The following is a 72,089-nucleotide window of genomic DNA, read 5'->3' as shown; positions in this document are numbered from 1 at the left end:
ATTTGGAATGGGATTGTTGGGCCTGATTTTTAGACTCTTCATCCCTATTATGGAGGATTTTAAATCAGATTAGGAAGCCTTCTGTCTGTCATCTACCACAACTAAAATGATGGTCATGGGAGGGACCCAAACAATTTGGGAGAGCTTTGCAACAGTGCCTTCAAATTCTCAGTCCTCTCCTTGAATTACTTCAAGGAAAAGTCACTCTAAGTTATCTGTAATCTCCTGTGTTCTTCCACGTGAGGCATTCTATTCTCACAACACTTCTCTATTGTGTTCCAAGTACAGTTCAGTTTATTCCTCCCCATGCACCACTACTTTTATTGTTCCTATGAAGTCATTATATGTTTGGTACTTAACGATGCCCATCACACGTTACTTGTTTAGTGTGTCTGCTTTTCTTCTTACCATTAGAAACTGGACCCAGAGACCTCTGATCCTTTCATAAGCATGCTGCCATTTAAAAATATGAAAACAGTTATTGTGAAATCCTAATTCCAGGTTCCTCTTTTTGTGATAATTTCCAATGGGAGTTCTCATGGAGGGACAGCCCAACTCACACTTTATAGAGCAGAGGACCAGTCAGAGACCAGTCAGGAGAACAGAAGCCATAACAGGTCCTCCAGTAGAAGAAATTTAACATAGGGAACAATGATGTTGTAAGAAATGAAAACAAAACAAAATAAAGACTAAAGGGGCAATAGCTTAAAGCTTCTAGTGGTCCTAGTAGGACAAGAAGATTAGAGGGAAGATTTGGAGTTATCAAAATTCAACCTTCAAAGCCATCAACAGGAAATAATCAATAGCAGGGGCTTCTTATTGAGGGCAAGAATCAAAAAGGAGATGCATCTACTGCCAGAGACCCTGCCCACCCTGGCTTTTTCCTTCCATCTGTTGTCCAGTTGCCTCTGTGCTAACCCAGAAGCTAGTTTGTAAGAGTCCATGAGATGGAGCTTGCAGAGGAAGGGCAGCAGAAGAATTTAAGAGCAAGTAAACAAATAACCCATCTGGTTGTACTGTTTTGTTGCTCTGAGATTTCTGCTGTCTACCCATAAAACCTTATTGTTCCTGAAGGGTCTACTCTTAACACCTCAGCCTGTTTCTGCTAGTGGGTTAATAGGTTAAAAGGCATGCAGAAACAGAGTGTCACGAGCCTGGGTCGAGAACGTTGATCTAGTTTTTCATCCCATGCTAAGTCACAATTTAATAATCTGTTGTGAACTCTATCCTCCAAGTCCTGCTCCTGGTATGCCCCACCCAATTATAACTATGTATTTATGGCCATAATATGTGGGAGGATGTATTGATGCAGATGCTGATTGCTAACAGACCATACATGCAGTTGATAACAAAAAGTATGTGAACTATTGGTATACTTTTCACTTTCTATTACTTGCTGATTCACTGTTGTACTCCCATAGCTGGTAGACCCCTCTTTTTTGTTGTTGCTTTGTTTTGGTGAGACTGACTGGGGTTTGAACTCAGGAATTCCTGGCTTGCAAAGCAGGCACTCTTTATAGTGCTCTGCAGGCAGTATACCTCCAGTCCTGGTAGATGCCTCCTGCTTCCCACCCTCTCTTTCATAATACCTTTAATTTTTCCTTTATTTACCTTCATAGACTATTTCATGTTTCCCTGCCAGTTCTATTTTTTTGTGTGGTACTAGGGTTTGCCAGTTCTAAACCACATGTAAAGAGCAGATATGATTGTATAAGTGATTTATATTTACTGTGGAAACCTATTAAATGTTTATGAATTATTAATGTCCTTTGCTAGATGCGTGATTCATATCTATCTGTATTTCCCACTGAATATGTGAGCTTTCCTTCCTCAGTATGGTGTAACTTCCCAGATTGATTCTGTTTGTTAGTCAGGAAGAGTTATTCAATTATATTTGTTTTACTTCAGTTTGTAATCCTTCTAGTGATCTGTTTCTTTTAACTGGATTGTGAGATTCTCTGGGGGGTCCCTGCTACCTTTGCACAAAGCTCTCCTCCTTCAGAGCTCTGCACCTGATTGAAAAACCTGAGAGAGAGAGAGAGAGAGAGAGAGAGAGAGAGAGAGAGAGAGAGAGGAGTTAGTGCCAATAAAAAAGGCTCTCCACTCAGCAGCTGCTACCTGACAGCACCCCTACTTTGCTTTTGGAATCTTGAAGGAGCAGGGGACAGTTGCAAGCATTGCATTCTTGGCCCACTACCTCTTCTTTAGAGAAATGGTGGAACCATCTACCTGTTTCCATTTCCATTGCTCTGTCTTGTCCATGTCAACCAGACAACTACAATGGCCTCCTCTCATTTATCACTCTGTAGGTTAGTTTTGCATTCCTGTATAAATGGAACCCTATAATTTTCACTTTGGATAATTTTATCTCTGGGATCTTTTGCTTAATATTATGCATGTAGAATTCACCATATAGTTATGTACAGCAATAGTTCATTCATTCTCTTTGCTGAATATTATTTCATGGATTTTGCTTGTTTGAAGGAATTTGTTTCTTGCAATTAAGCAAGTCATGACTAAGGGAGATAATGAAGCATGAAACTGTCCTTCCCAGAGAAACCACAGGCATGGAATAAGAAGTCCCTGAGGAATTCTTTTCTATTCTTCCTTCATCACACTAGGACATTCTTTTCACATTCAAGGAACTTCCAAGCAATGCAGAATTTTGTTTAGTGGGCTCAGAAGTCCATATGGCAACTGTCTCAGACCCAGGCACCAAGCCAAAGGATGACAGTTCTTATCTCCTTTCAGGTTCTTTTGCCCAACCTCAGGGTATATCTCTTTACTCTGTGATTGCTCATATCTGAAAATCTTACACAATCAAAATCTCCTATCAGTCTAATGTCATGTAATGTTAACCCTTTGCATGCTTCGTGTTGAGCTACAAGCTTACTATATTCTTGGAGTACTCCCAAGTGACCATAAAGTCTAGAACAGACATTATTTCATTACATATTTTCATATAATACTATTAAACCATTCATTGCATCTTTGCCTATGGTTCAAGGCATGGCAACAGCTTTGTAGACTTGAGATTTCTGTTATCTTTTTTCATAATTAGATGAGAAATTTAACATGGGACCATATGAAACCACTATGATTTGAACAAGCTTCCTTTCACTCAGCATGTGCTTTCAGAAATATAATTCTGCTTGGTCAGAATAAAAATGTGTGGATAGTGCACACTTCTATTATGTAACTGCATCCTGTTTTTCCTATGGGTAATAACATCTTAAAGAGCACAAGCAAATTCAGTAGGGAAATTTTTGTGATTTAAAAAATGACACTAAGGAAATTATTATTCAGAGTAAATCTGAGGAACTGAAGAATGGTACTGCCACTTCATGTTTTTCTTAATGTGCTATGGGACCATTGTTTTGAAGGCCTACTTTTTATTTTGCTAGCTGAATCTCCTTTGTCTTGCTGCCATTCCCCGTGAGAGGTGACTTAAAATCTTCTTGTCTGGCTATGGGAAAATTGAGGGTCTTTACTCGTGAGGGAGGAAAAAAAAAGTCAAAGAAAATGCCTGCAGAAGATGGACTATCCAGCCCACAGACCAAACAAAATGGCTGCCATTTGATGTCTTCAAGCATCCAGTTATGAATTAGCAAAATGAACTCACAGTCAGACTTCCCTTCCTTTATTTAGGGGAAATCAGATGCAAAGAAAAGTCAGATGAAAATAGTGAATGCTCATTTGTCTATTGGGGGATAAAAGATCTCAAGGTCAAGGTCGAGTTACCTTCAAACTGCTTGATCCAATTGGAACTGACTCTTGTGCTTGTGGGACTGAAAGAGGAAGAAATAATTGCAAAAGTAGCTATGAAGTAAATATTAAGTTCAAATTAAAAACTAAGTCAGCAGAAATTATAAGTTTTAGAAATCTAAAAGTGCTTCAACAATCATACAGTTTCCAAAGATAATACCATGTTTTTTTAGTAAAATGCTTTGTCCGTTTTTTCCTTATACATTTGGTTATATTTTCTTCGATTACTTTTTCATATAACAATGGCTTTTATCATTTTAATAAAGAATGGACATATAATTTAGTTTTAGGCTACTATGATTGATAAAAATCTATTTTTATTATTGATGAAATGCATAAAATGTGCCACCTTTCACACAGGTACACCCTTCTCTTTAGTACTGCCACAAACTTGTGCCCTACAAACACAGGAATTTCTATGTATAGAGAATAGAATATATATATAGACTATATATCTGCACCTATATATTGTTATATATTTGTCTCCCATCAAAAAAGAAAAAAGTATGGAATAATTGTTGTATATATGTCACATATATGTGTGTATATATATATATATATATTTCTTTATATTAGGAAACTCTGTATTCTGATAGGATAGAACTTGTTTTGACAAGTTCTTCTCCAGTTATAACGTCCCAACCCCATAAACCAGCTTCTAGATTCCCAAATTCAAGCCTTACTTCTTTTCCACTACTCACCTGTCATGTGAGGCACCATAGGGGTTGTGTACACTCTGACACCATCTGGACCCTGGACCTGCCCGTCAGGATGCTGTATGAATTTACATAGTGGGTAGTGGGAATATATCTGCCTAAACTGGGGTAGAAAACAATAACTTATTTTACAGTATACAAGTGGCTGTGAACGACTTAACTATTTCTCACTAAATGAAAGCTATCTCCAATTCAATTTTCCCTTTGTAGATCCTCAAAACACTCATGGCACTTAAAACAAAGGAAAGTGGAATGGAGCAGAAATTGTAGTAGAAAGAGATAGCTGTCTTAACTGATCTATGCATTTATCTTTTGAAAAATTTGAAAAATCAAAAGACCTTTTGGGGGTCTGTCCCAGAGCTTAGGAGGGAGCTAGGTTCATGTTACTTGAACTTTCTGGCAATCTTCTTTATTAATGCTGTCAAATGCCAGGCTTGGTGCCTTGTCTAATCCTTTCTATCCCAGGAATATGCACCTTCCAGTTGCCTAGGAGTTCCCAGTCCTCTTCAGGAATGGGACCATGTGTCCTGGAGTTTAGATGCTGGTAGGGAAGATAGGTCTGACCACACAGATTGATGGGCTTTTGCCTCCAGATAAGGGAGGTGTGACTGATGACCACTGTAGTTGGAGGTTTGGAAACTTCTGTCCATGGATGAAGTCTGAGATTTTTGTGCCCAGCATTTAAAGCTTAGCAACCCAGCTAAACTGACTAATTAGAAGTCTTGTCCTGTGCATTTAACTCCTCGGTGTGTTTTATTTTCTCTCCTTTGATTGTCATGACAGGAGATGCAATTAAAAATGAGGATCCTGGGTTTTGTTTTGATCTGCCATGCATAGCTGCATGTCCTTGAGTGATCTTAGCACTCCTGACCCTCACTTTCATCATCAGTAGAGAAAGCGAGTGAATTTGATGGTCTCTCTTTTCCCTTATCTGTCTAACATCTCATTTCCCTGGGCCTCAATATTATGCCAATTTTCCATATGATATTGAACTCTGGGAGGTTATGTTCTAATCACGAAGTTATTTCCACTGAATCTTAGTAAATAAGTAAAAGCTATTAAATATGTAGGATGAACCTGATAGCACACAGAATGTTTGGCATGTATATTTCAGGCAATTCTCCCAAAACCAATGTCTTTGGGGAACACATAGTAGTCATTTCAGATGTCCCAGAAACTGTAATGTACTTTTCCAATAAAGCCCATATCATGTCATTGGGCAGAAAAGGTCATAAAACTGAACAAATTATATAACTGAATCCCTATAAGAGCCTTAGGAGATGAGTAATAATATTATCATCTTCCTTATTGCAAAGAAGAGGAGACCAAGACACAGGAAATTTAAGTGATAAAGTGTTAAAGTCATATAGCAGTGATAAAGTGATATGGCCATTGCCTCCCATTATCTCTATGTCACAACAATTAAACAATTTACCCCGGATTATATATATAGTCCTTCCATGGCAGAGATAGAAAGAAAATTCCATTGCCTGTAGCAAATGGGATCATGGTATAAGAAAACCCCAGCAACTTGAGATCTTTTCTGTTTGGCAATTATTTCTCTAATAAATTCTTTTTACCTTTGCTTTTAGATTTATCTGTTATTAAATGGGAAAATAAGAGTGTTAACATTGTATAAAGAACAAAGAAATAAAAATTTGAGTTTTTCAAGTAATCTTTGAATTTGATTTTGTTTGGTGATATTTAAAAGAATGTTTATATAAATAATCTGGATAAAATTGATTTCCTGGCATCAACGATGGAGGAAATGGTAAATATTCCTTGTGAAATAGGCATTTCCCCTTGTCAGGAAGAATTTATTGCTATGTTCCACCAGGTGGTGCTCTGGTGAAGACATGGTTCTCTAAGGTTCTCCAACCCCTTGTCTTTATGCTTAGAAATATTTTGAGTTGGTTCAGTCATTATTCCTAAGAAAGGCTACTCAGTTAAACGGGATGTGGTTGCCCATCTTGCCAAACAGACAGAGCTTATAGACAGAGGGAAGTCCACAAACAGGAATCCTCAGATGAAGGGCAATAGTCCCAGAAAAATTCAGTTTCCAAACATCTTCTAGGGAAGTATTAGAACAGTGGTCTTACATAAGTCTCATGAGACTAGAATCAGGAATTTGGAGCTTGTATCTCTGCTTAGTACTATACTCAGCAGTAGTGACCAGACTCACTAACCTGTGAGTATTTTGGAGAATGCCATGCTTCTCTGGGACACAGTATCTTCGTTTGTTAAAGTATGCACGAGTGTGTATCAGGTGACTTACACTATATCAGGGTTCCTCAGTAGGATGTCATGTAATTTGTGATCCAATTTCCTGTAGTTGTTTGATAAACTGTGTACACACATTTTTCAGGGAATAAGGTCTGTTGCTTTTGATAGATTCTCACTAGAGGCAGTGAGTTCCAAATTGTTAACATTTGGACTGGGTAATTTCTGGGGTCTCTCTGAATTTCATTATTCTAAGATGCTATCATCTTTCAGGGGAAGAGTCAATGGCTATCAATTTAATTGGATTACTTCCCAGGCTAGGTTCCAGCTATGTCTTTCCTTATGCACTCCCTAATGGTTTTGTTGGGGCAGTCACACCTAAGTCCAAGGAGTCCTGCAACACCCTCTATAGTGGATTAGGTGGCACATCATATGATTGACGTGGTTCATTAGAGAGCCGTGGCCAAGACAGACTGGAGGAACCATGACAGCAACTCGCCAGATCCCACAGGAGCTCAGTGGTGGAAGCAGGTGCTAATTATCATCCTTTGGATGAACAGGATATGCATTTTTTGGGAGTGGGTAAGAATTTCTGGTTAGACAAGCTTCAAATTCTTTGGCCTACTTTGAAGGCACTGCCAGTACCATCAGTGAGGATGAGATTTTGTTTCCTGATGAGCACCTGCTTAGCCAAAAAGAAAGGCTCAGCAAGGAGGTGGGTATATTCTTTTTGGAGCCATTGTCATGCAGATAAAGGCTCCTTCCCAAACCAGGCCAAGAGGGAGTGTTAAGGTCCCACCTTTCTGGCTCAAGAAAAAAAAAAAATCTCTCTTAAAGTCTTTTTACAGGAGTAGGTTTGGTAGCTGAGTAATGTAATTATATAGATTACCAGCAGAAACTGAGATTTTAACTTGTCCTAGATAGACAGTACTTGTAAGGGGAAGGGCTTGAAGAAGAGCAAGGATATTAGTTGGAAACATAGCCAATGGGAGAACCCCATTATTAAGTGGGGAGCATACTTCATGCTTTGTATCCACAGAAGGTCTTAGATGTATGGAGATGCTATAATGGAGATTGGTACTTAGGGGAGAGGAGCTGGGAAACATAGCAATTCCTCCAAATATCTACATGTCAAGGTGTTGTTCAGAATAGGGGTAAGATAGGAAGGGGGTTCTTCCTTGAACTTTGGTAGATCTAGGCTGGTTACTTTTTACAGTAGCTTTTCTTATTGCCCAAGCAATAAGAACTTACTGCACTCTAAAGTCATCTTTTAAAAAGTTACTGGTGTCTAAGTCCCAATTCAAAGCAATAAGTTAGAATCTCTGAAGGCAGGCTGCACATTGGTTTTTTTTTTCTTTTAATCTTTCTCCTGATGACTTTAATATGTTGCTGAGAGCCTCTAGTCTAGAACAATTACTGCAAATATGGGACAATATGGTGATAGTCTTCCAAATTCATAGAATGTGTTTAAAAATTACATCAGTCTTAGTACTTCTTAGGGTACTTCTAGCTTAAGCCTTCACTTAAGGGGACAAAGGAAATATTTAAGATTACACAAAGGCAAGTTCATTTCTCTAGGGTCTCAGACCTAGAAAATAGTGTGCATTTGTCCTTTATTCCATTGATGCTTCAAGAAATTTTCTTTTTTTCTTTTTATGTACTTAACACAGTTTATAAGTATTTATTTATTTATTGTCTATCTCACTCAGTACTCTATTGGATCTATGAGGATGGAACTATGAATACTTGTTCATCACTGGATACCCAATCCTTTGTATATTGGTGTGTATTAGTCACTCCATATGATTGTTTAATGGATAAGTAAATTAATGAATGAAGTGAGTCTAAGTGAAGCAAGAAGCTGACAGAGGATTTTGGTGTTTTTTATTTGGCCGTGTTTAAATGATTAACTAACCATCACCTTCTCTTTATCATGTCCCTTATTATTTTACATCATTACATAAAATTCATGAGCTTTTATTATGCAACAAGGCAGACAATGAGTGCTGGTAGTTTATTATTTTTATCCTAGTTATTTACTTCTGTTTTCATTTATTAAATCTGTTTTTTGATTCTTCTTCCTTAAGGCAGTTCTCCTAATTGAGTAAGGAATTATCAAACTTCTTACGGAGGAAAGCCATAAGAAGCCCTGTGTCTGTCTTATGAAGCATCCAGGAGCTCACAATCTACAAGAGGAGATAATTGATGAGGCAATTTTGAGAGCATTGCTCAAGTTTTAGGGTCCTCTGTGAACACATGGAGAGATACCTACACAGACGCAAGTAGCTCCCAAGAGAATATGTGGGAAGAAAACTAGGGCAAACAATGCTAGGGAAAACAAGGGAAGGGTCAGCTCCAAGGAGGAGAATGCTTTCTCATTAGGGTAGGGGAAAGAATTCATGGGAGAGCATGAAACAGGCAGATGGGTTAGCAACCAATACAATAAAGCAGGTGATAAGGATGGAAGCATGATTGTCATGAGGCAGCATGTGGAGGTGATAAACAGGAACAGTTAAGGTATGAAGGAAAGTAGAAGAAAGAGGGTTGAGGTCAGAAACAGATGCTAAGAGACATTTTGGGAGTGATGGAGAAAAAAAAAAATCCCATGGAGGAGAGACTGAAAAGGACTATCTGTAGTAGTGAAAAAAACCAAGCAAAGAGGAATTAGGAAGTTGAACCAATAGACTGTAAACAGTGTCAAATTCTGTTGATTTTGGCAGAAACAACAGCAGTAGTGAAATGGTGACAGGAAGGAGGCAGATAGTAGTGAGAGGAGTGCACAGCGGTGAAGTACAAAAAAAAAAAAAGGAAGTAGGATGGTAGCTAGAGGGAGATGTAGGACCAAGGTATGGAAGGGAATTCTTGTTTTTTCATTTGTATAGATAGGGAGGAAGTAGCCAGTGTAAAGGGAGAAATGGGAGATGAAGGAGATGGGAGATGCATTCTACCTTTTTCTGTGGCTTCCATCTCTAAGAACTTTTGTTATCATCTTCACTGACTCCTCTCCCTGAAGCCTTGGTTGGTTCTCCTGATCTGTCATTCCCACTTAGTAGGCTTCTGATGATTGGGATACTTTGTCCCTCAGCTCAGAGATTCTTAATCTGGAGTCCACAGATAAAATTAAATATCAATATAATTAATTAACTTCATAATCCTATGTAGTTTTATATTTATTTATTTATTTTTGTGGCAGGGTCTCACTTTGTTGCCCAGGCTGGCCTTGAACTCCAGAGCTTCCTGCCTCAGCCTCCTGAGTGCTGGGATTCCTGGAGTGAACCACCATGCCCAGCTAGATTTTGTTCGATGCAGAGAAGGGATGTATTGACTTCCTTAGTATGCTACAGAAGTTCACGGGACCCAGACTGACACGCTTTAAGTTATAGCTAGACCAATTCTGTATTAATAAATGAATTCCTTTCTCTTGCCTCCTGTCTTTTTGGTGAGACTGGGGGTTTCAATTCAGTTCTTTGTGCTTGCAAAGCAGGTTCTCTATCACTGAGCCACACCTCCAGTCTATTTTGCTCTTATTGTTTTGGAGATGAAGTCTTTCAAACTATTTGCCTGGACTAGCTTTGAACTGTGTTCCTCCTGATCTCAGCCTGCCAAGTAGCTAGGATTCCAGGATTGAGCCACTAACACCTGGCTCTTACACCCTTTTGATCACCCACTCATCTTCACCATTTCAGGGAATTTGATAGACCAGAAATACATTCTGTGAGTGATTCTTAAAGATGTGTAAAAATAGTCTTGAGAAGGAGACAAAAGGTATTTTGAAATACCACTCTGAAAGAGCCTGATTTAATATCTTTAAGAAAACCAGGAGTTTGCTTTAATATCTTTAAGCAAACACCTGGTAATCTGGTGCAAATGGCCTTTGGAGGTCAAGGAAATCCATCAATTACATTTCCATGGCTTTTAAAAAAATGTGTCTTACATATGGTTAATTCTAGCAAACATTTTTAGTGACTTCAAGAAATATCATGTCCTCAAAATTAAACCTATTCAAATTTCCCAAAAGAAATGCTGCCATTTCTATTATTTATACATGTGAACAAACCCACTGAGATTTGTATAAGTATTCTCAGAAGTTCATCACATCATAGTCAGAGATTATAATGCAAATCACTGCAAATGGGGTGGTAGCTGTGTTTATGGCCTGTCAGAGTAGAGGGAAAAAACAACAGCATTCTTTGAGAGGTACAGTTTAAAATTTTTAGAAATAGAAAAGTTTGTAATATAAGAAATGAGATTTTAAAAAGATAAGTAGATGATGATATGGGCAGGAAAAAATACAATTGGTAATTTTTGTTCTCTATAAAACAGTTACAACATAAACCGGGTATTTCCTATAACATTGAACCATCAGTCAGGTTTTCCAGGGAATGACTTTCCATATCCGGTCAAAATTTCAGGTGATCACCAGGGATACTGTGTGTAAAGTCCCACTCTGAGGAGGTTTCATGATTGTAGACCTCTTGGAGATGCTAGTGTAGGTTTCAATCCATGGATCCAATGAGTGATTCTAGGGAACAATGGAATCACTAATCTTCTAGATCTGGCAAAACTTCAAGTGAGACTTCTATGTGCCCATCTTTCTGAATTGAAGAAGGAACTTATCCTTCATCTTCAAGTCAATGGTTCAGGCTGGCTTTTATGCCCAGGTATGTCAAATTCCTGCCAAGAAAACTGAAACAGAACATTTGAGCACATTGCTCCTTATTTAAAAATCTAATCAGGACAGAGGAAGCAAAAGACATAAAATATGTCTTTATCACCTACATGTAAATTAAAGCCCATAGTCCAGTCATAAAGTGAGTTGGGTCTATGTGTATTATATTTCTCAATAATACTGGGCTTCCGAATGATTCCAAAGTCATGCTGGATGCTTTGTCAACACATTGAGTAATCTATGACTCTTTTGGTTTTCAAACAACATTTTTCTACTTAATAGTCCTCACTGAGTATTTTGGCTTATGTAGGAGGTGCTTAAAATCAGCAGCTTTTTCATTTATAGGGAAAAGAGGATTGACAACAGTATGGAATACTACTTCTCCAAATCAAACAAAATCATTTCATTGTAGTAACAGCTACCAATGGACAGCAACCATCAGTTAAACAACATCAACCCAGCACTAGGGAGACAGATAGGAGGATCACAAGTTCCAGGCCAGCTTGGGCTCCATAGGGAAACTAAACAAAAAACCAAATAAACAAACAAACCAAAGAAATCAGCCAACGATGGCAAGATGAAATGGGGTGCATTTTTGGTATGATTTTTCTGAGCTAACAGAGGTTCAAAACAATGTTTTTGGTCATCATGTTGGCAGAGTTCTTTTTTTTTTTATCAGACATCAGGTATAATTATTCATGAAAGATTTTTTTTTTTGCCTGCGCACTCCTGTTTGGACCAGGGAAACCTAACGAGGGGTATGTTTTACCCATATTCTTATGGAAAAATAGAGTTCATATTTAGTGATAGGTTTTCAACAATAATGGTAAGTAAAGAATATAATCTTAGGACTTTCTGGCTGACACTCGATTTGCTTTCCAATAGCCATTTGTCCATCTTTTTTTTTTTTTTTGCCGGCAGAGTCCATCCTTTATTATAGGTATGGAAAATGCTAGACACTTGTTTTCCCAGCTTTTCTTGCAGACAGGTCAATGATATATGATCATATCCTAGCTAGGAACTAAGGGGAAGTCTGCAAAGAAGATCTCTGAGGAAGCATTTTCTTCACAACAGGCTGGTGTTTGAAACATGGTTCCTTCTCTTTCCATTTACTGGCTTTAAACTCAGTTGTGTGTGTGTGCATATTTATGATTGTGACAGCCACGTTTGTGCCTACAAGGGGAAAGCAAGAGACAGACAGTGAAGTTGACTCAGTGACTTGACGTGCTTGAGTTGCTCAATTGACCAACTTTGAAAACAGAGTTTCTGTTTCTTGGACAGCGTATTAAGGGCAGTCAAGTGTTCTGTTCTTTGCAGTCAAAGATTTCTTAACAATACTTTACTAATTTGTTACCAAGAATCGCTAATGGTTTGGCACTGTGCTAGACACTGGGATTATTGTGGTGAGCACAACGGACATTTATATCTGTACTTCTGGGGGCTATAAGACATAATATTTAGGTTGATTTTGTGGGGAGTTTGTGAGGCTTACCTGAGAAAGTGATGTTTGAGCTACTGTCTGAAGATGAGTAGGAATGAACCAGAGTTTACCAAGGGAGGGAGATTGTTTCTCATTGTGCTTTTATGAATGGATTAATTAAAAAATGAATCTTCTAAAAGCTAATGGAGTCAAAGAATAGAATCAGAAGAGAAAGACAAGTCACCTCTAGTTGTCAACTGTGCAAACAACTGTCTCTTAAATCAGAGTGACCCAGGGTGTTAAGAGAGAGACTTCTTGTGGACTCTGACCTGACCCCCCTCCTACCATGGCCTTTTGTAAACCTTATTGTGATCATTCTTATAAATAGAAAACATTACCTTGTTTGTGGTAGCTGAGGTCACAGACAGCAGTTTTCATTTGCTTGTTGTGCTCCTCGTTATAAATGATCTAATAAATTATCCCTTTCGGCTAAGAATTTCCATAATTGGTTTCAGTCTCAGGGCACTTTTTTGTTTGTTTTTAAACATCCAGCCATTTTGATTTATGTGAATGTGAAAATATCTACATTTTTCTTTCTGTGTTTCATCCAATGTACAGAATATTATTTAGCACAAGGAAATCTCCAAAATAGCTGAATCTTTCCACTTATTTAGATTTCACTCAAAAGTCCCCAGGGTAGAATGAAAACATCTCCAAGCTAGAGTAATTTTATAAAAACTGCTTAGAGTTCAACAGCTATTTCTGTACTTTTGGAATTCTGTAAACATATGGGGGAAAATCTGTCCACAGTTATGCAGGGGCTGTGCCGGGCTCTGAATTCCCCTATCGTTTCATTGTTGGGAAGGACTAGAGCCATGGATTCAATTTCTGTGTGGAAAAGGTCCCAGAGATATTGCATCTTTCCACTTCTGCCCTGTTATACAAGGTGTCCTGCCCTTTCTTTCTTGAAAAATCTGTTTGTTTTCTTCCTTTTCCTCCCTCCCTCTTTCCCTTCCTTCCTCCTTCATTTCTTATCTCATTTCCAGATACATGCCTAATTTCTACTAGCCCTGGTATTCTCTTCTGTTTGGGAATCACCCTTATTTGTCATTGGCCAAGCATATCCTTTGTAGGTAGTGATAGAATACTTTCTGTTTACATCAGCAAGGACGGTCATGATTATTTGAAGGACGTATTTTGGTTTGTGGGTGAGGAGACTGGGTACAGAGAAGAGGGAAGTCTGTCTTAATTCTAAAGATTATTTTTGAAGTAAATACCCCTTCTCATGTGTGTCAGGATCCTGCCATGACAGGTCTAAAATATCAGCTACTTTTCCCTTTTTAGGGCATGTCACATGGCCTTTTTAATATGACCTTAGATTTAGACTTTCCATGTACAAATGAGTTAATAAATAAGACTGGCATTTTCACCAGAGAATATTATACATGCAAGCATACCACTAAAGAGGCCAGTGATGAATCCAAAGATGTCCTTTCTACAACTTTAACCTGTATCCTTTTAACAGGACCACTCAGTCTCTAATAAACCATAAGTACTGTTAATCATAATCCTTGTACTAATCTCATAAATATCACAATTAGACTGAATTGCATATTTTTGGTGGTACTGGGATTTGAACCCAAGAGTCTCATGCTTGCTAGGGAGGCACTCTACCACTTGAGCCATTCTGCCAGCTCCTGAATTGCATTTTTATATTAACATTGCTATCATGTTCAAGATACATATTTAAAATATTTCACCATTTTAAAATCAAATAATAACTTTTTTCACTTTTTACTATTATAGGAACTTTTTAAAATGATGTATATTAGATAGCTCTTGACCTTAATCTTGTCTGTTTTCCCCCAAAACATATTCTTTGGGTACTATGACTACAGGCTTTCCAATTATCTGAAATATAATAGCAGTTAATAGCAGGTCTGTATAAAATGTCATTTAGTCAGGACTTTTTCTACTTGAATTTTGAAAACTTTTGCCCTGTTGGTGATAATGTTTATTGAGACAAAGTAATAAACGTTTCTTCCTGAGTGCACTTCTTTTAATCTTATTATGTTTGAAACCTCAATACATAGTGCAGTGCTTAGCATATAAGAGGAGATCAAGGGCAGCTATTAAAAGCAAAGTCTTAAGTAAGAAAAATGTATTTTAGAACTGGCAGTTTTCTTGAATGAGAAAGGACTCAAGGGAAACAAAAGGAATCTCAACTATGTACCTCACATTTCTGAGCCCAGGAGCTCATTTTTAGTGGCAGTATGAACGTGGGACATTTTTTGGTTAAAGCACGTGTTTTACCAGATGGTCCACTGTGATTTTAGAGTTTTTTTTTTTTTTTTTTGGCAGTATTTGTGTTTGAACTCGGGGTCTCAACTCTTGTTAGGCAGGTACTCTACCACTTGAGCCACTTGGCCAGCCCACTGTGATTTTAAATAGCCTAATATTGCTTAATAGAAATTACTTCTATCTTTTTTATTTATAATGTGTCATAGGCTTCATAAGAATAAAGATGAATTTTTAAAATTTTGACCTTTTCATTATGGACATGTACATTATCCATATGCTTACAAATACTTGGTCTATAAAGAAAAAGAAAATCCCCACAGACACTAGCAAGGATATGTTGAAAAATGTTCATTCTCAAAAGAAAGGAGATGCTATTTACACCAAGTTTGGGAATTTGACTCACTTAATCCTGATGTCTACAAGACTTCTGTTTTGAAAAACAGCCCCAAGGACACACTGAACAGCCAACTCTGTGGCTGGATCTTAGAATACCAAGAATAAATTTAAAATTTATTTAAATTATCCTTTTTTATCTATATATTTATTTTTCTGCCTATCCATAGATGTATGTCTATTCATTTCTCTATCTATCTATCTATCGATATAAACTTAAAATCAAGAACAATGCCATAAGCTAAATATGGTGACAATGGTGACAAATACCTGTAATCCTAGCACTTGGGAGGCTGAAGCAGGAGGATTGCCAAGTTCCAGGCCAGTTTGGGCTACATAGTGAGACCCTATTTCAAAAAAACAAGAGCTGCAAGTGTAGCTCAGTGGCAGAGTGCTTGCCTAGCATGTGCAAAACCCTAGATTTGACCCTCAGAACTGCGAAAATAAGTCATATGAAATAAAAAGAAAGCTTAAAGCAATTCTTTATATACGAAGAATACACTCTATTATTGTCTCACTCTTTTGTGATTGCTAAGTGCATTTATTCCAGAAGGTCCTCCTATTCAGGGGGCCCTGAGGTTGGGATAAAAAATTTTAGTTGAAGGAGAGATGTCAGGATGGTGCTCAGAGGAAATAGATGTTGGATCAGGTATTTAATAATAAAATTAAATACCTGGAATGGAGGACAGGAAACATTTGTAAGTTAAGCAAACTTGATAGAAGTGTGAGAGAGCACATTTTCCAAGAATACTAGGGATTTTAAGTGACCTGAATGAAGGATGATTTTAATGGGAAAACATAAAAGAAAACACTGCCAAAATAGATTCACACTAGGTTTTGAAAGATTTATGGGCTATGCTAAGGATTTAGAGTTTAACTTTTGGATTGTTCAAAGTATAAGCTCCATGGTAGCAGTCTTTTCACTGTTGAACCTACAGTGACTATCACAGGGAGTTGCATGTGCTAGGTGCTCAAAAAATGTTTGGTGATTGTATGAATACATAGGTATTTTTAGAAGATCAGATCTGTGTTCTATTTAGTTAAATAAGAAAAGTTCAGAGAGCATTTATGTAGTAGGAGAGAGAAGTCCTCAAGCAATGGGGTGGGTGTTGGAAGAAAAATACCCCAGCTTCCTCACTCCCCTCAACAAGAATGAGCACCCCTTGCTCATGGTGCTAAGGTATGTACTAACATGACCTGTATTAATTTCCATCCTTTTCTGTTTCATGGGCTCGCAACCCCACAAGTGATTTCTGGGCATACTTTACAAATAGACTTCTCAAACTTGTAACATTATGTCTCAAAGTTCTGTTTCTGGGAGAATCCAATTCAAGACAAATTCCTTGCAATGGTCTACACAGAGATTATTAGAGCCTCGGCTAGAGAAATGATCATGGAAATTGTGATAGGCAGAATCATACCTATTCTTGCTGCCAAATTCATGTCTCTGGTGTACACACACGTCCCAACTATTCAGTCAAGCATTAATCTCAGTGTTGCTTTGAAGGGATTTGCAAAAATAACTAAGGTTTCCAATCAGTTGACTTTGAGAAAGGTGACTATTTCTATGAGCCTGAACTAATCAGATGAGTCCCAAAAGGGACAGGGATCTTCCTGGTGAGAGAGACTCAAAGCACTAAGAGATTTGATGATGAGGAGATTCTGCAGTGATAGCTTTGAAGATGGGAGTGCCATGGTAAGGAATGTGGGCCTGTATGAGCTGAGAGCAGCCCTCAACTGACTCCAAGCAAGGGAACAGGATCTCAGTTGTACAATGGCATGAAACTGGATTTTGTCAACAATCTGAAAGATCACAGATGCAGAATCTTCCCTAGAGCCTTCAGATAAGATCCACTCTGATCAGAGAACTCAGCTATCCCAGGCCCAGACTTCTTATCCAAGGAAATGGTGAGATAAGAAATTGTGTTCTTAAGCTTATACCTTTTTTTTGGTAATTTGTTATGCAGCTTACCAAGATGCTAACAGAAACTTAGTACTAAGAGAAATGGTGTTAGATTTAAGTCAAACATGGAAATTGCTAGAATGTGGTAACTGGTTGTATGAAACAGTTGAAAGAAAAGAAGTAATGATTTTAAAGTTCTATTCTGAGTTCACAATGATGTCATTAGCAGAACAGAAAATGTGCAAAGAGGAATCTTTTTTTAGAGCAGAAGAGTCTCTGGTTTTTGTATTTGCTTTTTGAGTTTTGCTGCCTTTGAAATGAAGATGCCTAAGAAGCCATTGAAAGTACAATTCATGGCTGAGGGAAGATCTTGAGTCTGAAGAATACACACCTGGAAGACATGGACATGTCTTATGTTGAAGCCATGGGAACCAGAGGGAATCTGGTGGAGAAGTGTTCTTCACTGGTTAGCAACTCTGATTTTGGTAATGGGACTTTCTTCTTTGAGGAGAAATATAGAGAGCTTATGGCAATGGGACTGTATTAGGTAATGTGTTCTCTTAAGATTATGTCGCACTTTATTTACAGTATAATGATTCTTAATATTCTGACTTAGGAAGCAGAGTATGGATGGCAAATAGATGGTGTGAAAACCATTACTCCCCAATTCTGACTCTATGGCAGACATTACTAATTAATCTGATTATTTCTAACCCTATGGCAGACATCACTGATCAATCTGATTATTTTTCCCTCAGCCCTAGTATCCTTTTCAATCAGGTGGTCCAGGTAGGAACTAATTGATTGCAGTTCACACAGATTTGCTATCCTGGCTTGGCTTTGAAACCATATTCATTTAATAACAGATACACTTAGCAAAAATAAGCTTGATGTGCTTTTTTAAAAGGATTTTGTTTGATTCTATTTTTCTTACAGATGCTTTTTTTTCACTTGTCTACAAAATATTGAATGAGATAAGCTGACCTCTGAGGAATTTGTTGAGGTGGCAAAAAGTGGTTCTTACAGCCTGTACATTCTCAGGATAACAATCCTAGGGGAAAAAAATGTACAAATTGGGTTGAATGGCATTGGGTCCAGAGTTATGACATTCAAATTTTATAATTTCTAGTTCCTATCTGGGAGCTAGGCACAACTCATCCAGTTCCAAGAATGGTAGCATGAAGTTGAGAGCTGATGTAAATGCACATGACTTGATCTCTTTCCAACCCCAAATGGATAAGATTTGCACAAATTCATGTGTATTAATCATCCATTTTTTTGTCATAGTGCCACAGCATCTTGAAAGACATTTAGAAGTCCTAGAACTACTGTGTAAGACAGAATTTATACGACCCAGCCTAAAAAAAGCTTAGGCAACTCCATTTCTGGATCACAGGGTGTTAACATATTAGTCAACCTGTAAAAGCTCCCACTGATTTATATGGAGTTGTATCATTGCATCACAGATGGAGGGGCCCAAATTGTTTTTGGAGAAATATAGGGCTCTGTCTTCAGGATCATGACCCATGAGTCACACCCAGGGTTCTTGAGCCAGTGGGGACTTGGAAGAACTTGGCTTAGACACAGGGATATGACTCATTAGAAAAGATGAACTGGTTTTGAAAAATAACAAGAACCACCTTCTATTCTCTGCCTACCTACCTTCTTTCCAAAACCAAAGAAATAGAAAAAGCCATCTAGAAGATTAGGAAGTGTTTGTGAGATATATAAATTTATTATTTCACTATCATCATGTATTTTTAAAGGTCTTGGTCCATTTTACCACTAGAAGCAGTAGTCAGCATTACCCTTTGAATAACAGATTGACAAAATGACACTTACTTTCCTTTAAAAAGAAGTCATGTGACAAATTCATATGTTGTTACATCTGTGTTCAACTTTCTAATCATTTAAGGGACTCTGACTTGTAATTTATGAAGTTCTCTAACAGAAAGTTCAAGGTGATGGCTGAATTAATACTGTCAATGTAGTGATGAGTGGGACATAGAGTGACACTGCAAGTGTTGATGGGGGATTGTCACGTCATCTTCCCATGTGTGAGGGAAAGCTGGTACTCTTTGTAAGTTTGAGCTAGAGAACAGCATTATGATTACTCATAGTCCATGATTTTTGTTTATTTTCTTTTACTTTTCTTTCTTGCTTGGTTGGTGTTTTTTCTTTTTTTTTTTGAGACCATGTCCCAGACTGGCCTCAAATTCATAATTCTTCTACCTCAGTCTCCCAGGTGCTGGGATTATTGCAAGCACCACCAAACCTGGTGTTATTTTACGATTTTCAACAATTAAATATTTTAATTTTAATATGTGAACATCCATTTCTATGACTGTTGGATTTTATTCTAAAAATGTGTGAAAAATTATAATCCCAAATATCAAAGACTTGTCACTTTCTTCTATTTTTATTATTTTATTTTATTTTGGTGGTACTGGAGTTTGAACTTAGAGCCTCATGCTGCTAGGCAGGTACTCTAACACTTGAGCCACTCCACCTGTCCTTTTTTTGTGTTGAGTATTTTTGATAGGGTCTTGAGAACTATCTGCCTGAGGAGGCTTTGAACTGCGATCCTCCTGATCTCTGCCTCCTAGGATTACAGGTGTAAGCCACTGGCACCAGTTTCTTCTATTTTTAGATCTCAGGCACAGGAACTTCATATTGCAGGCAGAAAGAATGGGGGAAGAGCTAGTCTGCAGGAAAAAAGGAGTGCAGATGTCGCTCACCTTCTGGGAGTGGCTTTGATTTGAATTCTCTCTCTCCATAGGTAAGTTGGGTGGGCTGCTGATCTCAAGAACAGGCTACCTACAACTACCTCAACAACTGGCCTGAGCCCACTGGGCTGAGAACCTTTCCCAGTTCCCCCAGACCTCTACAATGCCCACAGTGTCTCTGTCAATCACACAACAGGGAAACCCTCCCTTTCCTTCCTTCTTTTGCTTCCCAAGGCTCCTACTCTGCTTTTCCCTCCACACAGCTTATATCCATCTCTCCTTCTCTGCATCTCTACTGAAAGGTCCTACTTTGTGTGCCACTACCATCTTGCCTGAAGTGCTTCTACCACTTGCCACCATGGGCCATTCTACTCCCTGAAGCCAAAACATACTTTCAAAAGGCAAACACAATAGTGTTTCTTCCTTGCTAGAAACAGTCTGTGGCTTCAGCATAGCCTGTAAGTCCGTAGATGTCAGTCATCACCAGCCACACAAGTCTTCAGATATTTCCTCAGAAGTGCCAAGCTGGTTCTCACCACAGGGCCTTTGTACATGTTGCTTCCGCCTCCAGCTTGATGTTGAGGCATCAGCTATCCCAGAGCCTCCAGCACTTGCCATAATGCGTGTATGTTGTTTGCATTTGCCCTTCTCAACTGAACCTGAGAGGGCTGGGAGTGTGAGTATGGAATGAGCATGTGGGTGCATTTCTGGGACTAGTATAGGCCCTGCCAGAAGGAGGTGCTCAATAACTCCCTAGGAATAACAAGTACTTCCTAGAAGTGTGTTCATCTTGATTTCTGATCATTCTATTTCTTTATTTGATCTTTTCCAGCAAAGTAGATGCTTCTGTATTTACTTAGAATTCCACCTCATTCCTAGGTTATCTCTTCCCTATTTCACGGCCTTTGTGTGTGCTGTACCCTCCACCAGGATTGACACTATTACAGCTCTTCTGGATAAGGAGTGACAATGACTTTCAGGAATGGTACTGGTGTTTGAACTCAGAGCCTCACCTCCTGCTTGCTAGGCAAGCGCTCTACCACTGGAGCCATGCCTCCAGCCCTCTTTTGCTGTAGGTTATTCAGATGGGGGGGAGTCTCTTTTTTTTTTTTTTGCCAAGGGTTGGCTCTTACCTTTGATTTCTATGTAGTCTAGAATTACAGACTTGTATGAACACATTGTTTGTTGAAATGAGGTCTCACTAACTTTTTGCAAAGACTGGACTTGAACAAAGATCCTCCCAATCTGCATGGCCTGAGTAGCTGGGATTACAGGGCTGAGCCACTGTGCCTGACCTTCTTTCTACAGTCTTTTGCATATATAGGGACTGTCAATAAATATTTGTTGGGTGGATAGATGTATGGGCATGTGGATGAACAAATGTACAGATGGATGGATGGGCAGATTGTTGGATAGATGGATAGACAGGTGCTTGAGGTGAATAGATGTATGTGTGGATAGATGGACGGATGGTAGTTAAACATACAGGTAGATGGTGCTCTGGAGCTTTGGACAATATTTTTTAGCTCATTTATCTCTACTCTGTCTTTTCTCTGTGTGAATGAATTGTCAAAGCCCTTGTTTCCTAGGGAGACTGTCACACAGAGCATCTACTGTACTTGTTAAATAATAGAAGCGAAAAGATATCTCAGCAGCAGAGGTCTCTACCCTTAGGCAGTTTTTAGGAGGATTAACTACTTTGTGTTTCTGAATTCTTAAAGTTTCCTCAAGGAAAAACTGTAACTAAAATTGAATGACAAGCTCATCATAGGCATCTCCTAGCTATTGCTGTCTGCAAGTTTTTACCTATAACTTTCCTTTTAACTGCTGTGTTTTGGAGAAGTTTCAAAACACAACTCTCTCCCTCTCTTCTTGTTTTAACAAATTTTCTCCAAAAGGAGAAATTTTCTCCATTTCACCAGAAAGACACAGAGAATCTCATCAGATTCTGGAAGCACCCTGCCCCTTCAATTTATGATGAAATCTTAGTTCGGAGTGACTTGGCAGGCCTCCTTCCTTCCTTTCCTGTGGTTTCCAAGGTAGCAGACCCTCGTCTCCCTTCAGACCTGTGCACCCTCAGTCCCACTTGGCATTGCTACATGAGGTTATGGACACACATTTAGCCCAGTACTCATTGCTTTTTTGGAAAAGGCAAAATAAGAGAGGGGATTTTCCATATTCACATTTTTCCACAGAAATGTATTCATAAGCTTTAAACTTGCCCAAGCTATGCTAATGTATGTGGTTGGCTTCTGTGCCAATTTTCATTGTGAAAAAGATGCGAAATAAAAGGGTTCTTGTCTTCCCTCCTGCCTCCCCTCCATAATTTTAAGTTCCTAAGCCCATTTTGTAAGTGAATCAGGTCTCAGCAGAGAATCAGAAACGATGTTGTTCTTTTAGCTGCTTACAGTGTTTGCTTTAAACCCTTGATAGGAACACGGGACTTGTGACAGCAGCAGCCGAAGTAAACAGATGACTATATATATAATGCTTCTTTACAAGGTGGCTCAGTTCATTCCTAACCTTGGTCTTGGCGTCATGGAATGAGCCAGGGAAAATCCGCCCCTTAACCCTATCCTGCACCTCCTCCCTTAAAGGGCAAGAAAATGTCCATTTGCCCTTGGTTTCATAGCCCTTTCCCCACAGTAGACCTGGAATAGCACAGTACCAAAATCCAAGAGAACCTTCAGTAGTAGTGTCAGAAGTTATTATTATTTTTATTTTAACCAGGTGAGTGTGTATGCTCACAATGAAAGTTGCAACCTTTGTAAGCCATGAGCCAGCATGTCCTGGCATGTCGTGGTTGTCAGGTTTCTGTGCGTTTTGGTTCAAATGTTCCCTGACTGTATTTATTCCTGGTCACACCACACCTCCTGAGACTGTCTTTGTGGCTTTTGCTCAGCTACTGACTCAAGTTGCAGAAGACTGGGGGATAGAGGAGGCAGAACTGTGGGATTCTGGCCTGAAGGAAAGCCTTTGGGACTCCTCACTTCAGAGGCACTGAGGCTACCCCCCTCTCCCTTTTCCTGGAAGGGTCCATGACTGGCAGGGAATATGTAGAATAGAGGAGCCTTAACATAAGTGATAATAGGGAGGACCAGAAGCCCCAAATATAAGGGAACATCCATGAGCTTTCTGTCAGAGAACCCTCAATTTAAACACTGGGCTCCTAAGAAAATAGCAAGTTCTTTGCTCAGGACCTTTGGTAAGTACTTGACCCCGGATTTCTTCATCTAAAAAATACCAACAATAATAAGCATGCATCTTAGAAGGTTGTGTTGAGATTCTATGAAACAATGAAAGCCTAATGCCCAGCCCATGATCTGGTACATTGTAGGATGCAGTATAATTATTAATTCTATTATCTATTATACATATTATTATAAATTAATAATTAACCATAATTAATATAATAAATAGTATTACTGTCAAAATTATAATCATATTACTAGTACTTATAATCTATAATTTGTGACTGATAATTAATGGTATTAGCAGGGTTTGGTATTGGTATTATCTACTGATTGATCTTTTTCTTCATCTGAAAAATGGAGATATTAACACAAATACTGAGAAAATCTTGACTTTGTAGGATTTTTTTTGGATGATGTAGGATGTCTGTCCCATCAGCTGGTAACCCAACTGCCTTTTTAAATGTAAGGTTAGATGTCTCTTTCAGGCCCTCCACAAAGGAACATATCTCTTTGCTTGTCAGCAGCTGTGTCTGTCTCATCCCAGCACTTCCGCTGCTGTGTCAAAAGAATGGCTGCTGAGTGATTGCAGGTCATGGGCCTTGTACACCCAGGCATGCGGTTAGATAGTTAGCCTAGTCTCCAGGAGAAGATGGTCCCTTAGCTTTGTGTGTGCTAATCCAGGCCTGGGACCATGGTCCTACTTGGCAGGATAGTAGACACAGTGTACAAGCAGCAAGGTATGTCTGCAGACACCCAGGTGATGGCCAGCCTGGGTGCTGAAGTGCACCCGGGTCTTCTCCACCTTGGCCTCAGCTCCCTCCTGCCTTGGAGAGAAGAGCAGGTAGAGGTGGCAGCCTGGATCATTCCAGTGCAATTGTGACAAGATTGGCTTATACCACAGCTTGCCTTTCCCTTTCAGCCAGAGCTTCTTGCTCTTAGGCTTTTGACAATACAGTGAAGCCTGTGTACTTCCTCCTGAGAGAGAGTGTGTTAAGTCCGTAATATAAAATTCTTGGGATTGCAAAGGAAACCAATTACATATCAAAATATTTTTTAATTACAATATAGTATAGATGTGTTTCTCTAATAATCAATTAAATAGAAGATATAGCAGGAGGCCTAAAACTATCATAATTTTGAAGTAGTGATGAGTGAAAATGGTACTATTAGATAACTCAATTATATAAAAATACCTCAAAATTTTCTTTTAAGGAAAAAGTCATGTATCTTGTGTGTTCTTTGACTTTCATGTAATACCTTTGTCCCAGTTGACCTGCTCAAACCAGATCCATTTTTGTAATCCTTGCAATTCCAATTTTTTTTCTTTTGGCAGAACCTGCCTTCTACACTTAGTTATTTGAAGAAGGCTTGACTGATTTAAAAAAAAAAAAAAACTTCAGTGTGCAACAAATGCACCTGCAGCAACAAAACCACCTGAAGCACCAAAAGTACCAGTACTCTCAAATTGACTTGATGTCTATGAGAAGTAGTCCTAGTTTCAGGATTTTGAAGAACTCCCTATCTTCTGAAGCACATGCTCCTTGAACAAAATGATACTTTTGCTAAGGAGCAAGCCTTTTGCAGCTAGAAAACTTATTTTATTATTTTATATTCAGAGTGAGAGATGAATGGATAGCCAGTATTTGGTGGAATGATATATGAAGAGAGATGCACTACAAGAGTGTGGAAGGAAGGAAGGGGGAAAGAAGAGAGGGAGGGAAGGAAGGAAGGAAGGAAGGAAGGAAGGAAGGAAGGAAGGAAGGAAGGAAGGAAGGAAGGAAAAAGAAGAACTAGCTATGGATCAAACCCTTCCAAAACTTGTGTTGATATATAACTATCATTGTAACAGTGTTGAGAGGCGAGAACTTTAGCAGGTGATTGGTTTAATGAGGGCACCTCCACTGTGGTTGTATTAAGGTCATTATCACTGGAATTATTTAATTATAAAAAAGAGAGAGTTAGGGTCCCTTTTTTTCTCTCTTTAGTGTTATCTCTCATTATGTGATGCTTCTGCCATGTTATGATGCAGCAAGAAGGACCTCATCAGGACCTTGATCTTGGATACAACCATAGACCAAATAAATTTCTGTTCATTATAAATTACCCAGGTATTCTGTTGTAGTAGCAGAAAATGGATTAAGAAAGAAAGATGAAGAGAAAGAAAGAAAGAAAGAGAAAGAGGAAGGGAGAAGGAAGGAAGGAAGGGAGAAAGAAAGAGAAAAAAGAAAGAAGGAAGGAATTTCTAAAGTGCTATTAAACTTTATAAGAAAATAAATTTTTATCAGCAGAATACAGAGATAAACAAAATCAGCAAGAAGGATGGATTGATTTCGAAATTCAACAAATATTTATTATGTGCATACTATAGTCTAGGGCAGAGGTTGTGAACACATGCAGGAGCTAGGTGAGAAGGTGCTGAAAGAAAAGATTCAGGGCATTCTCTTCCTTCCATTTACTCTTTGAAAGAAGAAAACAATAGGCTGTGTGTGACCATTTGTGCTGACAAACCTTGGCTCATGGTGTTGGGTTGCTCTCCAGCTCCTTGCTTTATGGACATGTGGCCTCACCTGCCATATTCTTTGATTTTTCAAGAGAATTTGACAATGTCATTTATAAAAAAACTGTTGAAAATGTCTGGTTACTATTTCTGTGTAACAAATTAACACAAATGTAGCCACTTAGAAGCAACCATTTTATTATCCTCACAGATTCTTTAGGTTGGATTCACAGCCATGGTGTGGCTTTCTTTTTTCTACTCTATCATGTCTTGAAATTTCAGTTAGTAACATGCAAAGGCTAGAGAAAGTGAGGGTGAAGACTGGATTAGCTGGGGGCTGGAAGAGTCAGTTACTGACATGCCTAGGGCTTGGGTGGGGAAGACTCAACCACCAGGACTACCAATTAGAGCCACTATACGTGGCTTTTTCCTCTGGTCTGACTACCTTCCATCATGGCAACCTCAGAGTAGTAAGACTTCTTCTATGGAAGCACAGAGCTAATTTGTCATGCAGAGCTTCAAGCATCAGTGTTCCCACAAACAAGGAGGACGCTTCATGGCCTTTTATGACCCAGTCTTAGAAATCATACAATGTCACTTCGGCCTTACTATCTTGATGAAAGCAGTCACAAGTCCAGCCAGATTCCAGAGGAGGGTAATTAGGCTCTGTCTGTTGCTTGGGGAGTGACAAGCTTACATTTTAGAAGAGTATGTGTGGCAGGAGATATTTTTGCAACCATATTTGAAAAATATAATTTGCTATACAGACACATCCTTCCCCAACACTGGAAAAAACAAACAAACAAACAAGCCTCTTTATTTTAAAATGAGTTAGACACTGTGCACAACATGAGGCATGTCTGTAGGTCAGAGCAGACCTCCATATTGCAATTGGTACTCGTGGATTCAGAAATCACTCCTGTATAATGTCACTAAGTTCTTCATTGGCTTATAAATAACATGGAACGCTAGACTCAGAATAACACATTGTCCACCTCTCTCCATCCCTCATGAATCAAGTCTTTCTAAATATGTTTGGGAATTGACATGAGGATTTAAAAATAACTTAAAGGGTGTCCAATAGCCCAAATAAGAATGTGTGATTTACAGTTATATTGCTGCTCTCTAGTGCTCTTAGTGGAAATGGTGACCTTGAAAAATATTCTGAAGGAATTCTTTCTCATCTCCTTCTTTCCAAATCCCATAGATATGGAAGGATAGAGCTGAAAATCTCTATCCCTCTTCTGACTTAATAGGGGATATTTTGCTCTAAAAAGCACTGCTTCTTCCTATGATATTATTTTTAACCTACTCACCAACTCACAGGATGTGTCTTTGCCAGGTCTGAGCATTCCATAGGATGATTCAAAAGGTTATACCTAAACCAGGAATTTTATGCCCTTCACCATGATCCTGTGTTTCAGGGTGTGGTATGTTGGGAAGGTTCAGGTTCATTGTCTAAATGTTAATTGTGTAAACAAGGTGGAAGCCCCAGCAGTCCAATCCCAGCCCCCTCTGCACTGGCAGGTGTCCAGGGAGGTATGTGATCACAGCCTCTGTCTGAGCTCACCTTTGCAGGTAATGGGGCAGGTATGTGGCATTAAAGAGCAGGAAGGCCATCAAAGGTTGGTAATTGTTTAACTCTTCCAGCGCACACCTCTGAGTACATGGACCACACCCAACAACCTGGCAGGACGTGCTGTGCATGACTGGACAGAGGAGCTTGATATACTTGGAGCCAAGGAATGGGTTTAGACAGGAGCCAAGGCTGACATAGAAAGCCCAGCCCCTGGCCTGCTTGAAATCTCAGAACTCAAAATGTCTGTGCTTTACGGAAGCACGTCCATTTGTTGGGTGAAATTAACAAGTCATGTCACTGACACTTCAGTTTCCTCATTTATGTATAGTCAGGGATTTGCGTTTATTATCCCCAAGATACATCTCAGCTCTGATGAGTTCTGGTGTGGTGGTTCTCAAACTAGGGGAACCATCAGAATCATTTGGAAATCTTGATATAGCACAAACTTTGAAGGAGCCCCATTCACAGAGTTACTGATTCAGAAGATCTGAATTAGGGCCCATGTGTTGCTAAACTGCTGGTTTGGAACAACACTTTGAGAACTGCTGTTCTAGTCTCTAGTGCTTGACTACTCTCTGGGGACCTTCCTGAGGGATCCTCCCCCCTCACACACACACATGCCTTCAGTTCTCTATGAAGAAAGGTCCTTTAAGGGCTCAGGGGGTAAGGTTTTATTTCTTGATTTTTTCAGATCCTTTGTTGTTTCATCTCTCATCAGAAGGAACATCTGAATTTGAAATGAGAAAATAAAAAGAGACATAGCTCCTTTGCTCCATGTCATGTGATTTGCCTGGTATTATTTCTTAAGTACAAGAAAAACTCAAGAAATAATTATCTAATGAAAAAAATAAGCCCAGTGGAAAGGATGAGATTAAGGATGGTATTCAAATGAGGTTTAGCTTTAGATTCCCACCATCACTGCCCAGGAGTCCCAGATGCAAATCATTCTGGGACGAGGCTGTCAAATGTAACAATGTGGACCTGTTCTATGAGAAGCAATATGAAATGGTGGAGTCTGTGTTAGGAGTAGCAGAGGACTAACATGCACAACGAACCTCAGATGTTTTCAATACTTGGCCAAATCGAAGCTCTTGGGTTACCAGTTTGCAGTCCCTGACTATGCCTTTATAATTCTCCCATCTCTTTTTTCTTTCTTTTTTGAGGAGGAGCCTCATAGCCCAGGCTGATCTGGAACCCACTATGTATCCCAGACTGGCCTTGAACTCATGAACCATCTGCCTTCACCTAGAAGGCAGTACTAGAATTACAAGTGTGTGCCACCATGCCAAGCTCCCCATATCTTAAGTAAGAAAAAGGAAGAGTTACTGAATATTTTCATTTGTCCTTAGTTAATATTGTTTGTAATTTAACTTGAAATATTTTCCTCATGAACAGTGAGTTCATTTTTATCTACACACACTCATCCCTTGATATCCATAGGGGATGGGTTCTTGGAACCCCACTGATGCCAAAATCTGAAGATGCTCAAGTCCTTTATATAAAAATGGCATAGTATTTGCCTATAACCTCCACATATCTTTCCATATATTTTCAATAATTTCTAGATTGCTTATAATACCAAATATAATTAAATGCCATATAAACAGTTGTTATATTGTATTGTTTAGCCTTTAATAACATGAAAACAGTCTATACATGGTTAGCACAGGTCCAACATTGTTTTCAAGTGTTTTCTATCTGAAGTAAGTTTAACTCCCAGATGTGGAGCCCACAGATACAGATGGCCAATTGTAGCCTAGGAGCTCATGGGAAGTTACTTCTAAACTAGTTCCCAGTAATCTCTACCTCCTGGTATTCACATCCTTGTGTATTCTTTCCCTTTGAATGAGGACCTAATCCAGTCACTTGTTTATAATAAAATGCAGCAAATGTGATGGGATGTCACTTTCCAGATTTGATTATAAAAATATGTGACTTCTACTTCTCTTCTCTCTCTCTTCTTTTCTCTCTCTCTCTCTCTCTTTCTCTCTCTCTCTGTCTTTCAAAGACTGAAATGATTATGAAGCAGAAAAGGTCCACATGGAAAGGAATGTGGGTTACCTCCAGCTCACTTCCAGCAGAAACTGGAGGCCCACATCCTCAGGGTTAAACTTGGAAGTGGATCCTTCCCCAGTCAGGTCTTCCAAGGAGACCACAGATGTGGTCAACACTTTTATCACAGTCTTCAATGAGAGGCTGAAACAGAGAACCCAGCTAAGTCATAATGATTCCTGAACCACAGAACAAGATAGTAAGTATGCATTGCTTTAAGATGCTAGGTAAGGGATCATTTTTAATGCATGTGAGATAACTGACAGGTCTGTTAATATCAGGTGTGCTTTAGGAACTAGGTAGTCTGCATTCTGAAAACTTAAATCCTAAAGCCATACTCAACTGTGATGTGGAACCAGCTTGAACCAGTTCATGGGAACCAATTGTACTCACCTTTTAACTCTTCCTTCAGAGAAGCATGTTAATAGCATGAACTCAGTATTATGGGAGTATTTATACAATGGAAATCAGAAAGCAGAACAATTTTGAGATGCAGTTTATGAGTATATCACTATACTTTTCAAGCTCTGCCATGAACTCTGGAGCTCACTTAATTCTTGGTGAACATCTGAAAACTAGTAATTAACATAATGAGCATCAGAAGTGATTTTACATGGTGGCACTGGGACTGTCTAAGCTATGTGGATTGGGAGGACATGCTAGGCAAGGATTCTTCCTTGCATGAATAGAGTGGGTGACCCCAAGAGTCTGAAAACTTCTGAATAGCACTTCAGTTTAGGAATATGAAATAATCCTGCCTCTAGCTGTTTATGTAGGGATTTTGTTACCCAGTTTCAGCCAAATTTGCACTGGAGGTTTTCTTTTTTTCATCTGTCTCAAGTGAATCTTTTGGGTCAGGCTCAGTAGAAGTCTCAGACAGGACAGATTGTTAAATCAGGAATTCATCACACTTTATACTTGCTTGCAAATAAATATTTGTACTTGGGGAAAATTTCCATTCCCAAGAAGGGGAGTGGGGGTGAGGAAAGACCTCACTTAGCTATAGTTATTGAAAGCTACCTGTATCAATTAGAAAGGAGTTAGTAATTATGAGTGATCAAATTGACAGGCCAGTTTGCAGTATGAATCATAATAACTCCCACAAAATACAGACATGCCATCAATCCTTATTTGCAGTTGAAGAATTTAAAATATAGACAGAGTGGTCATCAGTGCTTATGTGATTTGCACAGAACAATGTTAAAGGGCTCCAAATCAGGTCTAACTCCAAAGTCATACTTTTAATCTATTGGAGTTCACCTCTCTCCTCTTTTAGTGTTGTAGTCTGAAAACCTTAGAGGGGAAATTCCAAGGAAGGAAACTCCATAGGCTCAAGTTTCATAGCATTCCCTGACAGGAAATCCTCACTAACTTTGAACTTCAGGGTTATCTACTGTGGTTTAATGCCACTTTTCACTTCTAGTTAAAACAGCAACTCAGCTATCTGTCCATTATATGTCATGCCTCAAAATATTTCAACTCTCTTTAGCTGCTATACGAAAAACGGATTCCCCAAAATAACAAGTCCCTCATATTCAGATGACATTATCCTTCTTTAATTAAGCACTACATTGTCATTTGTAATATAGGAAGCCCTATTTTTATAAAACTGGGGCTGATGCCCTAAACAATCTTTCCATCTCAGAACACCCAGAACTATTACTGGCTGCTGCCAGGATTCCTGTGTGAAATAAGCATGTATTTTCTGCTATAGATGGTGAAGTCCTAGGGCCCACCCACTATTCCCCAAGGGAAGTCATTATTTCAGAGATTGTTTCTGTGCCCATGCACTAACTCTGTGAAGTAGACTTTGGGGACACTATCTACCTAATCTGCTGTCAAAAGCATTTCCGAGAAAAGCACAGAAGTAATCAATGTTCAAATCACAATTTCGTCTTTTACAGATTGTATATTACTTAACTTCTCCATGCTTGTATTTTCTTACCCGTGAAAAGGAGGTATCAGCATGGCCCACCTCATAAGGCATTATAAGGATTCGATGAGTTAAGACATGGAACGTGCTTGGAGCAGTGCCAAGCATATTGAGGTACTCAGTAATGTTCCTTCTTGCAGTTTATAAGCCTTCTCATCACTGCTGCTTTCTGGAAGTGGCCATGCATGATAGAAAGGATGGCTTTGTGCTGTCCCACTTGTAGACAATCTACTTTTTATCCGGTTTGTCTTTCATAATCTACGATTAACTACCTGTTGCTATGTAACAAATTCTCCCAAATTTAACTGCTTACAACAAACATTTGTTATCATCTGGGCATTAGTGGCTCGTGCCTGTAATCCCAGCTACTCAGGAGGCAGAGATCAGGAGGAGCTTGGTTCAAAGCCAGCCCAGACAAATAGTTTGCAAGACCTTATCTTGAAAGACAAACAAGGCTTAAGGTGTAGGCCCTGAGTTCAAACCCCAGTACCGTGAAGAAAAAAACCCAAAACCAAAAAAACATCTATTATCTTGATTTGTGTAGGTCAGGAATTTAGGAATAGTTTAGTAGACTGGTTCTGGTTCTGGGTCTCTCATGAGGTTATAGTCAAATTGTTAACTTAATTGTAGTCACTCTAAGGCTAAAATGGAGGATGATCTGCTTCCAAATTCACTCACAAAGACAATGGAGGGCCTTAGTTCCTCACCACATGGCCCTCTTCATAGACTTTTTAAACTTCCTTATGGCATGATAAGTGGCTTGCTTTAGAGCTTGGTAGAGAGAGGGGGAAAAGGGGAGAAAAAGAGAGAGAGAAAAAGAAGGAGGAGCAGAGGAAGAAGAAAAGAGGGTGAGCCCAAGACAAAAGATGTAATTTATTTTATAACCTAATCTCAAAAGTGACATTTTAAAACTTCTGCCACTATATGTATATCACCAAGTACAATCCATTCTGGAAAAGTAGAAAATTAAGTTTCCCTCTCATGGGGATAAGTATCACAAAAATTGTGAACATTTCTTTAAAACTACCATAGGTGTCTTTCACAATTTAGAGACTTTGGAAATTTTGTAGCTTAAGTGCACTTTGTAGATCAACTAACACAGACAGTTTCCTCAAATGACAGATGAAGAAAGAGGTGGGAAGTGATTTGCCCAAAGACACACAGCTAGCTGGCCACAGAGAGCCAGCTTCTACTGTTGCTTATGTAATTGTATCTGGTTTCCAGATCATAGAGTTGCTCCATTGCTACGCTGTGGCATGTCCTAGTGCCCTAGGTTATTGAGAGTTTAAAACTTGTACATGGTTTCTTGAGACACTGCTCCATAGGGTAGCCAATAGCCACTTGTGTTGTTAGCAGTAAGTGGTGTTCAATACAATCAGACTTTCAAAGGCAGTATAAAAAGACTGCAAATTATCTCATTAATTACTTTTATATTGATTTTATGTTGAAGTGATAATATTTTGGATATACTGAGCTAGATAAAGTACACTATTAAAATTTATCTTTTTTTCTTTTTACTTTTTAAATGTGGCTTCTAGAAAACTTGAAATTACATACATGGCTTGCATTGTATTTCTGTTTCTGTTCTAAACTGGCCAGATTGCCATCCTCATTCTCCACATTCCTTTGTCTTCCAGGGTTTTGCCTCTACTTCCAGCCCGAGTTTGAGCCAAGGTGCTTGAGTCAGAGTGACATAGACTGCTCCAGGCCTCTGTTCTCCCAGCTCAGTGACAACTAACTCAGCAGGATGAGTGCCCGTGGTTTCACAAGTCTGCTCCTTTGGACCTTTCTGAAGGATGTTAATAGCTGAGGATATCCTGGGCAATTTGTGGCAAGAACCTTTGCCACAAGGAAGGCATGAAACCTTCCTTGAGGACTTAAATCCCATCCCAATGCTGGGTTCCAAAATTCCACTTCCTCTTTTGAAAGACCATGTCAGACTAAGGACCTCCAAGTAGATCTATTACACATTGTTCCCTCACATCTTCTTTTTCTTCTATTTCTTTCCTCCCTCTCTGATTCTATCTCTGAGTCAATACAAAAAAATTCAAGCCAGATTTGGTTAAACATGTTATAAAATAACCAATTGCATCTCCCTAAGTGGATTGGGTATTTGCAAGATTAATTAGTGAGAAATGTTAAAAGATAAACAATACTGGGTCACATCATTTATCGAACAGAATTTCCTCCCCATCACTGTATAGTATTGAATTCAGAAGATCTGCTTGTTCAGGATTCTTAGTTGTTCAGGATTCTTATGTTTAGTGAAAAGAAATCTCTCTTGTATGGTAATCCAAAGTGGTTAGTCTGCACATTCTTTCCACACAGCTTCCAACTTGGTCTCCTCTCTGCCTCGATCAATGAGTAGGCCATGAAGCCTCTTGCAAGCCTCTGCCCCTAATCACCCTTTTTGTTGACATTCCAAACTGCTAAGCTCACAAATGTACTGGGAGGACAGTAGCTCGAGGACACTTATTCCCTAAGAGAGAATCCTTGACTTTCACGGTATGTGACTTCGTTATTTTCCCATCCTTGTAAGGGCTTGACACTGTTTCAGAAAATAGTGTTGAATTGGGGAATGTCGTTTCTAGTTTCATTCTCACTGACCCATGCCATCTAGTTGCTTCACTCTCCTCAAAACCTTTTTTGGAATGAGGTAGGATATAAATTAAATAAATAAAACTGCTTCCGATATAAAAAGAGGTTCGGTAATTTGAAGATTGGTTCCCTCTCAGACACTTGAGGGAAGATGCTGTATTTAAGATTTAGACAAGAACACTGACTAAACAAGTACCACTGGATGAATATAATGAATTATAAGAGGCTAGCAGTTTCACAACTTGTGATTTTGTGAAGGCACAAATAAGGACATCCATGTGTTTTGCTAATAGTATGCAGTGTAGAAGTCCCAGACCACCCCAATCTTTCATTTCCAATTGCCATTTAAAATTCTGCCACAGTCATTATCATCTGGCCAAAAGGGACGCTGACGTCTACCAAAACATAGATTCAAACCACGACCTGTGAGTGTAGGTAAAAGGCGGAATGGAAATAGGGAAGACGGTTTGAGTCAAAAAGAACATATTCTACCCATAGAATTTTCTGAAAGATGACATTTTATACCAAGAAGTTGGGATACACTTTATAAATGCTTTGGTTACATCCAACAGAACCATATCTGTGTTAAGTAATGGAGGCAACTGTTGAACTCCTATGGGAATAGCAGGGGCAGAAGCCAGTGCCTTCCTTTGACTGGGTTAGTAGTTCTTAAGCATAGGGCTATGGAGATGGAGACTCTGCTTCTTGGGGACACTGGGCAATGTGTGGAGATATTTTTGACTGTCATAACCAGGAGAGGGATTCTGACATATGGTAGGTAGAGGATGCTGTTAAGCGTCCTTCAGTGCATAGAACAATTCTCAACAAGTAATTATCCAGCTCAACGTGTGCTAAGGCTGAAAACCACTGACTGATCATAAGAGATGCACCATCACCCCCATCTCATTCTGTATCCTGGAGGACCTTATATATGAAAAGACAAAAGCAGTGAATATTGTTTTGTTTTTCTTATTCATAAGAAATTTCTTGACTGAACAAAAAGAAAGCTGATAAGAAATAAGCAACATAAACCTGTTGTGCAGATTCAGAGGACTAATCATACAAAGGCACTATTGTTAGGCACTATTGTAACTGATAGATGAGGATAGGACTCTCTCATCCCAATGGTTTTCTGAATGACTCAAGGATACATACACTCTACTGAAAAACAGTCACAGAGCTCTTAAAATTGCATACATTATTGCTTACTATACTATTGGTCACGATTTTGTAATTCTTAAGTACACCACCCCACTCCTATCTTGCTCATGCATTGACCTGCTCTATGTCCCTCGTGGCTGACTCTTACTGACTAAATCAGATGGGTTTTCTTATTCTTGAACTTCTACCTGGTTCAGCAAAGGGGAGGCACTGGCAGAGGAACAGAGGGCAGGAGGAAAAAAGTGATCATGATACTTATTCCCTTATCTCCACCCCAAATTTGGCACCTCTTTCTTCACACTGATTATAGGCATCCCTGATTACAGCTCTTGCAGGTTGGCACTCCTTTATGAGTCCAGTTATCCCTGAACTCTGTCTGCCCTGCCTTCTTTTTTGTGCCCTTTGGGTCTAGAAATTTTAAAGGTTTCCAGCTGTTGCAAGTTTCAGAGTCCCTCCATATCTTTTGTTGGTTCCATTAAAGCTGTTTACATCTCATAGAGACACAGGAACCCTCTTGCATTGCTGATGAGAGTGAAAAATAGTACAGTTGCTTTGTAAGACAGTTTGGAAGTTTCTTAGAAAATTAGACACAGTTTTATCACATGATCCAGCATTTGTGATCTTTAGTATCCATTCAAATAAGTTGAAATCTTATATTCACACAAAAATCTGCACATGGATATTTATAGAACAGCTTTATTTATAATCGTTAAAGTTGGTAGAAACCAAGATGTCCTTGAATAGGTGAATGGATTTAAAAATGTAGTCACCTGTGTGGTGGAATAATATTCAGAGATAAAAACAAATGAGCTGTCAGGCCATGAAAAGACATGGAGTAACCTTAAGTGCATGTTGTTAAATGAAAGAAGTCAGACTGTAAAGGCTGCATGCTCTATGATTCCAACTATGTGACTTAGCTGAAAGGAACAAGTATGGAGGCAGGAAAAAGACCTGTGTTACCAGAAATAAGGAGAAGGGAGAGAGTGATGAGTAGACGGAGAAAACAGGAATTTTAGGGCAGTAAATTATTCAATTATTGCCAGGGTAGACAAAAGTCACTGTGCATTGGTCAAAATCCATGACACGTGCACAAAGAGAATTCTAATGCTACCTACGGACTTTAGTTCATATTAATGTATAAGTAATGGTTCATCAATTGTAACAAAAGCAGCACACCAAGTGATATTATAATCGGGTCCACTGTGGGAAGTAGAAGAGGAAAATGGGTACTCCTACTTTCAGTTCAAATTTCTGGAAACCTAACACTGAAGATAAAGTTTGTTAATCAAATATATTAATTAAATACACATATGGGGAAGAAAACCTACTCACAGCTGTATGCATGGCCCCATTACAGCTAAACTCATTCCAGGGAAATTTTTTCCTGCCTAATCTCTGAATATTGTCATTTGTACCAAAAAGCAGTGTAAAAATACAGAAAACAGACAAGGTGATAACATTCTGAAAACCTTCCCTCTAATAAAATGCTTATTAGACATTACAATATCAGTGACTCTTTATTTCACAATACTGAAAATTTAACTAAGAGGAATATAGCTTTTTGTTTCCTTAGCAATTTCTGAGATTTAGAAAATAAAGAATGACCAAGCGTCATGATTTGTGTGGGACAATTGTGATTTATGTATGTTTTCTGGATGCAATCATTAGAAGCAACCCCCTTTCCTCTCAAAAGTGTCTTGATTGGACGCTTTTGGACAACCAATTATATTGTTGTGCATCAGAGCCTTTACTTGGGAAAGGAGTTACAATGTTCTATGCGGAGTCCAGTCCTATTTACCCTAGTCTTCTGTCTGGGTAATGTCTGGAACAGACAGACTAGTCTGAGAACAAAGGTGTGTCTGCCAGGACCAAATGTTCCCAAAACAAATGATTTTATCAGATGAAACTATAACCCAGATCTTAAAAATGATCGAATGCGGTGACAAAATCAGCTTAAATAATATAAGATTTAGATTTGCTAAAGTTGAACTCGAAGGCCATGTGAGATCCTCATGAGTGTGGCGTAGCGGGGTTTTAGAGGTTATCTATCACTCAGACTGCGGATGAGGACTGGAGCTCAGAAGCCTTGTTTCTATACCTGTCTAGCTATAAGGTAACAGCAAAAGCCAGCACAGGTGCCTGCCAATTACCCTTCATTATTATTCATTCATTCAACAAATAATTTCTCTAGATGGACATTGTATGGGAAATACACTCATGAATAAAGAAAGTAAGATAACTACATTCTACTGAGAAGAAACAATCACTTAACAAATCAAATCAGTGAAATAATTTGTATAATGGTGAATGAATGCTCTGAACAGCATAGATAGAAAATCCCTGGTCAGGCAAGGAAGACTTCTCTCCTGAAATGCTAGTTCAGCTCATTCTGATGAGGACAGGAAATCAACCCTGTGAAATTTTGGCGGTCCAGCCCACAGCCTTTCTGGAATTAGTGAAACTACTGAGCAAACAGTGTGCTAAGAGGAAATATGATAAATGTTTAAATGGGTTTTTTGATAAACATAAAGAACCCAGGAAATTTTTGTGGTACTTCAAGCACTAGAAAAGAATTGCTCTCTTCTTAGGAGTCATTTATTTTTGACTGGCAATTGCCCTCATCAAAATACATCCCTGAAACTAAGCTAATTCACATCAACCCATCTCCCTCACTCCAAGGAACTCTCAGCTACTATTGCTGCATAACAAATTATACCAAACTTCAATGGCTTAAAACAATGACAGAAGTTGTTTTGTTTATAATTCTATAACTGGGGCAGGATGTTGTGAGAATAGCTCATTTCAGCTCCACTCAGCATTAATTAACTCAAGAGAGGGGCCCTGGAAGTTGATAGTAGCTCTTAGTGGAGAAAACCCAGCTAATGCGCTTGGTCAGAAAATATGTATGTGGCCTTTCCTGTGTCCTGAACTCTCTTATAAAATGGAGGCTGGTGAACTTAGAGAGAGAGAGAGAGAGAGAGAGAGAGAGAGAGAGAGAGAGAGAGAGAGAGACAGAGAGACAGAGACAGAGAAAAAGACGCAGAGAGACAAAGACAAAAAGAGCACCAAGTGAGTTTATCTCTCATTTGAACTCACAGTGTAAGAAGAGCATTTGGGATAGAACATATTGGTGTAGCTATTTTGAAAAAATATAATCTTCCATAAATCTCTATCTTTTGAACTTCTGATAAGAAACTTCTATTCTTCTATTTTATAATAACTAAAGCCCAGTAGAGCATATTGGGCAACTGTAGATGGTGGAGCAGTAAAAACCCAAATCAGTGAAAACCCCCAAAATCCTAACTGGTAAACAGGTGAAGAAGGAAACCCAAGAGACTTATCTATTAGCAATCTTTGTCCCATGTATTTGAATTGAAATAGGTTCTTGTAAATAAGTTTAGAAAACTCTGGTTTGAACAAAGTAAGATAATTTTCTACACATGCTACATATATGTGGTTTCTAATCTATAGATATAGATATTCTCCAAGAGGAAGACAGAATGCAAAATTGTCTCCCACATTGTTTGATCATAGAACCCTTTTTGCATGCAACCCTTCAACAACTCATGGAAACACTTAAGAAATTTCATTTAGCCAATTTGTCCTAATGGAGGTTAGAGTAGACCCACAGAGTGGGACACTTCTGGGTTTATGAGGTTTGGAAACATTCTGTTCCAGGCCAATGGTATGAAAGGAATATGTCTGCTTTTCAGTTCTGGTTGGCAGAATGTTGTACCCTATGGTACATCTGAATGAAATGGCTAAGTTGAGCATGTTCAGTGAATATATTGTTCCTGGTACTCCAGAATTCAAAACCAGGGCCCATTAACATGAGTGTTTCAAGGGATTGTCACTGATGCAATCTTTTAAGGGAAAGACTGCTCAATCTACCAATGACTCAAGATGTGATGGACAGTAGGAAGCCAAGCCAATGAGTAAGGAACAATACATGCTGCTGAGTGAGCTCGAGTTCACTCTGCCTCATTTGACTACATTCATTAACCTGAGAGTGATGAAATGAGGCAAAGGAGAATGTCCTCGCAAGACCACAGTTATGTACATAAAGTCTGTAGGTTAGAAATCTAGACCAAGCTCAGGATGCCAAGATTCCACTTAGAGAAAAGAGAAATACATCTGTGGAAATTAATGAGAAACACAGACATTCTATGTGAGTTCAGAACCTGGAAATTAGGCCAGGAAAAGATCTAGAGGAATATGACAAAGGGCAAATTTCATAGGAGTTTGCAACATGATATTTGGGTGGGAAAAAGCTTGGTTTGTTTTCAGCAACGGCAGAAAACCTCCATTTCATGCACTATAAAAGGAACATTTTCACCCCTCAGGATCCTGGTGAGGCATCACCTGGAATACCAGCTCCATGTCTGGCTCCTTGTTACAGTAGGGGAGTAAATGACTTGGTTAAAATTTCAAATGCCTTTGGAAATGGGTTCAGTAATTAAATAAATCAAATCTTTTTGGCCTTCTGGGTATCTTAACTCCCAACAATCACCTTAGGACACATTCAGGAAGACTATGAAAATTCTAGAAGATTCTGAGGGAAATGTTCCTTCCCACAAGTATACGAAGGTTGAAACAGCCAAAGAAGGAAGGAGATTATTGCTCTTAGAGAGTGTGGAATTTCAACCAGAGACAAGGGAAGACATTCCACCTCAAAGTGCTTTAAGTTTTATATAGCACATGCTTTGACCCATCCCGCCTCTGGACACTCCAGATTAACTTCAGCACTAGAACATTTGATGATCTTTCAAACCATGCGTCCTTTCTGGTGCTGGCAAGGAGGCTTGGAACACATGAAGCACCATATGTTATTTAATAGCAAAATGATTGTTTAGGGGTGTTCTTCCTTCGTTCTGTTGGATAAGAAACAATATGTTTTAAAATAGAATGAATTAAACAAGTGCTATTTACACTTGGACGAATGTGTTGCTTCAGAGTTGGGCACATCCTCACTCCGATCAGGATCATAACCATATCTGCATGATTTCTGGCATTACGCAACTTCCCCAGACACTGAAACAATATTACTCACTTTTGCCTTCCTGGGACCAGCTCCAAATGACTTATTTTGAAAATTTTAGTTTCATATTATTCTGTCATCTGTCTTCCGATATTCTATTCTCTGCTTGCTTCCTTTTTTTTTTTTTTCTTCTCCTTTCCCACTCCCTACCCTTCTTCTGCCTAGAAATGTATCTTAGCCAGTTCAGGCTGCTATGTGAAATACCATAGACTGAGTGATTTATAAATAAAAGAAATTTATTTCCTCAAATTCTGGAACTGGAAGTCCAAGTTCAGGGTGCCAGCATGGTGAGATTCTAGTGAGGGCCCTCTTCCAGGTGCAGGCTGCTGCCTTCTCCATGTATTTGCTCATGTTGGAAAGAACGTGAGGGATCTCTCAGGGATCCCCTTTATAAGGGCACTAATCCCACTCAGGAGGACTCTTACCTTCATGACTTAATATCTTCCCCAAAGCTCCACATCCTAATACCATCATATTAGGGGTTAGAATTTCAACATGTGAATTTGGAGGGCACACAAACATTCAGTTTATTGCAACTTGTCACTCTCCTCTCTTTTTACTGCCTTCTCCCACCATAGACCCTAGCCTGCTTTTTATTCATTCTTCTCACTCTAGTCATTTCTATTTTTCTCATTTCCTTGGTTATAGGCCATCCTTTATATTCAAGAAATTTCTTCCTTAATGGAACTTTCTGGCAATTGTCTTCCAATTCCTAAGGGATTTTGTATGCAAGATGAAATTACCTTCTGAGTAAAAGTGTCTTCTTCATGAATTATTTGGTATTCAGTCCAAATTTGAAAGGAGGAAACTGATGTATATTAATTCATTTATTAAAAAATTACTGAGTATAAGATAGGTGCTAGGAAGTAATATAAGGATTTGTCTACTTTTCTCAGCTTGTTAACTGGCAGTCTCTCATCAATCCTATGTGAGAATTTGATGACAGCATTGCTAGCATTGAGTACAGGCCTCAGATAGGTCCAGATTGCAACTATGTAAGACTGGAAATCAGAAAGCTTTCTCCCACTGGGATATTAGGGGATAGGATTTGAAGTAAGCCTTTTAGTGTAGAGTAGAAGGAGAAGGAAATATGGCAGTTCAGACAAAGGGTGCATTTTATTACAGGCCTAGATGGGAGATTAATGGGCAGAAGGGGTGATGAGCAGTGTTGGGAAGTGTAGTGAGGCCAATGACAGAAGCCTTCGGTTTAATAAGAGCTACTATATATATAAATACAGCACATGCTTGGGAATCATACTCAACTGAGTTGGAATCAGGTTTCTCCATATATTGGCTGAGTTACGGAGCTGAGCCTCAGTCTCTCTTGTGCAAATGGGACTTATATCCCATACTACACATTCATAATATTTCAATTTATGAAACTATTCTATGAGCAAAAATCTTTTGTATAGCGTTTTTCTAAAATCTCTAGTACAATGACTCTTATCATGCTGAAAGCTCATGCATTTGTTATTAGAAAGAGAAGGGCTTTCAAACTGTCTTTAGAGATGTTGTCTTTAGGAGGAAGTGAGGTGATACCTATAAATTGCCTTACTGGCCCCAGTTCTCTACTCCTTTCCCTATTTATACTCTTCACCCTTTACATGGTGCTTTCCTATGGGGTGATGAATACAATTCCCCACCCTTGAGCTGGTCAATGGGATTGGAAGCAATGACATAAGCAGGGTCTTAAAAAGTACTCTCGTATGATTGAATTTGCTTTTTCCCCAGAAGAATATATCCAGGCCAATCCACAGGTCAAAGGAAGGCTTCCAAAGTCAACCAAAGCAGAGACATTTCCATAACCTAATGGAAATTAGAAGAACTTCCCAGTCAAGTTCAGCCTAGATGAATGAACTTCATTAGCCTGCATATATGTTTAATAATGAGTTTGGTTGTAATTGGTTCTGTACCATTGTGACATCAGACAGTTAATGCAATACAAATGTATGTGTGTGTAGATAGACAGTTGTATGTATATATGTGAGCCTAAAAAATTTTAATTACAATATTTAATTTCCTGCTATAGGTATTTCTATATTGTATTATGAATACATTAATGAATTTAAAATAGCTTCCTAAGATAATATTCTATTATCCTAAATGGTAACTAGTAAACATTTATGCCTCCATGATCTTTGAAGGTGAATTTGTTCCCACAGGAAGCTTGAGTATTCCTCACATAGCCTTATATTGGGTCTTGGCCAGTGTGGTTTATTCAGTGAATACAATGGTTTGTATCAATCCATGCAATGACAGTTTATTATTGCAACAGTTTCTGTTGTGTACCTTTAGCTTCTTTCTAAATTCTGGTGGGATGGTAAGGATGTCATTTCTTTCACTGGGATTTCATTTTGATTGCTGTTTATAGAAGGAATTCTAAGCATTGAACCATTACTGCAAATGTGCCACCATAGTCAGTCATCAAGCTGCTAAATATTCCCATCCAAATTCACTCAAGGGGATTAAATACTGCAAAGTACTGTCAGCGACGGGTGCAGGGGAATAGGAAAGGAGAAAATGTGGAGATCCGTTTAGAGAATCAGAGAGAAAGAGGTAAAGGGGCAAAGAAGGGGGTTTGTTAAACTTTGGACAGCTTTACAGCAAATGAGGGAATTGGGTGAAGCCATAAACTTTGCTATTAAATGAGTCTGTGCATAGAAAACACTTAGAGTAAGTGTTCAAAAGACATTGAAATGCTTTGTTTCAAAACTTTGGAACAGAATAAAACAAAAATAAATCCTTCTAAAAGTTATCCTTGAAAACAAGTCAAGTATTTTTCTCCTTGTATTTTGAAATTTGAATAAGCCTGTATTATATTTTCATGCCTTTAGGGACATAAAACAGTAAACACAATTGTACAGCCACCATCTTTCAGTCAAATTGCCCACAGACAATAAAAGAATACTCAACAATCTTCCTGTTCTTCCCCTTCATTCTTCTCCATGTTTAGCAGTTTTCTGACAGTTACCATTTTTGTAATACTCTGTTATGGCCATGGAAGACTAGTAGATAATGAAGTTTTTCCCTGCCCTCAGATCTCAGGCTCAGATTGAAGGAACAAGATGCAGGTATATAAAAAGTGCTAACAAGATACGCAAGAATGTCATAAGGGACAATGAGTAACAGAGCAATCATGTCTAAAGAAAGAGAAATGGTAAGAAATGGGAGTGGTGTTTCATTTAAATTAATCCTCATATGCAATTAAAACTTGATTTGGGAGGCACGGAGTCAAGTTGGTAGGCAACTGCTTGCTTTTGAATTACAAGTGTAGAAGATTGAAACTTTGGGCTCAGCCCTTTGTAGGAATTCTATCCTTTATTTAATTGATTAGGTGCAACTCAGAGGCATCTTGGACTTTGCACAGATTGCTTTCTGGATTTGCTCCCTGGACTCCTAGAACCATATTTGTGGCCAAATTCAGCCACCATTTAGGTACTATTCTCTTGTCTTATTTCTGTCAATTACCTTAAATCCTTTCTTAAGGAGATATAAATAAGCTAGTAAAGACTAAGAAAGTCATTTATCTTCCCTACATCTGCTTTCTCAATTATAAAATGAAAAGCTTGATGAAGTTAAACCAAACTTTTTTTTTCTAGTTGTGATGCTTTAAGATTAATGAATGAAGGCAGAATTGTCCATGAGTGAAAAATAGCTTAATTCAGTCAATATTTACAAGTAATAGAATACAGAGACTTCCTATTTGAGAACAAAAATGGCTTACAGTCATTGGAGACAATTGGTATATTAGAGGATTTTAATCATAAAGTCTTTCTCTCCAAACAATGCATTTATTACTTTCTAAGAGTGATTAGGGCATATAAATGAATAAGAACATAAATGTGCTTATTTGCTATACAATATGGTGACACACATGTTTATGTGGGACATCAAATTTATTAATTATACATTTCAATTGCTGAAACTTTTTTTAAATACCCAGAAATTTTTAAGGGTTTCTTGAATGTATCAAATTGTATCCTTAGAGAAGAAATAAAGAATGTGTGTTTATTCCTTAGCTAAAAGCAAACAAACTAAACTCTGCTCCTGTTATCCACCAGTATTTATTAGCAGGGGAAGCTGCACAAAAGAACAGATTTCTTCTCCTTGATAGTAGCTCTTTTGGAGGGTGGTTGGGGAGATAGAGAGGGAAATAGGTTAAAACTAGAAAAAAGAAATACTACTTAACAATAACTGTGGATATTTTAAAGCTATTATGGAGGCTGTAGGACTGGGAAGTTTCTGGGCCGTTCTCATATTCTGGTTGAAGCATATTTCTGGTCTTTCATTAATTTAATTTTAGTGCCATTTAGCCTGGTGATCTATTATCTCTGAATATAAGAATTAAAAAATCCAAAAGAATATTGGAGTAACAATGCAGACTTGCTAAAAAAGGGGGGGAGAGAGACATAAACTTAAAAACTGGAAGGCAAGGAAGAAAATAGAAACATTACTTTGATATCTAATGCCACTCTGATGTTACTCATAAGTGATTTGGACAATCATGTTCTTAGCACAAAATCAAACTTACAATTGCTACCATCATAACTGAAGTTTCTAAATGAACTAAGGAAGTTTGATTCTGGGTGATGAGTATGGCTCAAGTGGGATACTGCCTGCCTAGGAAGCATGAGGCCCTGAGTTCAAACCCCAGTATCACAAAAAGAAAAAGAATACATATATTCATACATACATATATATGACTGTGTGGGGAAAATATGATAAAACACTTGCGCCAAAAAAGACTCTGTAATTACTTTGAGTGGAAGCCCTGATCTGAGGTTTTGAAAGATCAAGGGGAAAAATCACCTTCTGAACAAGAACATCTCAAAGAAGACACACAACCTTAACTGTACCAACACTAGTGCTGAAAAGGGGAGGTGCTTTTTTCTATAGCTTTTTTTCTTAGGAATAAATGAAACCAAGTCTTATGCCATGTCAGTGAGGAGGTGAGCAGTGAAGATATTCTACAACTCCATCTTTGGTTTGGGAATTTACTGCATTATTTTTTCCCAGTAAAATTATCTGTTGTTTAAGCTAATAGTTAAACTCACTTGTAAACCTCAGTGAGCAATGAATGATGGGTTTCCAGAATTATGCTGAGAGACAAAGGACAGATAGCTAGATAGTCCCAGGCCTGTGTTCATAGGTAGTAACTAAATGTGACAGATTTCCATTACTGAGTATTGAAAATAATCAAGATAGGACAGATATGGGCTCCTAGATCAAAATTCTGGTTGAGTATCATTTTATCTTCAGTGATATCATCATTCCCAGAGATGTTGTTCAAATTAGGAAATATTTATTTCCTTTGTATGATCAAAGGTCCATAATAAAAAAGTCCAAGAAATTAGATCAGTCTATGTTTTCTATAATGTCTCTTATTCCTTAGCAATCTCTCTGAAGTTCATACTCCTGGATAGCTGGATACTTTTTCTAGTATAAATCATGTGATCCAGTTGTGGGGTAAATACTGAAGACAACAAGAATGAAATACTTATTATCCAAACTAACCCATGTTTCCAAGTTAGGTCTCTTATACCTATTTCTCAGAGTCTGTGTTATGGATATATGAATGTCTCTTTTCTACTGAGAAATCAGGGAAGTAGGAATGGGGCCATGTACTCTGACACTCTTCTAGTAAGATGAAAACCAGCCAGGCTCCTGCCATAGTAGGCACACAAGGCCACAGGGAAGGGAAGCGACTTTATTTAAATAAAGTCACCATTTCCTGAGACTGAAGGGGGAATTTTACCTAAAATTCCCTTGCTTGCCCATAGAAAAAGCAATAAAATCACTAGTGGTACCTGGCTCTTTTCATTCTACCTTTGTTTACTTTTGATTAATATTTCACATCCTTTTATTTATTTTGGACTGATTTAAATAAAAAAGATAGAACCACTCAGTTCCCACCTTGGAAGTTGATAGGGAAGTAGTAATAGATATTTTTGATTGGATACACTTTCACTCAGGGATTGGAAACTGATGCATTCTCATGAGATTTTCAGGATGGTTTGGTGTCTTCCAAGATAAAAGTGGCACTCTCTCTCTCGTGACTAAGTGAATTGGAAGCTACCTGTATGTTCTCACATTGGATCCTATTAATATAAAAGAGATGCACTGAACTTCAGCTTGCAGGAAACTTCAGGCTGTTAGCCAGACTTCTCTTTTTCCCCATTGTCATGATTCAATTTCATTTGCTACACAGTACACTCTCTGGCATGTCTCTTTTCTACTTTACCTTCTTGCCATTGACTTCCCACTGCAGTTGGAATAAAATTGTACCTGATGTTGACCTTCAAGATTATATCTGACCTGGTCTTAGTCACATCCCCAAACTCCTATACTCAGGCCCTCTAGTTTGAGTCCACCTCAAGGCCTTGTGGATGCAGTCCCTTTCTCTTTAGAATAGTCTTTACCTGTTCTTTTAAAATGGTATCACCAATGTCACCTCTTTGGAGACACTTTCTCCTCTCCAATCTTCTGCATTAACCATTCACATCATCACACATCTCATTTTGCTTAATTTTTACCATCTACTACCATGTTATTCTCTGATTTACTTGTTTACTAATTGCTTATCCCTCTTGACAAATAGAATATAAAATCCAAGATGGTGGGAACATCTTATATAGCTGGCTATCCCCAGTACTTGAAACATTTGTTTGCACACAGTTAGCTTTCAAGAAAGATTTGTTGAATGAAGTAGTAGATGCATTATTACTGTCATATTATTAGCACACTGCAGCCAGAATGAGTGGCCTCAAATAGTCTCTTTGCATCATTACTTCTAATGAATTTTATTTTCTTTGCATGTTGTCACCCCATTCCCTACTATGCCCACACATATATGCCATTTGCTCAGTTTCCTCTTCAAATCTCTGCTGTCATCTCCAGGAAATCCCTCTCAGCTGCCCCAGACAGGATCAAGTGCTTTCTATACAATTCTTTGGGTTAGAATTCAAGTGCACAATTCACTCTGAGTAATCTTATCTCTACTAAGGGAAGCAGTTCTCTCTTTCTTAGCATCGGGAGTGTCCAGCACAGGGTCTGCCCCCTTAAGACTCTTAATGCCTATTTGTTAAATATGCAAATGTGAAATCAGAATATTTGTAAATATGTTAACTTTATTGCCTTTCCATGCTGTACAAAGAGTGCCCATGATACTGACTTATTGAATACATACGTGCATAATTAGAACCATAGAATGTTTTCAAACATGCCAACTTTATTACCATTCTATGTTTGTACATAAAATGCCTATAGTTTTCCACAGGAAAGGCATAAATCATCAGCCTTGCCCTTTTTTTATCTCTTTGTTTAACCTAGTAATTAACACACTTAGGGTTCTTATGTTTTGCCAGGCTGCCACTGAAGCCTTTGCTTGGATAATCTTCCTCCAGCAGCTCCAGGATGTAGGAGTGTTGGACCAACTACCATCAAATTGGCAAAATTGAAACTTAATTGCTCAGCATCACAAAACCAACCAGTACATGCTGGAGGCAGGATTTTAACCCAGGTAGTCATGGATGGCAGAACTTCAAACAGGAAGCTATACTTTATAACAGATTTGATATGCAAGCCACCATTAACTTCCACATTTGCAGACTCAGTACGGTTGCAAGTAACACATCTGAAAAATCAGATCAGATTCTTTTCCTTTTAAAACACCTCTCTAATCTCACAAAAACTTAAAGAAAAATTGCTCAGCAACCTACTGTAGCAATCATGACCTGCTCTCTCTGGCCTCAGTCACATTCTTCTGTCTAGTTTTCCACTATCACACAATGTGAGCATGGTCATAGCCTTTTGCTGGTCTCTTTCTCTGTTTGTCTATTCATCATCTTCTCTGGATTCTACTCATCCCTCCAGACCCAACTCACATATCCTTTATCACCTCCTTATAGGAGTTGATGAAGTCTTCTGTGATGTGTCCACTGTATTTCTCATTTATTTTTATTTAAACCTCTCACCACTGTAAAGTTATATGTGCCACTTTATTTTTCAGTCTCTTTTAATAAGACAAATTTCTCAGAGCAGAGTCCAGTCCTTTGTAGAGAGGACATATTTTTGAACATGATATATTCCCCCAAAACTATAATGTTTGCTAAAAATGATATATTCCCAAGTACTAGCAAAATATAAAAGAATATACAAACCAGAGTGGTTAAAGTATACAAAATGGGAAAGTGTGCAAGCTCTTTGTAATATTGTTCGGCTCTACCTACTGAAATCAAACAGAATATAGGACTCAGCAATTCTATTCTGAAGAATATACTCTGAATAAATGAGAGTTTATGATCATCAAAAGACTTGTTCAGCTGGATGCTGTGTGGCTCAAACTGTAATCCTAGCTACTCAAGAGGAAGAGATCAGGAGGATTGCAGATTTGAAGCCAGTCCAGAAGACCCATCTTGAAAAGACCCATCACAAAGAAAGGGCTGGTGAAGTGGCTCAAGTGGTAGAGTTCCTGCCCAGCAAGCATGAGGCCTAGTGCATAGTCTAGTGACACACACACACACACACAAAAAGACTTGTTCAACTTTCTCAAAAGAAGAAATTCAAATGGCCAGAAAACACATGAAAAAATGCTCACCATCTCTAGCAATAAAGGAAATGCAAATTGAAACCACACTAAGATTCCACCTCACCCCTGTTAGAATAGCCATCATCAGCAACACCACCACCAACAGGTGTTGGCGAGGATGCGGGGAAAAAGGAACCCTCTTACACTGTTGGTGGGAATGTAGACTAGTACAACCACTCTGGAAAAAAATTTGGAGGCTACTTAAAAAGCTGGACATCGATCTACCATTTGATCCAGCAATACCACTCTTGGGGATATACTCAAAAGACTGTTACTCCAGAGGCACCTGCACATCCATGTTTATTGCGGCACTATTCACAATAGCCAAGTTATGGAAACAGCCAAGATGCCCCACCACTGACGAATGGATTAAGAAAATGTGGTATCTATACACAATGGAATTTTATGCAGCCATGAAGAAGAACGAAATGTTATCATTCGCTGGTAAATGGATGGAATTGGAGAACATCATTCTGAGTGAGGTTAGCCTGGCCCAAAAGACCAAAAATCATATGTTCTCCCTCATATGTGGACATTAGATCAAGGGCAAACACAACAAGGGGATTGGACTATGAGCACATGATAAAAGCGAGAGCACACAAGGGAGGGGTGAGGATAGGTAAGACACCTAAAAAACTAGCTAGCATTTGTTGCCCTTAATGCAGAGAAACTAAAGCAGATACCTTAAAGCAACTGAGGCCAATAGGAAAAGGGGACCAGGAACTAGAGAAAAGGTTAGATCAAAAAGAATTAACCTAGAAGGTAACACCCACGCACAGGAAATCAATGTGAGTCAATGCCCTGTATAGCTATCCTTATCTCAACCAGCAAAACCCCTTGTTCCTTCCTATTATTGCTTATACTCTCTCTACAACAAAATTAGAGATAAGGGCAAAATAGTTTCTGCTGGGTATTGAGTTGGGGGGAGCGGGAGGGGGTGGAGTGGGTGGTAAGGGAGGGGGTGGGGGCAGGGGGGAGAAATGAACCAAGCCTTGTATGCACATATGAATAATAAAAGAAAAATGAAAAAAAAAAAAGACTTGTTCAAGAAGCTGTATAGTAGCACCATTTGTAACAGTAAAATGTCACAAGCTATAAATTACCTAAATATGCCAATATTATAATTGGTGGTGTAGGACAGTATGTTTATGATTATACATATGTGCACAAAGCATTACTGTATAGCAATGAGAATGAACAAACTAGAGCTATAATCAATGATGTGATGAATTTTAAAAACATGACATTGACTGACAACCACAGAAAAGTTCGACATAAAAGAACAGCTCTGTATGATTCCACTTATATAGTTTGAAGACTGGCAAAACAATCTTTAGTGTTAGAAGTCAGAAGAGTAGTTTCCCTTGGTGGCGGAAGTAGTAACTGGAAGTGATCACAAGATGGCTTCCTGGGGGCTAATGACCTTTTGTCCTTAACCTGAAATCTGGTTCTAAACTGTGTTTAGAACTTGGTGAAAATCAGGTTGACTTCCTGTTGTGTGCCCATTTTGTATTTCAACGAAAAGTAGACGTAGTATGCCCAGAAGTGCTCCCAGTGTTGGGAAATACAAATATCTCTTTGTATTTCTAATTGTGTAAATAAATTAGAGGACATGTATTTGACTACTATTCTGTGACCCCAAATCCATTCTTTTCTTGTTAAATGGTACTAATTGTGGTTGTCATGGAAACCCTGAAACTACTTAGACTGAATTGCCCAATTTATTTATTTTTTTTGTCTGTGATTCTTTGCCTGGTATTGAAGATTCTCCTCCTGAAAACTATTTTATGCTCAATAAGACACTTGCTCTAAGTTAAGATGCTCCATAAATCTGTTATAAGATTATATTTATGTTGTGGTTATGAGACTCAATTTGCTTGAAATATGAATTGATCACCTTGAAAAATTAATAATCCAGCTTTTGCTTGCCAACACCATCAACGTCACACTCATGAGGCCTGTCATTTGCAGCCAACACACACTATGTCACTTCTTACCTGCTGGTTACCCTCAGCTGCAACTCCTTCTCCAGTGCCAAGGACATCAAGAAGATCCTGGGCACCAGTGTGGGCATCCGGGTAGACAAGTACTGACTCAGCGAAGTCATCAGCAAGCAGAACAGGAAACATATGGAAGATGTCATTGCTCAGGGTATTGTCAAGCTTGCCATTGTGCCCACTGGTGGGCTGTGGCTGTCTCTGCTCCTGGCTCTGCAGCTCCTATTGCTGGTTCTGGCACAGCTGCAGCAGAGGAGAAGAAAGACAAGAAGGAAGAGTTTGAAGAGTCAGGTGATGACATGGGATTTTGGCCTGTTTGATTAAATTCCTGCTCCCCTGCAAATAAAGTCTGGTATGTATCTTGAAAAAAAATGAATAATCCAGTTGGCTGGGCATTTTATTGAAAGCAGTGATATAAAACCTAGATGATTTTGAAAAAGAATTGTTTGCTTTAAAATTTGAATATCATTGCATTTCTATATGTATGATTTTACAGAATCATTGTACTATAACTTTTTTGAAAAAAATGTGAAAGATATATTAAAAAATCACATATGCTTCTTATTAAAAATTGTAGATGTAGAGTAAAATATAAAGGAATAGATGTGGATAATGGGAAGAGAGAGAAAGAAATTTTTTTTCTCAAGTGAAGTTAATTAAAAGAAAAAGCTTTGCATCTTTTTGAAATTCCAAGTCCCACAAGAACTGCATCAGAGTTAGCATGAAATCCTGCTGGGAAGATGGGAGCCTTGTTTTATATCCAAAATTATACCCCACTTTGTTAAAATCTGTTTTTTTTTTTTAATGCAAGGTGGTACCTCTCACTTTTTTAAATGCCAGGCACTACCTCTGAGAATGAATGTGTCCTAAGCAAGTGTCCACATGGCTTCCAGGCAGCAAATGTGCAATTCTTGCTCTTTCAACTTATATTGTGGTTATATGTCACTTGCCAGAGGATGCCTGATTGTCACTTTTGCTTGAAGGAAGTGGGTGTGATTAAGTATGGATATGTCTCCTTTCTGGAACTGATAGGTGTCCACCCCTCCTGCTAACTCTCAGTGATGGATCCTATTCACAAGCCAATGTTTCCATTGCAATACTCCCATTGCAATGGCAGTGTTTATACCACTTCTTTGGTAAGTTGCAAGGTTGTATTTCTTCCCCCATCACAGAAGCGGGATTGGATCTGTGTTTCTTGGCAAGGATAGTCACGAGAAGATCAAACACGAGCTTTGTCAAACAGACAGTCATCTTCTGCTGAGGAAAATGACTACCCCGCACACCCACTCAACCTTTTCCTAAGGCAAGTAAGCAAGAATGTTAGAAGTTATGATAATGTTGAATTTCAGATTGGGTAAGCTGACAAAAAGCCCTGTTTTGAATCAGAGTGTTTCCTTCTGTACACCTTGGCAACTCCTTGAAAGCAGAAAATAAGTCTCAGACTATCTGCCGTTACACTTGATATTCCTTGATGTTGATACTGGATCTGAAAAAATATTGTGCATTTGGTTTGAAAGCTATGTGTGTGCCTGCCTGTGTGGTGTGTGTGGTCAGTACATTACAAGTAAGTTGAGAACAAAGTACCACTAAGAGAATCACAGGTCATAAATTTGTAAGTAAAATTATTTAAATGAAATCCCCTAGCTGCTAACCTTTTCTGGAAAGGTACACACCTTTACTTTTATAGACAGTTAAAAGCAATTGTGTCTGTCCTATATGCTCATAATATTTATAATTGTCTTTGGTCTACATGTAAGATTATGTGTTCATATAAAAATTCAATCGTTACAGCCTCATCTATCAGATGAAACCTATGAAGTGGTGTTTTATTAGAAGAATGCTCAACAATTAACTCTACTCTTTTTCCTTCCTGCTTTGACTAAAAATGTCCTCTAAGGTATCTGGAATTATTTGGATTCCTTGTAGATACAAAACCTATCTCTGCTACTTGGTGCTTCAATATTGCTTCTAGTCAAAATGCCCCTGGGAAATAATTGTTCTTAATTATTGTACATTATGATCAGTTAAATGCTAATGTTCATAAATTTCAGATTCTTTCCTATAGATTAATATCAAGAGTGTGTTACTGAAAGGCTTGTGAAAGATGTGAGTTATAAGGAGGGAGAGAGAAAAGAATTTTGAAAAGCGTGAAAGAATGTGCTGTGTTTATTATTGTTGTTGTTATTAGCTATGGGGCTGAAAACAGATGAAAACAAGGCAGCTAGAGGAGGTGTGGAGCAAAGGAAGTAGATACCAAGTTGAGTCCTGAACAGAACTCCCTTAAACCCAGCCTCTAGCCAAAGACTGTTTGACAAATTGAATATTGGTGTCAAATTTCAAGGTGGGTTTCTAGCCATGTGGTAAAGTAGAGGGCACAGCCACCAGAATCAGCTTCCTAACAATCAAGGTTTCTTCAAGGAAGGAGATTAGGGAGTAGATGCCACACCTATGCTTCTAGCCCATTCCTTTCTGCTCTGGAAGCTGGGGGGAGGCTGCCCCAGTGTTCATCATTATTTGAAGTGAGTCACAGACTGCTTCTAGAAGTTCAGAAAGACTATGGATGCCTTCAGAAAAAATAAATGTGAGTATAAATGTTGATGCATGTCTTAGTTTTAATTTCCCCTGAGCCAGACTCAAAGTAAGGATTTGAGGGCCCATAGCTTATTTGAACAGTACAAGAAACATGGGTAGGTGGAGGGAAGGCTTGACCAGCATGGGCAAAAACAAGTAATAAAGGGTGTGTTACTAAGGCATTTTCCACAAAGGTGACTGAAACTTAAGCCCAGGGAGAAACTGAAAAATGATGCAAAACACACACCCCTTCAGTATTATTCCCCATCCAAAAACCTAACACTCTTCAGTCATTGGTTAGAAATGCCCCTGGGAGGATGTGAATTAATAGGCACAGACATCGTAGTGTGCAGGACATTGCACATTCTAGTCCGAGAGCAGTTCTTTGACAAAGATGCAAGTGTTGGTTGTGGGAAGGCAGGCTTGTGTGCCCACCAATGGTAAGAAAAGTTAAAATGTGGGTAGGTCAAGTCAGGGGATCCTGATATTCCTCAAGATCCCCTATCCATTAAATCATCTAAAGGCTATTGTGGACCAGTTTCTTAAAGAATTATGATTATGTGGAAAGGGTGTACCTATGGATAAGGAGCCAATGTACACATAGATGAGTTCATCTTTGAGAAGGGCCAGCTTCCATGCTCAACAGTATTTTCAACTTGTAAAATTATTCTAAATGGAAGGGATTCAGTGAGTCAGTGGACACCTTCAGAAAGATTGTCAGGAGTTCTAAGAACTCTTTAAACTCTTCTGACTCACTGTGTCTCACTAGGCCAATCAGGTGACCTCTCTTTATGAGAGTCTCTATCTAGGGAATGGTATAATAATGGCCTTTGACATTCTTGGGAAGAAAGGTGCCCAGGCCCATGATGCCATGAGGCTATGAGCTTCAACGCCCCTATATGACACTCTTCCTATTTGTAATCTCCTTTACCCCAAGCAATGAGTTGAGTCAACAGGGCAATCCTATCCCAGACTTTAGGAAACTGAGTCTTGGAGCACCAACTCAATGTACCTGAATTATCCAGTGAGTCACTGTCACAGTAGAAATTAGGTACTAGAACATCTAAATTCCAGGTTATTCTTCAACTCCTGAGGCCTTGCCATCTCCTCCTAGAAGTGGGGAAATAGATGTTAATAACAGGCCTGGTCCTCCCATAAGCCAGAAAGACTTATTCACAACCTGGGGACAGACTCATCCAGGGAGACAAGTTAACTCTTTCAAGCCATAATTGTGACAAAGGACAGCATAATGATGCTGGGAAATAGTAATATATCAGATGCTCTTCAAATTACAATGGGACAACAATCTGATAAACCTGTTATAAATTGAATATATCATAAATTGAAAATACATTGAATACACTTAAGCTACTAAACATCATAGCTTAGCCTCGTCTACTTTAAACTTGCCTAGCATGCTTATATTAGTCTATAACTGGACAAAAATCATCTAACACAAAGCTTATTTTGAAATAAAGTGTGAATATCTCATGTAATTTGTTGAATACTGTACTGAAAGTGACAAATAGAATGGTTGTATGGGTACACATTTGTACCATCTCAAAGACAAAAAGTCAGGGACCATGTGTGATTCATCCTTTATTCCTATATTCACTGTAGTGGGATCATGGGTTTTCTGATCCATTTTATACTCGTATCACTCATATATCGCTTCTCATCATGCTTTTTGGCATTAGTGGACAGAATCAGGAGCTCTGTTGAAGTCTTGATATTTTTAAATGAATGAAGAAAGGAAAGATTAACTTTGAAACATGTGGTGCTTTCTTGTAATATTAAATGTACACTTACCATACAAAATAGCAACCCCACTTCTGAGTATTCACCCAATAGAAATAAAAAATGCGGCTCACACAATTTCAACTGTTGATAACAGCTTTATTCAGAATTGATACAATATAGAAAAAATTGGTGAGTGAAAAACTGGTGTACCAATAACATATGGTGAGACATCCAGTCCATGGAATACTGTCAAAATAGGGTAAATAAATTATCTCTTAGTAAACAAGACCTCTCCCTCAATAAGAAAGAAAAAATGGTAGATCCATGTTAGGTCACTAAGGTAGTGGTGTCATGTTGGGGGTGGGGACAGGAAAACATGAGAAGTGTTGTAAAAACCATAAAGAGGTCTGACCATACTGTAACAAGATATCATAGTGTTTCTTTAGAAGTCAAAAGTGGACAACAGGAGGCTGAGGCCCAGAAGTCATGAGCCTGACCCATTCTGGCAATTTTATCAAAATTTTTTATTATTATCAAAAACCAAAAGCCAAATCTTCAATCTCTCTCCCTCTCTCTCTCTCTCCCCCTCTCTCTCTCAACCTCTCCCCTCTCTCTCACACACACACTCACCTGCTCACACACAGAGAATAACAAGCTTTGCAAAGTGCAAACATTTCCATTGCTGCCAAAGGTCAGGCCAATGATGAAGCCTGAAACCTCGAATTTGTCCAGCTGTCATCTCCCAGTCTCAGTCAATACTGTGAATGTCCAGTTCTAGCCTGAACATACCTACAAATACATCTACTTGGAAAATACTGGCACATAAATTTAGAGAGGTTTAAAGTGGGAATGAATACCTCAACCTACGGGGTGGAAAAAACCTGTGCCCTGCTCCTTGTGGGCAACCCAACCTGTTTGAACTACTAAAAACACTCACGGCAAAACAAGGAGAGCTGAAAAAAATAAGCTTTTAAGAAAACAGTTCTCTCAATATTCCTAAGTTTAATGGCTCAATATTTAGCATGAGTTTCATAACTCCAGCTTTTTTTGGGTGGAGGTAGGTAGGGGAAATGGCAATATAGTAAAGGGTTTTCAAAACACTTGCTATTTGTAAGGCTTCTTTTTTTATGTACCATAACGCACACAGCCTTCTCAGGCATAGGGTCAGGCTGTTTCCTTGCAGTGGAACTGAACATTAATGAGGAAAAGTGGGAAACTGGGTTAGGCTACCATGGAAAATATGAAGAACCCTGGAAAACGTCATCCCAAGGTCTGACAATGATCTCAGGGTTATTAGAGGAACTCTTTTCTCTCTCTCCCTTCTTTCCTCCAAGTACCTAACAGGATTCTGCAGCTGTGACACTAATGATAAATTATCAAGAGGTTCCTGCATCTGAGAAGCTTACAGCCTAGTAGTACAGACAGATTAATAGGCAAGTAACCAATGATCACAGCAAGGAGGGACAAGGGCTGCCATTGAGGGTGAGAGAGGTTGGGAAGCCAACTAAAGTGGAGATAGACATTACCTGTTTGTCTTTGGCTCTATTACTTTGCTAGCTGTGTGGCTTTGGGAAAGCTGCTTAATCTCTCTGAGCCTCAAGTTTTTAATACACTACCCAAAACGTGTTTGAGGATTAAATGGGAAATACATGCAAAGCACTTGAACAGTGCCTAGAACATAGTAAGTGGCCATAATTCTTAGCCATTATGGTACTTTCATGGAAAGAGAGGAGGCTGAGGGAGGCTCCAAAGCAGTAAGAATGTTGTGTTAGTCAGCTTTCTGTTACTGTAACAATACCTAAGATAATCAGCTTATAAGAAAAAAGGTTTATTGTAGCTCACAGGACTTCAGTTCATGACTGGTGGGCTCCATTGTTTTTGGCCTGTGGAAAGGCAGCCCATCATGGTGTGAACACTTGACAGAGCAAGCTGCTTACCTGATGGTGGCCAGAAAGCAAAGAAGGAGACAGGAAGGGGCCAGAGTCCCAAATTACCCTTTAAGGGCATGCCCCCAATGACCTAACTTCCTCCCACTTGGCCCCACTTCTTAAAGGTTCCACCATGTCCCAATAGCATCACAGGCTGGGGATAAAGCTTTCAACACATGGGCCTTTGGGAGGAGGGGCATTCCAAATCCAAACTGCAGCAGACATTTGACTCTTCAAGAAAAAGTAAGCACGGCCCAGGTGCACACAGAGTACCTGCTTGTGGGGTTGGGAGGATGTTTCAAGCATAAAAGAAAAAAAAGATGTTGGAGGTGGGAGAAATCTTGCCATGTTCAGGTTAAGACTAGATTAATATCCTTGGGAGATCGGTCAGGGTTAAATCATAAAGTAAGTGTTAGGTGCATCTCTGATTTGGAATTTAGCTGCTGGATTGGACACATTAAACATCAAATTTCTTCTAAAGATCATTGCTTAGGCAAATACCTGACAATGCTAAATCTCCCTGGAGAGTCACACAGGGACTCAAAGTTGGCTTTGGATGGGACAGTCAGGGATTTTGGAAGGTGAAAATTGAAATGTAGGCAGAAGCCAGGTTGTGAAGAGTTGGATTTTGGGGTCTTCTAAAATGTTGGGCAATAAAGGAAATGCAAATCAAAACCACACTAAGATTCCACCTCACCCCTGTTAGAATAGCCATCATTAGCAACACCACTAACAAGAGGTGTTGGCGAGGATGCAGGAAAAATGGAACCCTTTTACACTGCTGGTGGGAATGCAAGCTAGTCCAACCACTCTGGAAAAAAATTTGGAGGCTTCTTAAAAATCTAAACATGGATCTGCCATATGATTCAGCAATACCACTCCTGGGGATATACCCAAAGGAATGCAACACAGGTTATTCCAGAGGCACCTGCATACCCATGTTTATTGCAGTACCATTCACAATAGCCAAGTTATGGAAACAGCCAAGGTGTCCCCCTACTGACGAATGGATTAAGAAAATGTGGTATTTATACATAGTGGAATTTTACTTAGCCATGATGAAGAATGAAATCTTATCATTTGCAAGTAAATGGATGAAACTGGAGAATATCATTCTGAGTGAGGTTAGACAGACTCAGAAGACCAAAAATCATATATTCTCCCTCATATGTGGTCTTTAGATCTAGGGCAAATACAGCAATGTTGTTGGACTTGGGTCACATGACAAGGGGAGAGCACATACAGGAGGTATGGGGATAGGTAAAAAACCCAAAACATGAAAGTGTTTGATGTCCACACTACAGAGGAACTAATACAGAAACCTTAAAGTCAACACGAGAAGGGAGTCAGGAACCAGTGTAAAGATCAGTTAGAGATGAATCAACTTGGGTTGTAACACATTTGTACATGGAAGCAATGCTAGAAATCTCTCTGTATAGCTATCCTTATCTAGCAAAAATGCTTTGCCTTTCTTATTATGCTTATGTCTTCTCTTCAACAAAATTAGAGATAAGGGCAGAACATGTTCTGCCTGGAAGCGAGGAGGGGTGGGGGTGGGGTGGGGGGAGGAGAGAGAAAAGACCCAAACAATGTATGCACATGTGAATAAATGAAATAAATAAATAAATAAAATAAAATGTTGGACAAGAAAATTTGGTGAAAATTTTCATTTTTCAAAACCAAATTTGGTTGAGTGACATGTGAAGGTAATTGGTGCATTTTTTGACAGTAATAGGGCTTAAACTCGGGTACCTGCTTTCTAGGTAGGTGCTCTACCACTTGAGCCATATCTCCAGCCCTTGTTGCTCTGGTTATTTTAGAGATAGGGTCTTGCCTTATGCTGGGGCTACCCTGGACTACAATCCTCCTATTATTTATGCTTCCCCCTGGGATGATAGGCACAAGCAACCATGTTCAGATGGGGGCTCACAAACTTTTTGCCTGAGATTGGCCATCAATTATGATCATCCTAATTTCAGCATCCCACATGCCTGGGATGACAAATGCCCGGCTATTTGTTGAGATGGGGTCTCATGAAAATTTTGCCCATTATTCCCTTGATCTTTGTCTCCTGAGTAGTTAGTATTACAGTGGTATGCCACTGGTGCATGGCAACTGGTGCCTTTTACAGAATGAGTTTCCTGGTGGCAATTGGGAGAATTGGTGGGAAATCAAAACTACCTGAGATGCCTTTTATAAATAATATATAATAACCCTTGGCTCTCAGGAGCACAGTGTTAAGGATGGGTAGGAAGGAGCAGTGAGAAGATAGAAGAGAATAATCCTGAGATGGAAATTGTTAGGAAGCTATTAAAATATTACCTACCTCCATAAACTTCTTTTTTCTCTCTGTTCACATTTCTGTCAGGCTTTATTTCACCCTACCCTACCAATATGGAGAACATTCTAAATGACCGTATTATACTTTGACATGTATATAACTTTGCCAGTCCGAAACTAGAAGCTAATCTGCTTTTTATTTCTTCTGTGGTACAAAATTGTGGCATCATAGAAACCACTCAGGTGAAGACTGGAGTCCTCCTTCTCCGTGTGCAGATGATGGCGCAGGCACGTCCAAGTCAGCCTTCCCATTCCCTCTGCATAAAGTGGGATTTCAGAATGAATAAATACTTCTTTGTATCTTTTCTCAAGATAAATAAGAAATAAACATTGCTGGTAGAGTTTCATTCCTTTAACTTCCTATATTTTGTAGGGAATAGATGATACTTTTAAGTTGCTCATGAGGTTTCAAGACTGAACACTACTTTATCTCCCTTTGTTCCTGGTATCAATGCCTGGTTAAATAATAGTTGATCAATAAAACTTGTTGCTATGTTTTGTCTGGCTTTTTCATCATTATGATTGACTTCTATGCTCACTTTTTAATACTTTCTACATTTTATTTGAGAGCTCCTGTTCACTTACATGACTTCCAAAAACATCCACAAGTTTCTGCATGGTGAGTTGACCTGTAGGCAGGTTAATCTTTTTAGGCCTCAGTTTCTCCACCTGCAAAATGTGAATAAGTCACACCTGCCTCATAGGCTTATTGTGGGAATTAACTAAGTTAATCCATTTGCTTTCTGTTCAGTAAAGCTAATTAAAAGTTACTTTGCTGCTTTCTTCTTTCCTTTTTTTTCTTTTAAATAACACACTTCCTCACAGGTCCACAGTCCAGTGCAGAAGCAAACAGAACTCTTTAAATGTCTAAGTGCTGCAATAGAAGTTAGTGCAAAGAAATGTTGATAAGAGAGTGAACAGGGAAGTGAAGAAGGCTTCACAAAGGAGAGGTGAACTTTGATCCATTTCCAGGAGAAGAAATCTAGTTTTGCCAAGAGAAGAAAAGAGAAGAGGGCCAGGCGAGTGGTAGATGTAGGAGAAAGAGATGTGGGTGAGGGGTGTGTTGGGAGGCAGGCAAGGTTGCACACAAAGAATAGTAGATCAAACTAGGTACACCTCCATGTGTTTGTGGATATCTGAGTTTGATTCTTTCTGGAATTTAAATGTCAGAGTTAAACATTATTAGATTATTTATTTATGACAAGACTTATAAGTAATGTCATTCCACCCCAGTGCCCCATTCCTGTAACCCTGCAGTCACTGATATGCCTCCAGGAGAAAGAATCTGAAATGAAATCAGGCTGCTGTGACATGAGTTGCTGTGATGCATTAACACTGATAACTAGAACCTCTTAGTCATTGGCTGGGGCCATGAAGTCAGGGTTTCCCAAGCTCCAATGATCTCCTTATGGTCTAGAATGTGGTAAGACAGTGCAGGGTGATTGGACTCAGAATGAACTGTGTTGCAGTACTGGCTCCACTCTGCTGCTGATCCTCCATTTGGTCCTTGGGCCTGTTCCCTTCCTTCTGTCCTGTTCTTGCCTGAGGAGGCTGTATTCAGGCAGTGGGAGGCTCTAAAAGAATGTAGGAGGACAGGAAGTGAGAAATAGGCCAGCACGCTCATTGTTCTCATTTCTTCCCAGATTCTCTTGGGTTCCAGTAGTGGTTGTGCTCGTCTGTGGCCACAGGTCATGCCAAGAGTCCTGCCAGGTGCTTCTGCCCTCACTCACTCCAGTGCTATTCATTCCCCCATATTCCCCCTCTGCAATTCTACTGAAGGAATGCTCTAGCCATTCCTTATTGGTTGTTTTTAGCTCTGCTCACATCGCCTTAAAGAGCCTTTCTTTTAACTTATTCTCAGTTAAACTCTTTTGAACTTAACATCTCTTTCCTGCTGAGACCCTGAACAAATCAACTACTATGAGTTGTACTAGATTTTGTTCAAGGGGCTTCATGCTGGAGCCTCAGATTCCCTATATGCAAAATCAGGATTATGATGCTCTCTACCTCCTGAGGTTGTTTGAAGAAAACGGTGAGATCCTGTGTTTAATAAAAATATTTTTATATCTTCTAGCATGGTGCCTGACATAGAAGACACTAGATAAGTATTAGCTGCTATTATCGTTATAAGCATTGATATTCAATACAATTGAAGGGGGTAAGATCTGGAAAGTGCTTGGGACATGGCATTGGGCAACCCCCTTTTTTATATCTGAGGAAACTGGGGCCCAGAATTACCCACATTCACACAGCTAGTTGAGTAGTAGAGCTAAGGATAGTATCAGCCCACATTGAAAGAGGACCAGCTGTGTTTACATCAATTCTATTTAACTTCTTTAATTAAGGTGTTGAGTCCCTCAGTGACGTCATCCACTTGTTTTAGAAATGAGTTACATAAGCCTGGCTCCCTCCATGAACACTTTATTTGCTTCCTCTGAGAAGAGTATCATACTGTCCCAAAATAAGCAGGAATTCAAGAGAATAACCCTATTTTATTGCTCCTGCTCCTTGTGGCTGACTCATTTACTCCTGGGCCTCTGAGCTTGCTCCCATCAATCACCCATCCTCAGAAGAACTCATTGCATCCCTTTGGCCTCACAGGCTTTGGGCAGCTGGAGCTGAGCAATGCCACCTCTGGGGGCCACTTTGAGGTTCTCCCTTCCCCTCAGGTCACGATAGTCTCCAGCTAAAAATGCTATTGGTTTTCAGAATCTATGTCAGGCAATCCTGATAAGGCCCAAACCCAAGCTTTGAAGCAACTGGCTAGAAAGTGAACATTTTCTCCATTGTGCTATGAGCAGACACTCAGATCCTTTTAGATTTTAAACAGATACACACATAGCCATACAGGTTGATGACAGCTACTCCCAAGTGGTTGATTCACTTCCCAACCTCAACTCATAAAAGCTTAATCATCTTTTTTTCAAAACTGTAACAAACTTTAAATTTCCTTCTTCCATTACTCTCAAAACACACTTTGCACCAAAACTACCTGTGTCTACTGGTGTGGAGCTGATGTTACTAAATCTAATTTCACAAAAAGTCTGTGTTTACCAGATGCTCAAAGAAGTGGTTGATTCAGGACAAAAAAATATCAGTCAAAGCATTTGTTTCACTGAGCTAATGAATCAGTCCAGGTGAAGCAGGAGTGGCGGTAGCCCAGGGTATGCAAAGTTGCGTGTCCTCAAATGATCTTTCCTGCACTCATAACCAGGAGGGCTGGGCTCCCGGGAGCTCCTGAAAGAACAGCTCTGGGCTGAAAGTAATATATTTTTTTTCTCAGTGGCTTTTTCTTCAGGCATTTCCACAGGACATCTGAACCACTTCGCAGGTGACCTTAACTAGCCACAAATGCCATGTTTACCTTATCAATCTTGAATTTTGGAAAAAGAAAGTGAAGATGTAATCTATTATTTCTTTCCTTACATGTAACATGTGATCTCTCTTTTATTTTATAGTAAAAATGCAATATCTACCCTTTAAACACATTTTGAAGTGTGCATGTGCCTTCAAAACAAAATCCCCCCAAAAGATAAAGGCATGTTTGCAAGTAATAAAGGAATGCTGAGAAAACCAATGTAAAAATTTCAGAAGCAGAAGGGAATTACCATGCATACCAAACATGGCCATGCATTCTTGTATGCATTGACTTACTTAATTTTTTCATTAAATAAGTGAGGTCTGTGGTGCCAGGGTATTTGGGCAGTGGCGTAAGTTATGCCCAGTATAAGGGGCACTGTGAGGATAGAGGGGCATTGGAACTCGGTTTGTGTTTTGCCCAATATGTTACAAATCAGCCACTGGAAGTAGGATCTTTGTTTTCCAATTTTCACAATGATATTTTATTGTTTGGGTTCCCTAAAAGCAGGCCTTAGCAAGAATTTGGACGCAAGCAGTTTATTGGGAGGTATTTCCAGGAAGAACAATACAGAAGTCAGTTGAGAAAGGAAAGGGAAGTGAACTGATGTGTAGTTAGTCTTATAAGCAAGTTCACTGACCCTCTAAGAGACTGCGCTATGCAGAACTTACCCTGAAACTGTGCTGAAGGGAGGCCAAAGAACCTGAGGAATTTCTCCAATTCCATCTCTCCAAACTTATGAGTTAAGGGTTGTTCCTGGAGTGCTAATGCTTTAGCACAGGGGCTGAGCACAGTCCTGTGGCCAGAGGCCAACTTCAGGCAGAGACCCAGGAGACCATATCTGTCAAGAATTGCCTGCTGGTAATCTCAGGAGGGCCAAAGGGTTATGGTGGACCCACCAGCCAGAATATTCAGAGAAGCGGATTATCTGTGTGCAGATACAGTTTAGTCATTGACATCTGTCTTTCAGCTGTTCCTCTTATAGTAAAATGACTGTAAACATGTCAATCACTCTGCCTTTTGTAAGAGAGTATATGGCAAAAGATTAATTCCAGATGGCTGGGTGTCCCACTGAATTCCAGACACGGGGTCATCATTTAATATCACTTACTTACATGACTTCTCAGTAATGAATAATTCCATTTTAGAATATAAATAGGTGCATTTCCCTGAATGCATTGTACAAGTCTTACCAGTAATTTCCATGTCCCTGAGTTTGTTCAGTGTGAAATAGGTTACCTAGTGGCTAAACAAAACCTCGAGAGCCTTGGCAGTCTTCAAAGCTTCCATGCTGCCCGGCTTGTTTTATAGTATTGATAAATCACAATGCCGCAGAGGCTGGCCATTCTGAAAATGCATCCAGAATTGATGTACAGATTTAGCATGTGGTCCTGTGTGTGTGTGTATGCAGGTCTGTGTATGCACATGCATGTGTTTATGTGTATATGTATATATGTGCATGCATGTGCCTATGTATGTGTATGTGTTTGTGCATACATAGCCTTCACCATTTACCCACTAGCACTGCATGAGTTCCCAGCTCTGCCAACCCTTCTAGGCAGGAGGGATTTTCCACTTCTCACCTGTTCTCTTCCTTGGGCTGCTACATGATCACTTGAAGCTGTGGTGCAGTTTGTTTTTTCATGCATAATATGCCCTAAGCATTTTATGTTCAAAAACATAAATCAATTCCAATTTTAGCAGAGCATGTCATAAATGTTTCACTTGAGGAAGACCAAGAATTATAAGTGGCAGTGTTTCATAATTAATTAAGTCCAATATTCCACTTTAGAGGTGAAAAACCCAGACCAAGGGAACATAAGTGGCTTGTTCAAGGCAACATTGATTGTGGTTTCTGTCTTCCAGGTCCTTCTTCTATACTGGGTTGCTTGCATTTTCTGTCAGGCCCAACAAACACTCACTCTGCAGGCTTGGAAAAGTACTTTGCATGCTGGTTAAACTCTGTGTGTTCCCTCAGATGTGGATGCCGCCCTTCTTTGCCTTGCGTTGTGCCTTAGAAGCTGACTTCTGGGGGCCTCTTCCTTTGCCTCTTTCTTCCAGTGACAGTAGAGAAAGGTTGAGATATTTGCTCCCCACATTCCATCAAGTCAGGTTCAGGTACAACAGCAATCAGGCTCTTCAGAAATAGCCATGGCTTGCATCTGTGGCCTCCCTCCTGTGACTGCAGTTCCCACTGGATCTCAACCCAGGGTGCCTTTGCTTTCACCCTGGAGTCCTGTCTGACCTTTGAAGGCAGACAGGCTCCCTCACATTGCTAGTCCCTGGGTGGCTTCACCCCCCACCCACCTCAGCTGCCTTCACCTATACACAACTCTGTATGAAATCTATTTCTTTAAAGTCTTTTTAGTTAATCCATCTGAGTGGACTGGAGACTTCCTGCCAGGCCAGAAGATTACTGAAGGTCTCTCCCTTTGAAAATGGGGATTGAAAACCAGTTTCTCAGGGTTTGGGTAAGGATCAAATAAGGCCATGTATGCAAATATGGCCCAGATGAAGATTTGTGAGGGTTTTTTTTTTTTTTTTTGGTTTTGGTTTTGTTTTTGTGAAATAGGGTCCTGCTGGCCTTGAACTCTTGACCCTCCTGCCTCAGCCTCCCTAGTGCTGGGATAACAGGTGTGTGGCACCATGCCCAGCTGAAGGTTTGTTTTAACCAGCCATCATAACAGGGTGTGTGGTCCCACAACAGTTTTTGTCTCCACTATTTTTTATGGGAACCCATCTCAGAGCTACCTAAACATCCTTCCCCTCACCCCTCCCAGGTTAGCCAATTTAATGTGTAACAGCCAGAGATTTGCAGTTTTCATTTTGAAGGCAGTGGAATTACCTTCTCTTGATTCTCTTGATCTGTATGTAAAACAGGGAGACATCAGGCCTCCTGGATTTATACCTCAGGCAGCTGCAGCATTGATCTGCAAAGTGTGCCCTGCTTCTCCTGTCTCCACCTGTTACTTGAAAGCCAAACCAGAGTGACTCACCAGCAGCCTAATGCAGCAAAGAAGGGAAACAAGTTCTCAACAGGTGGGGTGTCCCAACCACGCTCACAGTTTTGAGAACCAGGACCAGCTCAAGAGAAAAGGCAAATGGGAACAGTTTGCTCTAAACACCTTGCTCCATCCCAGCTCTGCCAACGTTTATCCTTTGATGGGTACCTCTCGCTCATGCCCAGAATACTTATCTTCAATCTTCCAAGGGTATCAATGGAGAATATCCCTCATCCCTTTGATACAAATCTATTAAACTTGGTAATATGTTACACTAATATCTATAGGTACCTACAATATGCGGATGCTATCTAAGATGTGGGGAGGCGAAAACAATCAAGACATGTTATTTCATCTGTGTGCCATTGTGATTAACTGTGAAATTACCTGATTATCTAAGATAAACATTCCAAACAGCCTGCTAATCAGAAAAGGGCTCTTCTAGTCAGCTTCATCTATACTTTATTAGTGGTTTAAAAGTGTAGATTTTGGTGCCAGTCAATACTATATTCAAAATTGAGCTCTATCAGGTACATACTCTGTGACACTGAGGAGACGTCTATGTCTCTAACCAGTGGTATTCTGGAACCATTCTAAAAAGTCAGATGGTACATATCCTCCTACCTCTGTGTTCGCTGACTTCATGTTGATAGTTTAAAATTTACATGTAATGAAGATTTGCCCCTAAAGAAGTTCGCCAATGCTACACGTTGGGGCTGTTGTTTTTTCTTGGCCTGGAGAGTTAGTTGTGAGCAGTTCCCAGCATACCACTGTCTCTTTCCCCATATTTCCTCACCTCTAGCATAGAAACAATAAAAGTATCTACTCCATTGGCTTGCTGCAAGGATTAAATGGTATAGAAGACAAACATGTCACATGGTGTTTCATGATGTTTGCTAAATATACATATGTTCTGCTCTTGTGATTACTTAATAATCCATGGAGTTTCTCCTTGAGATTCTTTTGGCTGGTAATGCAGCAACCAAGTATTCTAGAAATTGCAAACTGTGATGGTCAGGAAGAAGCCTCCTTCAATCCTTATTCAGACTCCTCTTCGACTTAGTTTTCTAAAACAAAGCAAAACACAAAAGCGAGTCTTCACTGGGGAATGACTCAGCTTCCTTTCTGGGAGGCACAACTCTGATTCCCAGGAACCCACAGTGATTGGTGATGGAAGGGATAACCTTCTTGACCCCTGCTGACCATCAGACTACTGGAGAAGGAAGGAGTGTTGATAAAGTGCCGCCCTGCAAAAACCACCAGCACAGGTGTTCGACAATTTCATTCCTGCAAAGCTGGAGTTGAGTTTCCAGGGTTGCTCAGGACATGCTGCAGGGTAATAGGAAGGACATGGGGTGAGAAAAAGGTTCCTGCCAAGTTACTGAGAGACATATGATAGCTCAACAGGGAACCAAGAGTCAGGTTTATTATTGCTGCTGCTCCACATTTAATGATTGAGGTCAATGGTTTATCAAGTCCTCACTGAGGGCCACAGACAGGACAGGCAGAAAGGCAGCAGGAAAGGCTGAGCTGCAAGAAATTGAATCAGAGTGTACAGTACCAATGCTTACCTACTGGTGTGATTAAGAGCACTCCAAGGAGCTCGGGTCCCTGACTTTTCCCTGTGCCAGAATTCCCACTATTCCCTTAAGTCATGAAGAATCCTTAAAAACGTGTTTTCCCACCCAGTTGAGGTTCAAGTTGCCACAAAGACAACTATTTCTGGAGCACAGAAATAGTTTCCACGATGGTCACCTGTCTGAACCTAGAATCAGCACACTGGATACTCATACTCTCATTAGATGAGGTGTGCATGTGATAAAAAGTGGAACAAGGTTGGATGCAAGGATTATTTTGGTCTAATAAGTAGCCACTGAAGGAACCTTAGGAAGCCAGAGGCTGTGTCTTCTATAGAAGAATAGGGTATAGGAACATGGAGGGGCAAACTGAGGTAGGGAGCCTGATTAACAGGGGACATGTTAAGCTCCCCCTTAAGATGGGAACTTAAGGGAAGGAGTAGGCTATGCAGGAAAAGCACTAGAGTTTCTCTTTGGACATTTTGGCTGTGCTGGCTGGTGAGTTAGAACATTCAACAGGAAAGAAACTTCTGATAGCAAGAGGGGTCAAAAATGGGAAGGGCACCAAAAGGGCAACAACCATGACGAGGCTTCAAGGCCTTGTTGGGCGGCAGGGAGAGTGTATTTTTGGCCTTTGGGTCTGTGTGCAGAGAGAAATCAGGAAAGGGACGCTGAGCACTTACTCCTACATAGATCATGGACGAATCACATTCTATGAGCGTTTGTAAGTGAAAATTTGTCAAGGTTTTTCAACAACCTTGACGCTGCAGGAATTAGTAGATAGATGTCCCAAGCCCAGTGAAAGTCTCTCTCCTTTGTCCTGAAGGCCATCTGCGGTTAGGAGCAGAGGTTTTGAATATTCCAGAAATCACTTTACAATGCAGGAGAAGAGCAGTGTTTCTTCCATCCAGCAACTATGTACTGAACACACTAAATACCAGGCATATCTTCGTGCTGAGCATGCAAAGATGAAGAGTGAAGCCAAGAAGGATCCCTCTCTGTATTCCCTTTGCTCTAGCTTTTCCAGTAGACTTCTGTGCCGGTCAGGAGGACACCCTGAACTCAGCTCCTCCCATCTTTGTCTTTCGAGCTCTGGAAGACAAAGTAAATTGAAACCTAAAGTGCTAAGTATCAAGCTTCTTTTCTAAGGATTCAAACTTTATATTTTGCCTGTAATGCTACTTAAAATCAACATGTAGAAAATATTCTTTTTCTCATCTATAAAATGATGAAAGACAGGAATTGATGCCCAGTGAAATGATTTGAAGAATTGTCAGAATAATGCATAGAAAATGCTTAGTGCTTAACACTTAATAGGCTCTCAGTTAAAGTTTATCTGTTGTTGTTGCTGTCAATGTTATTTAAAACTGATCAGAACTGCACTGAACATTGGATGGTGAACCATACCATCAGTTAGGGACTAGGTTAATATGCTAATCATGGAATGTCTGAAGCAAGATGAATCCCTTCTAACAAGACTTGCTTCCTCCTGATACTCCTAACAAACTTCTGTATTCATTTTTTAGTTTTATCACAAATGGGCTGGGGTTGTATCACTATAATAACTGTGTGCTTAGCATGGACAAGGCTCTAGATTCAATACCCAACACAAAAAAATGTAATTTTATTACAAATGTTCTGCACATGCCTATATGAAAAGGGGAAGATGGTCTGGTGGTTTGCTTTGAAAGAAAGAAGCAAAGAGTGAGAATGCCCAAATGAATGAGACAATTTGTTTTGGTCATATTCACTTTTTTCTTGTAATGATAAAATATGTGGCAGGATTTTTATTTTGTTTTAGAGTTTTTCAGTTGTTTTTCCTTTTTGAAGTGCTCCATCAGAGAAAACAAATCTTTCTATTCACGTTGAAAATGAGTCATAAGAAAAGTGTTGCTGCTTTCCTTTTGAGGGATTTTTTTATTTAGTTTTGTTTCCATTAAGTTTTAGCAACAGGAAAATATGGACTTCCAGCATCCACAGGGATATGACCAAATGGAAACATATGTCCCTTGTTTGTCCATTACTACAAGCCATGAGAAAACTCACAAACCACTCATAGGCTTTCGAGAAAGGTTGATTGTCAAATAGTTCCCCTTCCCCTTCATTTTTCTAAATCAAATGGTGTTTCAAAAGGGTAAGGTTGATTTTTTAAAAAGTAGCTTATGCTACTTTTTAAATCTTTTTAAGATTGCATACAGATCAACTATTTTTATTGCAGAAACACTTAGAGGATTGATGGGAGATAAAACAGGGAACACAAAGACCCACCTGCACCTGCACACAGTTGGCCTACTTGCAAAAGAGGCCATATGCTGGTAAGGATTGGAAATCCTGCACGTATGAGTCACAGATTAGGGAAGCCAGTCAAGCCACATTTGTGCAGATTCAGATCAATGATTGGGTATAAGCAATAATATATGAGCAGAAGACGTTTTTCAAACCTTAGGAAAGTTGGGAGAATTGCCTAACATTGCTGAAAGTGTGACATATGAACCAACTTTTAGAATCATTCAGCCTTTTCCTCCCATCCCCTAAAATAAAAAAGCCATTCTAAACCCTTATATTTATTTTAATGAAATAAAAAATTCCCTCCTATACCCTCAGGATCTAGATATTGTCTGATGTTGCACAGGGAACGATAAACACTTGTCCATTGGAAGGACTCCATAAGCAGCAGAAGTACTAATTATTTTTTTAACTAAACTGATTATGATGTTCAACTGTAATGGTCTCATATGCCTGCTTTCAGTTAAGGTACATGTACCCTGAGGAAAGGAAATTGTTTTGCCTCTCTGGCCCTCTGTTTCCTCCTCTGTAAACAAAGGGATAGGGCTTTATCGGGCTACTTCCAGTTCTGTGAAGGAGAGAGGTCAAAGTCACTTGACATTGTCAAGGGATCCCTTTTCTGTTCAGCGAGATACCTTGTATGTTAGATTCTTTGTCCTTCTTTTAAATTTTCTACAGTTCATCCTGCTTTCCACTTCCTCTTCTCATATTCCCATTGCTGTCTTCTTCCAATCATCAAGCAAAAATTACGCAAAGGCAAAGGACATTTCATGCCCTAAATCTATTATTGCTTGTATCCCCCAAAAGACTTCATTGTAGAAAACGTGTTAGGATGTTGTATTTCCTGTGGGTTTCTATTTTTATTGCTCCCTCTGACTTCCATTCTTATGTTTATTATAACTCTGACAATAATTTATTTTACCATCCCAGATAAGGTGAAATAATACTAATACATTTTTAAAAAACTGGATATTAACAAAAACCATTCAGTTTTCCTGGAGACACCTTGCTTCAGCCACCTTGCCATGTGGTGGCTATTTTAACTACTTCATGTGACTATTAATCATGTGCCCAAAGAAAACAGATAAACCTTGAGACAGAATTCAGCTCAGCAAATGTTTATTCATTATCTCTTATGTGCTTGGTGCTAGGTAGAGAGGGTACAAAGATGAGTATGTCACAGCCTATGGCAGAGGAGTCAAGGGAAACTTGGTAAGAATTTGCTTATATGTAAGTTCACTGATTGGTTAAAAGAAAGAGCCAAAGTGCTCAGAGAACTGAGGCAAGGAAAAGATGACGGGCATGTCCAGAAATGAGTTGTGTGGCAAAGTGTTTGGGGTCTAAAAGGGTAAAGTTTTTTCTATACTGTAGTGTCCTTGAATGAATTTAAACTGTCTTCCCTTGGCAATGGTCTTCCATAGAAGGTTTTTACCCTGATCCCACTGATGTTTTGGGAAGATGAATCTGGTGGGAGTATGGGAGGTGTCAGTGGGCTAGGGATGGAGAGAGGGGCCTGGAAGAGTCTTCTCCATGTCCTACTCCTGGTTGTACCGCTTCTTTTGCCAGTCCCTACTCCAAGTGGCTGCAGCAGCTCACAGCTATAAAAATGTGTTGACTGAAGAGGTTTAATATTAACCAAAGTTATAGTCAAAGTCAATTTGGAGGATTCAAGAAAAAAAATCTGATGCTAATAGAGAAATAGAAGTCAATATTTGTAATGTGAGTCACAGGCTCAAAATAGAAAAGTAAAACACATCACCGCTGCAGTTCCCAGAGGGCCGTGGGTTATACGGCACAGCAGATCTGTGAGCCACACTGACCACCCTCTAGGTCTATTTTAAAATTTCCTCTGGCCCCTTCCTCTAATTCCTAAATTCCAGAGCAGGATATTCTGGTGGAACTCACTAGATAGCCAGCCCTGGTGAAGTCATGGCTTGTTTTGAGTGGGTCAATGGAAAAAAAGATTTTTCCCCCAGTTGTGAGTAAGCTTTCTCTCTAGTGACGTGACATGGAACTAACATATCATGATTTTATTTTCTAGTCCACACTTTATTCCACAGTGTCTGTCATTGTTTGAGACTTAATCTCTTGCATGTTGCCTATTTTGGAGAAGGCAAAAGAGAGGAAAGGGAAGCAGGCCTATCCAGAATGATAAATTGCTTTGTTTTATTTTAACAAAGATTTGGCACATTAATAGTGAAGAGGAGCACATTGTCCACTGAGGAGTCTCTGGCAAGTTGGGGACTCTCTAGAATTTTCCTTAATAAGATAGTCCTTTTGAGAATTAATGATGCAACTTTGTTCTGGCTTTGATGTCAATCTTGGACTAAAGGTTGAGTGTATTTGATCAAGATCATTTGGAAAAATGGAAAAATTAATAAAGATGAGGGACAAAAGGGGCAAACTATGGTGAATACATCATACAAATACAGTGTTTCATCCAGCTTACAGGGTGAAATGTGCCATAAGAAAGGCTAAAATTAGCTGTACTTCACCCAACATATTGGGTTACCATAGGACCAAATAGCATCTTATCAT

The 72,089-nt window shown here is 39.2% G+C and overlaps 1 pseudogene; it reads left to right on the top strand.

Moving 5' to 3' along the window:
- Positions 1 to 23,998: 23,998 nt before the first annotated feature.
- Positions 23,999 to 51,073, top strand: LOC109677384 (large ribosomal subunit protein P2-like; annotated as a pseudogene).
- Positions 51,074 to 72,089: the final 21,016 nt, after the last annotated feature.

This window comes from Castor canadensis, chromosome 5 (genome assembly GCF_047511655.1).
Source record: "Castor canadensis chromosome 5, mCasCan1.hap1v2, whole genome shotgun sequence".
Classification (NCBI taxonomy): Eukaryota; Metazoa; Chordata; class Mammalia; order Rodentia; family Castoridae; genus Castor; species Castor canadensis.
Note: the sequence above shows the minus strand (reverse complement) of the source record. Positions and strands in the feature narration are given on the sequence as shown.